The following is a 72,089-nucleotide window of genomic DNA, read 5'->3' as shown; positions in this document are numbered from 1 at the left end:
CAAATGGCAGGTGTCATGTATGATCTGCCACTGGTTGACATTGAAGTTACACAGGGGAGTCCCCCTATTTGCTTGGATCATCAAGAAATCAGTGATGGCTTTTCTCTGTTCGTATAGTCAGTCCAACATATAGAGGGTGGAATTCCAATGTGTGGAAACTTCGCAATTCAGACTATGTTTGAGGATACCATTCTGACGCTGCAGCTCAAGGAGGGTGTGCTTTGCGGTGTACGAGTTGCTGAAGTGCATGCAAAGTTTCCTTCCCATTGTTAGCATGTCTTGCAAATGAGGGGAACACTTCAGGAGCAGCTTGACAACCAGATTAAACATGTGTGCCATGCAGGGAGCATGTCTCGGGGTTCCTTGTCGCAGCGCAGACAAGATGTTCTTCCCGTTGTCGGTCACCATGGTTACCATTTCCAGTTTTCGTGGAGTAAGCCATGATTTGATTTCTTGATGAATGACTTTTACCAGATCCTCCCCTGTTTGACTCTGTTCACCAAGACAGATCATGTGAAGAACAGCGTGACACCGCCGTGCCCTGCACACATGGTATGCTGGAGGGGCACTGAGACTTGTCCGTGCAGTGGAGGCTGAGGACACAGTGGAGGATGAGGAGGCGCAATTGCACACTGTCACAGGACCAACAGGCAGAAGCAGAATGACCTGTGAAAGTTGCTGTTGTGGCTGTGCAGGAACCACATTCACCCAATGTCCCTGACCGTATTTACAGCTCCACACGTCGGCGCTGCCGTGCACTTTGGTACACACCGACAGGCTCATGGACTGGCCCACCTTCTGTTCCACAAAATTGTGCAGGGCTGGTACTGCCTCTTTCACAAAGAAATGACGGCTTGGGACTCTCCACCTCGGCTTGATACAAGCCACCAGTTGTCTGAAAGGTGCAGAGTCCACCACTTGAAAAGGGAGGGACTGCAGCACCAGCAACTTGGACATGAGCACATTCAGCTTCTGTGCCGTTGGAAGAGTGGGCGCATACTGTTGTCTCTTGAACATGGCTTCGCCGATGGATTGCTGGCGGAATGACTCGAAGTGGGAGGAGCAGGAACATCTGTAGCAACAGAAGATGGTCATGATACACAGCTCCCTTCGGCTGAGGTGGTGGAGTCTTGGCTGGCTTAAACAGGGAGCGGCGTGCCACTGGGAGATGCACCAGGCTGGACCACGACATCTGAGACACGGTTCTTCCAGGCCCCTTTATGGTGACGCTGCGTATGTTGACACAGGGCTGTGGTGCCAACATTAGGAACCTGGCCACGCTTCACCTTCTGCTGACATATCTTGCATGCAGCCAGATTAACATTCTCTTGATTTTTGATGAAAAACTGCCACACAGCCAAGTAGCTGATTTACTCACCAACAGTCTGCACGGATTGACTGGTACTGCCTCCAACTCCATGTGTTCCACTACCTCCCAGGAAGGTAGGCTTACACAAAACAGGTGGTCTACCCTGGGCACGTTTGGCTCCAGACTTTCCACTTCTGCCACCATGCTGACTGCCTCACGGGCAAAACCTGCAACCCTCTTCTCCTGATGATGATAAAGCCCCTTCTGCACCCGGCTCCCAAGTGCGATCGGCTTCATCCTCATCGAGTTGTGTCTTCACGTCACTGATGTCCTCCTCAGGTGCCTCAACAGTGTCTGCTTCAGGAGACTGAACGTTTGCAACACCACCTACCACGCCACTCTCCTCATCACTACTAGTAGATGAAGCGGTGGATGTCTCATCCACATCTTGGCTGGGCAGTAGCCGCTGACTGTCTTCTACTAGATCGTCCTCACTAAAAAGTGGAGCTAAACCCACAGCATAAGATACTTCTGTTGGGGAGGGAACAGCATAGGACAGAAGCAATGGGAGGACAGGGACTGCTCCCAGGCCATGCCAACTGAGGGTTGTGTCTGAGGAACCCCCTGACTGTTGACTGGGGGTGTCAGATGTCACTTGTAATGAAGTGGATGACCTTGTTAACCAATTGATCTAACGGCAGATGGGTTGCTGGTCGAGACACGATCGCTAGCTGATACCGGGAACTCAGGCCTAATCTGCTGCGACCTCTGCATGAATTTAGGCCTCTGCCACTTCTCTTTGCACGCCCTGGCACTACTCTGCCTGACATAGTTAGTGTGTATATGAGGGGAGAACAGTGCACTCCAGTACGCTTTAAACAGTATTTTTCTACAACACCAGCAGGTGTGTACTTTTGGCTGGCCTTTCACAATATCTAGGCCCTTAAGACTTTAACAGGAACAAAATAGTACACCACTTAGATGTACGTATGTTATATGCACTTATGAGGGGAAAACAATGAGTTCCAGTATGCTTAAAACAGTATTTGTGTACGACACCAGCAGTACACACCAGTGCTGCAGCACTCAGTCGCTGTGCATTACACTTAAAATTGCACTTTCTCTCTCACTCTCACTCCATTCCCTATGATTGCTTTTAGGCTGGATTTGTGCTTGAGGTGAATAGCTGCTTTAAAAAATAGCTATTTTGTGCAACACACTGCTCTGTCTATTTCTGTAATAGAACGCTGATGTGACTGGGAGGTGAATCGCTGCTGTAAAAATGCTTATCTGTGCAACACACACTGCTCTCTGTACCTCTCTCAGTGCAACAGAACGCTGATGTGACTGGGAGGTGAATCGTTGCTGGAAAAATGATTTTCTATGCAACACACACTGTCCGCAAGATGGCTTCCGATTGTATATGTCTGTGACATCACAAGGGTGGCTGGCTGCTGATAGGCTGCATGCTGCATGTGATTCAGGGTCATCCCGCCTACCCTTGTTCCCGCCTTCCCAGGATTCCTTGCTCCATGTCCTCACATGTGGATCTGCCATCTTAGATGCCCTTGAGCCTGGACCACACTAAATTGAGTTTAATGAAGTCATTTGCACGAACAAATCTTGGCCATGTTCGCATTTGTTGTAAATCAATTTTTTCTTAAATTTCGTAATGAATTGGGATTTTTCAGATTTGATTTGTTCATCCCTAGCCAAGAGCATAAAAAAAAAAAAATTACACCTTAGGTCTGGACAGTAAAAACTACATAATTAAAAACTATCAACATGCGGTCCCCTCCAATTTTCAAAAACTAACCGAGTACAAAAAAATGAACTACAGCAGCCTGGCATTGCAAAGGTCACAAGGGCCATTCATTTTACCTTTAACTTTATTGAAATAACCCTCATAACCCCCCACCCCCAAAAAAACGCATAAAAACACACACTTGTACTTAGGCTGTTTATTACCCCTTTTATTAAGTAAATAATATACATATATATATATATATATATATATATATATATATATATATATATATATATATATATATATATATATATATTACTTCCAAATGTTTTATCTTAAAAAGTCCTAGTCTTTTTTTCTGTAAAACAATAAATATTTTAAAAGGTTATTTTTTAAAAATGTGCCTTTTCTGACCAGTATCTTCTTACTGTGGGCACGCAGCCTGAAAAACGTTTTGTTTCTACATAGGAAACCCAGTAGCAGATGAGAGCAAGCCATCGCTGAGTACAGCAAAGTTGTATTGTTCTGTAAGGGTGGGGAATCTACTACAGTAAGCTGAAAATGCATAAATCTTACCAAGCTTACTGTTTGTAAACATGTTCATCGTGGTGAACCATCTGAGGTTTGTGTTGTTAACAAACTGATTTTTTTTTTTGCAAAGTTTTGACTGAATCGGGGTTTGTAAGGATTGGTTCGCTCAACACTGGTCTTTGGTGTACACATAAATGGATAATTGCAAGTACAATGAAAACTCCAATTCCTTAACAAAAGTCCCTTTTTACAAATCAAAGTACAGTCGTTCAGTTCCCCAAAGCAACCAATCAGATTGCTACTTTTATTTTTTAATTGGCTTCTGAAAAATAAAGAAATAATCAGATTGGTTGGTATTGGCAAATACATCACTCTTCTCCTACACAGGTTTTGATAAATATCTTCAATTGTCTTGATGTTGTGAAAGACATGTATAACTATTTTTGCATTAATGAGTGGAGCCTCATCATCATGTTTTCTTCATGTTGTAGCCTCACTGCAATGTTTTCTTCATAGGTTGAGCCTGTTCTATTCTAGGCTCTCTTGTAAAATATACTGTGACCAATATATGTTTGCCTCACTGAGGCAAGAAGTCATGTCCATGTTATTTCACTGACAACTGAAGGTAGTGGGATTATTTGGAAATGTACTTTTCTAGGCTTTTTTGTTTTATTTTTCTATAGGCAGTGTCTGAAATTAATGGACATAAGATACTGTACAAGAAATAGCCTAGTGAGGTTGTGTCTGAAAACCTTCATCTTTTGTTTTATTTGATTAAAACTATTCTGAATGCTGCTAAACTTTGTAGCAGCAAAAAATGGTTAACAACACAGTTTGCAATTAGACTTCCTCTGAGAGACAGGTAAGGTCATTTGTCACCTCCTGATTTATGATCTATCTAAAAAATTTATTAGCTGTAAAAGGGTTATGAGAATGCTCCATTAACCAGGGATAATAGTCCAAATACATACTTCATTTTTTCATGCGACAATTCTTAGTATGAGTTTTTAATAAGTATATCAGTGCATGTAAGAGATTTAAATTTAGATTTATATTAAACCTAGCTACTTACGCCTGTGGTATCTTACTAGAAAAATCTAATTTTAGTATATTTCAGCCTATTTTATCATGGACAAGGAAGTACTGTCTTGTTTTATCTTTAGAAGCATGAAATCATGATTGAAGTGATAAATATTATTAAATCTTTACTTATGAAAAATTGTTCAGAGCTAGGGATCGGATGATATTGTCCTTTACATGAGGAATCCGGAACTTCACATTATTCTGCAATATTTGATCATGTTTAAGTATGAATTCACACCCTCGCGAACAAATTGCATGTAGATTTCCTATAACACAGATGACATGTTTCAAACTGCAGGTTTATTTTATAGGCCAGTTTGTAGAAGACTGTCACTGAATATAAACATAAGTTCCCGTTCTTATAAGCGATCCTTGGTGTGGGCAGAGGCTAATAGATTGCGAGCAGATATAATGTGTATCCAAAAGACACATTTAACCCCTTAAGGACCAAGCCCATTTTAACCTTAAGGACCAGGCAGGTCAATTTAATTTTTGCGTTTTCATTTTTTCCTCCTTGCCTTCTAAAATCCATAACTCTTTTATATTTCCATCTACAGACCCATCTACGGCGAACCCAAAAAAATATTTTTTTACAGAGAACATTTTAATGAAAACCACAATTTTACACATTTTGGAGGGTTTCGTTTTCACACTGTAAACTTAACGGTAGAAATTACATGTGTTCTTTATTCTGTGGGTCAATACAATTAAAATTATATCCATGGCTAGATACTTTTCTATTTTTGTACCGCTTTAAAAAAATCTAAAACTTTTGTACAAAATCAGTAATCTAAAATTGCCCTATTTTGACCATCTATAACTTTTTCATTTTTCCTTATATAGGGCGGTATGACGGCTCATATTTTGCGCTGTCATCTGTAATTGTTATTGATACCACATTTGCTATAAAAAACTTTTAGATAATTTTTTATAATTTTTTTTTTATAAAATGGGACAAAAAAAGCTGAATTTTTGGACTTTTTAAAAAAATTTCTTTTACTTTTACGCCATTCACTGACGAGATCATTAACATTATATTTTGATAGTTAGGACATTTATGCATGCGGTGATACCAAATATGTTTAAACAAAATAAGCTTTTAGGGGGTAAAATGGGAAAAAACGACAATTTAAATTTTCATTGGGGGAGGGGATTTTTCACTTTTTTTTACTTTTTATTTTTACATTTTTAAACTTTTTTTTAAAATACTTTTTATGTACCCATAGGGGACTATCTATAGCAATCATTTGATTGCTAATACTGTTCAGTGTTATGCATAGAGCATAGCACTAATCAGTATTATCGGCTATCTTCTGCTCTGGTCTGCTTGATCTCAGACCAGAGCAGAAGACCCGAGGAGACGGCCGGAGGCAGGCGAGGGGACCTCCGGCCGCCATTACAGATGATCGGATCACCGCGGCAGGGCTGCGGGTGATCCGATAATTTATTTTAGCATATGCAGATGCCGTGATCTCTACTGATCATGGCATCTGAGGGGTTAATGGCGGACATCCGCGCGATCGCAGATGTAGGCCATTACCGGCAGGTTACCCGGCTGCTGATAGCAGCCAGAACCTGCCATGTATGACGCGAGCACCGCTCCGTTGCTCGCGGTCATACACAGGACATGAATGTACGTCCTAGTGCGCGAAGTACCGCCAAGCCAGGACATACATTTACATCCGTGGTCGTTAAGGGGTTAAAAGCATCGAACCTCTATAAATTACACCATAGGAATTATCCTTACTCTTTTGCAGCTCCAGTTCCACAAAAAAAGGAGGGGTAGCCCTGTTAGTAAAGGGAACGGTAGCAATCACAGACCCAAAGGAGGAAACAGATGACAAAGGTAGGTTTGTAACATTAAAGTGTAAGATTGACAACATACCATACACCATAATAGCATTAAAATTGTTACACTCACTATTTGTTAAACATAATTTTGACCCAAGAAAAGGGTTATGGTCTTAGGGGATTTTAATACATCTATGTGGCAATCAGCAGACACAACTTCGGTAAGAGTCCCTCAGGAACCCACACCAATGTTTGATGTTGTGGCAAGACACCAGCTGCATGATATGTGACGCATACAACATCCAACTGAACATGACTTCACCTTTTTCTCTTATAGACACAAAGGCTCTGATTTACTAAGAGTGGAGTGTTTATTCTGGAGTGATTTCAATATAACTCGTCTTTTTTCAGGCTTATTTACTATTCTGTCGCACATTTCGTTTTTTTTGTGTTGCACGTCTTTTTTTGTGTCGCACTAGTCAATTGTGTCGCACAAACTTTGAGCTAAAGACATTAGTTGTGTAAGTCAAGATGGTTTAGACTTTGTTTAAAAATGTTTCCATGAATCAAAAGTATTCATGTGTGATAATTTTTCAAACATTACAACAATTACCCTTGTTTATCAGCTTGGGTGTTAAATTAATTTAAACCTATTATTGCAAATGTGTTAAAAGAAAAAAAATATATACATTAACTATCACAAAAGCATTCAATATTTTATTCATAAAAGTGTTGAACTGTACAAAATGTTTTCCGGTTAGAAAACAAGTTACTTTCACAAAAAACACAATGGCAAACAGTCCCTTGTTACAAATCACTCCATTTTTGGAATTTCACTCGGCCTCTTGGCTGTCGGTTATTGTGTGAGACAAACCCACACTTTTTCTCGAGTGATCTTGGAAGCACTCCGAGTACTTTTTGGTTTTTGTCGGTAAAATGCCAATTTTTGCATACAACATGCCCATTTCAGAGTAAAAAAAACATTTCGAGTGTTTTCTAAAGTGTCGGTTGTGCGACTAAAATTTGGTCGCATAAATATTTGCACAGACGTTGCGACTAAAATTTAGGTGCAATAACCAAGAAAAAGAGTCGGTTGGACTTAAGTAAATGAGGGCCAAAATGTACATCAGAATAGACTATGTTTTTGTAACCCAGCCTTTGCGAAGATTTATCACAGACTCTACCATAGGAACAAAAAAGATGGACTGACCATGCTTCCCTGACAATAACTATTTTGGAAAATATAACAGCACCCCGACAGTCCCTATGGAGGGCTAGCCCTTATGTGTTAAGAATTCACAGTTACACAATACACAGAAAAGAATTGGAAGCACATATGAGGGATTATTTTTTATTAAACACTGGTTCAGTACAGACTCAATCCATGCTCTGGTGTGCCTTTAAGGCTAATGTAAGGGGAAATCTAATTAGTCAAACTGTGTACCAAAAGAAAGTTATTATTAATAAAAGACTAAAAATTCAGACAGATGTATCAAACTTACACAGACAAAATAAATTGCCATATTGAAAGGAGATCGCTAGGCAGATATCAGAACTAAAGGAATAATTTCAATGTAATAGACTCATATAAATAGGATATAGCTAGGAATGAGCAAATTGAATCTGACGACTCCGAATTTGTTACGAATTTCAGGAAAAATTCGCTTTGCAACAAATCCAGATATCGCCACGATTCAATTGCAGAAATTACTTCAGTAAACTTCATTTAGTGCAGTCCAGGCTCCAGGGCATCTAAGATGGCGGCTCCACATGTCAGGACATGGGGCAAGGAACTTCAGGAAGGCGGGAAGACAGATAAATGGGATGACATTGAATCACATGCAGCATGCAGCCTATCAGCAGCCAGCCACCCCTGTGATGTCACAGCCCTATATAACCAACAGCTATCTTGCGGCTAGTCACTTCAGCTTTTTATTGCAGATAGAGAGAGAGGGAGAGGGACAGAGAGCAGTGTGTGTTGCACAGAAAATCATTTTTACAGCAGCGATTCACCTCAAGCCCAAATCCAGCCTAGAAGCACTGATACGGAAGGGAGAGAGATACAGAGAGTAAGTGCAATTTTGGGTGTACTACACAGCGACTATGTGCTGCAGTAATGGTGTGTACAACTGAAAAGCAAATAGTAGCCAGCCAGTTAGCGTGAGCAGAGCACCAAAAGCCATAATAATCTGCTATTAGTGCCTAATACAGGTTGCATAGCGGAGTGCATTGTCCTCTATTAAGTGTAACTGTGCGTACATAGGTGGTGTACAATTTTGTTCCTGTTAAAGTCTTAAGGGACTAGTTACTGTGAGAGGCCAGCCAAAAGTACAAACCTGCTGCTGTTCTAGACAAATACTGTTTTAAACGTTGTGGAGCGTATTGTACTCCCCTCATAAGTGTGTACCACGTACGTACATCTACGTGGTGTATCATTTTGTTCCTGTTATAGTCCTAAGGGCCTAGTTACTGTGACAGGCAGGCCAAAAGTACACGCCTGCTGCTGTTCTAAATAAATACCGTTTTAACTCCTTGGGGACGGAGGGCGTACCTATACGCCCTCAGCCCGCTCCCTGTCTATAACGCGGGGCAACGCCATGGCCCCACGTCATAGCGGGTCAGGGCCAGCCTCTAACAACGGCTGTGGCTCATAGCATTGGCATTGATCGCGGTGCCGCGCGCTATTAACCCTTTAGAACTCCGCATCTAAAGTGAAAGTAAAGCAGTGCCGGTTAGCTCAGGGAGCTGTTCGGGATTGCCGCGGTGAAATCGCGGCATTCCAAACAGCTTACAGGGAAGCTGGAGGGTCCCTACCTGCCTCCTCGCTTTCCGATCGCCGAATTACTGCTCAGTGCCTGAGATCCAGGCATGAGCAGTCAAGCGGCAGAATCATTGATCAATGGTTTCATATGAGAAACCATTGAACAATGTAATATATCAGTGTGTGCAGTGTTATAGCCCCCTATGGGAGCTATAACACTGCAAAAAAAAAGTGGGAAAAAAAGTGAATAAAGATCATTTAACCCCTTCCCTAATAAAAGTTTGAATCAACCCCCTTTTCCCAATTAAAAAAAAACTGTGTAAATAAAAATAAACATATGTGGTATCGCCATGTGCGGAAATGTCCGAATTATAAAAATATATTGTTAATTAAACTGCACGGTAAATGATGTACGCGCAAAAAAATTCCAAAGTCCATAATAGCGTATTTTTGGTCACTTTTTATAACATAAAAAAATGAATAAAAAGTGATCAAAATGTCTTATCAATACATAAATGATACCTCTAAAAACTTCAGATCACGGCACAAATAATGAGCCCTCATACCACCCCCTACACAGAAAAATAAAAAAGTAATAGGGGTCAGAAGATGACTGTTTTAAACATATTAATTTTCCTGCATGTAGTTATGATTTTTTCCAGACGTATGACAAAATCAAACCTATATAAGTAGGATATCATTTTAACCGTATGGACCTACAGAATAGAGATAAGGTGTCATTCTTACCGAAAAAAAATTACTGCGTAGAAACGTAAGCCCCCAAAAGTTACAAAATTTCCTTTTTTTCTTCAATTTTGTCGCACAATGATTTTTTTTCCATTTTGCCATAGATTTTTGAGTAAAATGACTAATGTCATTACAAAGTAGAATTGGTGGCACAAACAATAAGCCATCATATGGATTTTTTGCTGCAAAATTGAAAGGGTTATCATTTTTAAAAGGTAAGGAGGAAAAAACGAAAGTGCAAAAACTGGAAAACCCTCCATCCCCAAGGGGTTAAGTGTAGTGGAGCATATTGTACTCCCCTCATAAGTGCACACCATGTACGTTCATCTACGTGGTGTACTATTTTGTTCCTGTTAAAGTCTTAAGGGCCTAGTTACTGTAAAAGGCCAGCCAAAAGTACACACCTGCTGCTGTTCTAGACAAATACTGTTTCAAGCGTAGGGAAAAGTATTGTACTCCCCTCATATAAGCACTAAGTATGTCAGGCAGAGAAATTCTAGGACGTGCACAGAGGAGTGGCAGAGGCAGCTGGAGTCGCAGCGAGAGGCCTGAGCTTCCGATATCAGCTAGTGGTCGTGTCTCGACCAGCAACCCATCTGCCGTCATTTACTGGTTAACTCGGTCATTTACTTCATCACAAGGGACATCTGACACCCCCAGTCAACAGTCGGGTTCCTCAGACACAACCCTCAGTTGGCATGGCCTAGGAGCAGTCCTTGTCCTCCAATCACCTCTGTCCTATGCTGCCCCCTCCCTCATAGTAGTATCCTATGCTGTGGGTTCAATCATGAGGCCCTATGGTCTTGACAGGCTGCTGCCATCTCCAGGCTTGGTCATTCTGCCACATCTTGGTCTCTTCATGCAAGTGCCACCTCAAGGCTTTGTCATTCTGCCACTATATGGTCTCCTCATGCTTCCGTCTCCTTCAGGCTGTGTCATTCATCAAGAAATTGAATCATGGCTTACTCCACAAATACCGGAAATGGGAACCATGGTGACAAAATATTATTTATTTGGTACGTCCATTTTCCTTAGAGACAGAGAGTTTCAAAGTTAGAAAAATGCTAAATTTTCAAAATTTTCATGACATTTTGGGATTTTTCACCAAGAAAGGATGCAAGTAATGATGATTACCACTATGTTAAAGTAGAATATGTCACGAAAACATATACTCAACTTCAAACCTGAACTGGTCCCTGAAAAATTCAGATTTTGAAATTTTTTTGAAAAATTGGAAAATTGCTGCTGAACTTTGAAGCCCTCTGATGTCTTCCAAAAGTAAAAACATGTCAACTTTATGATGCAAACATAAAGTAGACATATTGTATTTGTGAATCAAAATATTATTTATTTGGTACGTCCATTTTCCTTAGAGACAGAGAGTTTCTAAGTTAGAAAAATGCTACATTTTCTAAATGTTCATGACATTTTGGGATTTTTCACCAAGAAAGGATGCAAGTAACGACGAAAATTTAGCACTATGTTAAAGGAGAATGTGTCACGAAAACACATTCTTGGAATCAGAATAATCGGTAAAAGCATCCCAGAGTTATTAATGCATAAAGTGACAGTGGTCAGAATTGCAAAAAAGGGCTCAGTCCTTAAAGTGAAAAAGGGCTGGGTCCTTAAAGGGGTATTCTAGGGAAAAACTGTTTTTCTTATATCAACTGGCTCCAGAAAGTTAAACAGATTTGTAAATTACTTCTATTAAAAAATCTTAATCCTTTCAATAATTATCAGCTGCTGAAGTTGAGTTGTTGTTTTCTGTCTTACAACAGTGCTCTCTGCTGACATCTCTGCTTGTCTCGGGAACTGCCCAGAGTAGAAAAAATTTGCTATGGGGATTTGCTTCTAAACTGGGCGGTTCCCGAGACATGTGTCATCAGAAAGCACTTAGACAGAAAAGAACAACTCAACTTCAGCAGCTCATAAGTACTGAAAGGATTAAGATTTATTAATAGAAGTAATACAAAAATCTGTTTAACTTTCTGGAGCCAGTTGATATATAAAAAAAGTTTGTGCAGTTGTGATCTATATATATATATATATATATATATATATATATATATACAGAAGTGTGCAGCACTACTCCGCTCTTTAGATTGGTACAGTTGCCAGATCCGGATGAGGATCCACTTAAATATATACAAAAAGCGCAGCACTCACGAGATGCAAAGAAATGTGATTTATTTCACCTCATGTTCATACAGAAGCGTTTCAGTTGCACTCATTGGCTTTTAGAGTAAAGTGCCTTGTGCAGAGATTACGTTGAAATATAGGTAAACAAGAACAGAAGTACAAACTCGCCACTATAGAGAGCTAATGGCAATCACAAAAAGTCACAGTGCTGAGACCGAGATGACGTCACTCCTCAGCACATCACCTTCACCCGGGAGTGATTGCTATTATGTCTGTATAGGGGCTTGTTTGTACTTCTGTTCTTGTTTATCAATGTTTCAATGTAATCTCCGCACAAGGCCCTTACTCTATGAACTACTAAATAAATATACTTTTTAGTGGGTGTATTGCTATGTTGCATACCCACATGTCCTCGCTGTTGGAAGTTGTTTTGTGATTGTTATTACTTTGTGCTTCTCTGTGTAGAGCCACCTATACAATTTGAGTAAAAAGTTTGTTGATGTACCCCTCTTTGTTGATGCCTTTATTTCCTATTGTTTGTGATATGTAACTTTTATGAACTTGCTACTAGTTTCAATTAAGTCCTAGCAATAATTTTGATATTTGTTTACAAGTAACTCCAGACAATACACACAACAATGGAAAATCGGAGTGGGCACTACTTTACTGATCAAAGCAGTTGGAGGGGGTACTTAGGAAGAGGTAGTGTCATGACCAATGGAATGGACAGGTAAAGTGAGCCCTAAGCTGTCCCTAGAAACACTCTCCCTGCCTATTTGCCCATCCGCCCTAAATGGTGGATCGACAACCACGGTGACGGTCCCTTCCTGCGCTAAAGTGCATTGGGCATAAGAATACACAAATAATACTGTACATACAGTAGTCAGTCACAGGTCAGAAACATAAGGGGAAAACATCTTAACAACCAGATAAACCAGACAGGATGTAAATATACAAAAAGGGCAGGATATACCGTACTAACATACAGTTCAGAAACAGGAATAAAGATAAATGGCAGATATGAATAAATGAACAAGACTAAATATGGAATAAGTATACAGCAGAAACAAGGAGATGCAGGGGATGAACAGATAAACTGAATGTAAAACACTAAACAGGTCAGGAAACACAGAACACTGTTTACACTGGACAGAGAACAATCAACAGACTAGAGTACCCACTCCAAACATGGAGGCACATCAATACTAAAGCCAAATAGACTGCTAACCAGCGGGCACACTCCACCATGATCAGGATACTGGCCTAAAAGGAAACAGAAATATAATACACAGAACACTAGACAGAAAAACAGATGAGTCTGAACAGACTCCACAAAACCAAACTCCACAACATGGAGGAATATGGATCAAGACTCTAAACAGGAATACTAAATACAGGGCACGGTACAAACAAGACTCTCAGTGTGAATACAGGCTAAGATAACAAGGTTAAAGCAGAATGGATATACATAATCTGAAAAACAGACAGATGTACCAAAAACCAAGCAGACTAAAATTTATCATAAACAGTACTATTAACCATGGTTAAAACTCAGATTTACAACAACATAAATAAAAGGTGCAAGATAAATCAGATATGGTCAGAATAGCACTAATCCCCAGCTCTAATAACTAAATAACTCTAGTTGGGCAGCAACTGCTCGGAGCTCACCTGTGTCATCTGGGTGGGGTTCTCAGCTCTGCTACCTATCAGGAAGATGTATCCCTGATCACCTTCCTAAATAAACTAGAAGCAGTGATCAGTCCAGCGTCCGTGAAAAGGTTATACCTTAAATGAAACCTCCTGCTTACTGGATACCTAGTTGTATATTGATTAGAGATGAGTGAACTTTTCAAAAATTTTATTCGGCCGAATCACCGAGTTTTTCAAAAATGTGTTTTAATCCACATTTATTCGCGGCAAAACTATATTAAAAATGGCTATTTCTGGCCTACAGAGAGCCTCAATAGGGGTATAGAACATTTTGCTGTGTTCTAACATGCATATGGAGTGTGCTGGGGTAGTGAAATAATACTGTTATTCAGAATAACATGCAGATTACCGGCATCACTTTTAGAATCACTGCCACAGAGTGGAACAATGACAGAGCCTGGAGGTGGCATCAGTATGAGGAGACCATATAGTGGCTGAATGAAACAGCATGGAGGTGTTGGCAGCACGAGGAGACCATATAGTGGCTGAATGACATAGCTTGGATGAGGCTGAAGAATGAGGAGACCATATAGTGGCTGAATGACACAGCGTGGAGGGGACAGCAGCATGAGGAGACCATATAGTGGCTGAGTGACACAGCGCAGAGGTGTTGGCAGCATGCGGAGACCATAAAGTGGCTGAATGACATAGCTTGGATGAGGCTGAAGCATGAGGAGACCATATAGTGGCTGAATGACACAGCGCGGAGGGGACAGCAGCATGAGGAGACCATATAGTGGCTGAAAGAAACAGCATGGATTTGTTGGCAGCATGAGGAGACCATATAGTGGCTGAATGACACAGTGGGGAAGTGTTGGCAGCATGAGGAGACCATATAGTGGCTGAATGAAACAGCATGGAGGTTGTGGCAGCATGAGGAGACCATATAGTGGCTGAATGACACAGCATGGAGGTTTTGACAGCATGAGGAGAACATATAGTGGCTGAAGGACACAGCTTGGATGAGGCTGAAGCATGAGTTGACCATATAGTGGCTGAATGACAAAGCATGGAGGTGGTGGCAGCATGAGGGGACCATATAGTGGCTGAATGACACAGCATGGAGGTTTTGGCAGCAAGAGAAGACCATATAGTGGCTGAATGAAACAGCATGGAGGTGTTGGCAGCATGAGTTGACCATATAGTGGCTGAATGACAAAGCATGGAGGTGGTGGCAGCATGAGGGGACCATATAGTGGCTGAATGACACAGCATGGAGGTTTTGGCAGCAAGAGAAGACCATATAGTGGCTGAATGAAACAGCATGGAGGTGTTGGCAGCATGAGGAGACCTTATAGTGGCTGAATGACACAGCTTTGATGAGGCTGAAGCATGAGGAGACCATATAGTGGCTGAATGACACAGTGTGGAGGTGTTGGCAGCACAAGGAAACCATATAGTGGCTGAATGACACAGCATGGAGGTTTTGGCAGCATGAGGACACCATATAGTGGCTGAATGACACAGCGTGGAGGTGTTGGCAGCATGAGGAGTCCATAAAGTGGCTGAATGACACAGCTTGGATGAGGCTAAAGCATGAGGAGACCATATATTGGCTGAATGACACAGCATGGAGGTGTTGGCAGCATGAGGTGACCATATGGTGGCTGAATGTGACAGCGTGGAGACGTTGGCAGCATGAGGAGACCATATAGTGGCACAAAGAAACAGTGTGGATTTGTTGGCAGCATGAGGAGACCATATAGTGGCTGAATGACACAGCGTGGAAGTGTTGACAGCATGAGGAGACCATATAGTGGCTGGATGACACAGTGTGGAAGTGTTGGCAGAATGAGGAGACCATATAGTGGCTGAATGACACAGCTTGGATGAGGCTGAAGCATGAGTTGACCATATAGTGGCTGAATTACAAAGCATGGAGGTGGTGGCAGCATGAGGGGACCATATAGTGGCTGAATGACACAGCATGGAGGTTTTGGCAGCAAGAGAAGACCATATAGTGGCTGAAGGACACAGCATGGAGGTGTTGGCAGCATGAGGAGACCACATAGTGGCTGAATGACACAGCTTGGATGAGGCTGAAGCATGAGGAGACCATATAGTGGCTGAATGACACAGTGTGGAGGTGTTGGCAGCATGAGGAGACCATATAGTGATTGAATGACACAGCTTGAATGAGGTTGAAGCATGAGGACACCATATAGTGGCTGAATGACACAGCATGGGGGTGCTGGCAGCATGAGGAGACCATATAGTGGCTGAATGACACAGTATGGAGGACTTGGCAGCATGAGGAGACCATATATTGGCTGAATGACACAGCTTGGATGAGTCTGAAGCATGAGAACACCAAATAGTGGCTGAATGACACAGCGTGGAGGTGCTGGCAGCATGAAGAGACCATGTAATGGCTGAATGACACAGCATGGAGGTTGTGGCACCATGAGGAGACCATATAGTGGCTGAATGACACAGCGTGGAGGTGTTGGCAGCATGAGGAGACCATACAGTGGCTGAATGACACAGTGTGGAGGTGTTGGCAGCATGAGGAGACCATATAGTGGCTGAATGACACAGCCAGGAGTTGACAGCAGCATGAGTAGACACTAGGCCTTCACAGTCCCTAAAATTAAAAGATGAATTCAGAAATTTAAAACGAAGAGTTTGGATAGTAGGTGCTTCCTACCATAACAAATTATTTATTCCCAGACCCCGGCCCAGCAGTGGCATCAGTAAACCATATATTGCCTGAATGACACAGCCTGGAGTTGGCTAAAGCATGAGTACAAGCAAGCAACCTCATGCCACCCTCACCATGTGGTGGAGAGTATTTCGTACGGGGAATGGTGTAGGTTGCGGCGTAACTGTACCAGGGACAAGGAGTATGAGGAAGAATGTAAACATTTGCATAATTGGTTAAAAGATAGGGGGTACAATGAGAGACAACTTAGAAGTGCTAAATTGAAAGCTGATAAATTAAAAAGATATCATTTAATCACACAATCTAACAATAGATAATTACAGAAGAAATCAGAGGATTGCATGCCTTATTTTATCACGCAATATAGTAGACAATATAATCAAATTAAACACATTATGAAAAAATATCTACCGATATTGGACCAAGATCCAGTTCTCAATAAAATTACCTTGAATGGTTTCAGAATGGCCTCTAAAAGAGGACCTTCTCTGGGAAATAAATTGTCCCCCAGTGTGTTTAATACCACCATGCCTCCAACAAACCCTACCTGGCTACACAGCCCTGGGAGTTGGAGATGTGGTCACAGCACTTGTATCACTTGCCGACACATGCACGTCTCGAGCAAGTTCAGATCATATACCAACAATACTGATTACAAAGTCAACAGTTACATTAAAGGGGTATTCCGTTTTTTTTTTTTTTTATTTGACTATGCTACAGGGGCTGTAAAGTTAGTGTAGTTCATAATATAGTGTCTTTACCTGTGTGTAACAGTTTTCTCACAATTCTTATTTGATTTTCACCCCAATATTTATTTTTAACAGCATACAAAATGACTGCTGTCTCGGAATTTTTCCCAGCTTGCAATGCGGACGAGACCTGACTCACTAGTCAGCTGATGACAGGGAGCCTGTCTGCTTCAATGGGTGGAGAGAGCAATCAGCAAGTAATGCAACAGCTGTAGGCATCCTGATTGAAGACCACAGGTCTGCAGCTCATTTAGTTTCAATGGGTGGGGTAGCTGATGGGAAGCTGATGTTTTATAACATACCGCAATGAGATGTCACATGATGTGAGAATACTCCTATATTTTGTTTTAAGATTCATTGGGGGACATTTACTAATCTAGTCTAGTCTGGGTATGCTTATAGACCAGCGTATGTGGTAGTCTCCTGTCTATTGTGCTCCTAATTTATCAAAGGTCTCATAGCCCTTGATAAATTCTGTGCTCAGACTTCAGGGTCTACAGCTTAAACTGCATTTAGACCTGATCCAACATGGTCTGACATTTAAGCGTATTTTGGGCAGATGCGACTTGTCGCACAAAAGTCGCACTTGATAAATTCAGCACCAATGCATTTTCCAATGCATTTCAGTCTAAAATAGACTTGCATGCATCATGTTCTAAAAATCCTCTAGAGCAAAAGTCGCAGAAAAGTCGCACATATTTAGACTGCGACTTTCTGTGAGACAAATTTAGACAGGAAAAACCAGTCTAAATCGTTTGATAAATCTCCCCCATTGTGTATTATGCCATGACTAAGGGTAATGCTACCCGAAACGCGTAGGCGTACATTCCTCTGTACTGCTTATCTTTTAAGCCTAATAAATCCAAAGAGCAACGGATTCGATAAGCTGGACATTTCTTCTTTTTGCTATAGTGGGCGGTTGCGCTTCCGCCAGTCCGAGCACACCTGCATCTGCCTAGGAGGTGAAAGCTGACAAAGAATGCTCCGTATTTGAGTCCAATGCCGAAAATCTAAGTCCTGCAGCTCTGCAAGAATTGATTCATCTCATGCGGCAATTGGAGATTGCACAAACCAGAGAACTTAAGGCATGGTGGGATTTTACTACTTTGTCTACATACAAGGATAAGGACATGATTTCACGAGGCTTACGGATCAAAAAAAGACCTACCAGAGTTTACTCACCTACCTTTGAAAATAAATGGGATTCAGCCCTTAATAGATGTTCCCAAGAATTGATCAGTTATATTATTGAGGAAGAAGAAATGGAATTGACAACCTTACAAAATGAAATAAGTAATATCAAAACTAAAATAGAGACTTTCTCAACAAAGGCTGATCTTCTCATCTTAAAAGAAAAAATTAAAAATAATATGGACACTCTTGAAACTAACATCATGGAGATAAAGAAAAATAAATTTACTAGAGATGTCCGCGACTACCAACAAGATGCGGTCTATACCTGGGCTGCACAACGTCGACAGTCAGTTGCTATGGGTGATTCCACACCTAAGTCTATTTTACGCACCAGGTCCGGGCCCGGAAACGCTATAGGAAAGACCGGAAGACCAAGCGACGTGTTAACTTCTTGGATGCCGAGAGCACACAGGATCTCACTTCATCAAATGAGAGCCTAGCACAGGGTCGCTCAACAACGGGTCCTTCTACATTCACGGAACCAGGGTTTCAACATCGAAACTACCGAGAAGAGCGGGGCGCAAGCACTGCAGACAAAGGTTACACGCTGAGATCCCATACAACACAGAAGTGAGTGACTGTCACAAATTTATCCCCCTATATTTTGTCTATTCATCAAATTGCAGCACTTAGCCAGGGTTTAAATTTTGTACCCTCATGTAACTTTGATTTATTTACAACTATACTGGACATTAACAGGTGGGCGAGAAAAATAAAATTGAAGAGACATTTTGCCCTTATTGAGTCAACTGATGCCCAGCCCACGGAAGCCCCCCCCCCCCCTTTATACCCCCCTACTTCGGAACATAATCTACATATGTTTCCAATGTGTTTGTTGATTTTGCTGATCAAGTAAATATGTTGAATTTAACTGCATTGCATATGGAATCTTTGCCTTCTTGTGATAGGGGCTTACCCTTTCGCTCTGCCAGTCCTGACTTCTACCCGTTGGCTTCCAGACCGGTCTCCCTGGATAGATTTCAGGAACTGGTAGAAAGAGATTTAGTTAAGTTACATAAACAGATTCAATCTACATCTAAATGACGAAACATGAGCAATGAGGAAATGAGAGGTATAAAGGAATTGCATGACAATAAAAACTTGGTCATACGCAATTCAGATAAGGGAGGGACAATAGTAGTGATGTATGCAGACCTCTATGAACATCTCAACATGAGTATGTTAGAGGATCCGAGTACATACAGAAAATTGCCTGGTGATCCTACTATAATGTGCCAAAATAAATTACGTCTCCTTTTAGAGGAGAGGGTAAGTTTAGGTGTTATTGATTCCAAAATGAGAGACTACCTGTATGTCCAGAGCCCAGTCACCCCAGTCTTCCACTCTCTCCCCAAGGTCCATATAGGGGTTTTCCCACCTCCCCTCTGCCCTATTGTAGCGGGTATTGGATCCTTGGGTAAGAGACTGGGTGACTGGGTTGACAGCTTTTTGCAACCTTTGGTCAGTACTACTCCCACGTATATTAGGGATACCAAACATGTTCTTGAGATTATGAATTGAATTCAGTGGCAGGAAGAATTTTCCTGGGCCACGTGCAATGTCACAGCATTGTACCCATCCTTTCCTTGCGGAGAGGGCTTAAAAGCATTAGCCTGACACCTCGATCTGTACAGCAGGAGGCTACTAAATTTCTGTTAGAAAATAATTTTTTCATGTTTAACAGCTCCTATTTATGGACATTTATCAACGGGTTTAGTCAGGTTTTCTTTACTATAATTGTCGCAAAATTGTCGCAACTGCGACTACGTGATTTTTTGTGCAACATTTTGACTGGAAAGCGAGAAAAGCAAGCTTTCCAAAAATTAACTACGTAGTAATAATTTTAAAATGGATGGTCAGGTATTTATTAACTGCGACAGTCGCAACTGTGCAAAAAAAAAAGGGTTAAAAATTGACTAAATTTACTGCAGCTCAAACATGGAGCAGAAAAAGCTACTACCAAAGTAAAAAAGGAAAAATTGCTTACGTGAAAGAAAATTATCAACAGGCTGAAACCAGTTAATAAATAAGTCACACATAAGCAAAAAAAAAGGAATGAAAAAATTACTAAAAAAAAGAATACATAAGCAAACATTGATAAATGTCCCTCATTATCTTCAGATCAGGGGAGCATCAATGGGCGCAAAATATTCGCCCTCATTTGCAAATGTGTTTATGTCCCAGTGGGAGGAGATTTTTATTTTCTCAATACAAAACCCATTTTATGATTCCATCAAGTGGATGGGACGGTATATTGACGATCTCATTGTCATATGGAAGGATACTGAGCCGAGATTTTGGGAGTTTGTTAAATATTTAAATATTTAACATATTTAAACAACAATATGAATTTACAGTTCACAGCATCCTTTTCTTGGCACAGTATACCTTTTCTGGATGTGAGATTCTCATTTGAGGGCAACCAAATTATCTCATCTCCATACCGCAAAGAAATAGCAGGAAATACCATCCTGCAAGCAACCTCATGCCACCCTCACCATGTGGTGGAGAATATTCCGTACGGGGAATGGTGTAGGTTGCGGCATAACTGTACCAGGGACAAGAAGTATGAGGAAGAATGTAAACATTTGCATAATAGGTTAAAAGATAGGGGGTGCAATGAGAGACAACATAGAAGTGCTAAATTGAAAGCTGATAAATTAAAAAGATCTCATTTAATCACACAATCTAACAATAGATCATTACAGAAGAAATCAGAGGATTGCATGCCATATTTTATCACGCAATATAGTAGACAAAATAATTAAATTAAACACATTATGAAAAAATATCTACCGATATTGGACCAAGATCCAGTTCTCAATAAAATTACCTCGACTGGTTTCAGAATGGCCTCTAAAAGAGGACCTTCTCTGGGAAATAAATTGTCCCCCAGCATGTTTAATACCACCATGCCTCCAACAAACCCTACCTTGCTACATAGCCCATTGTACCTCCACACCCTTGAAGGTAAGAATCAGATGCCACATATCGGATTGTAGAAGCTCACAATTCAATATCTCAGCACTTTCTAAACACTTCAGAGATGTCCACCAAGGTGAGACATGGTCTCTGAAAGTGATGGGAATAGAAAGAGTAAAGAAATCTATACGTGGAAGGGATCTAAGACGATTTCTCTTTAATCGAGAATCGTACTGGATCTTTCTTCTAGGTACGAGACAACCAGATGGTTTGAATTTGCATCATGACCTGATCCTCGCATATTAAGGGAAATATGTAGTTATATAAAATTAGCGCCATGTATAAATTGAGTTTTATTAACCTTTTTTTTTTTTTTAATAAGGATGGATGATATGCTCTTGTTTATATGGCATTATTTATATTTTCTTGTGCCTATATATATGATCTATTGCTGTGACCATTATTTCATTTATTTATGCTTATTTATCTAAACTATTCTATTTACTACATTATTGTATATATCAGTTTATCTTTTTGTATGGTTTGGTCAAGTTGCATGACTATGTAACATGCGATCCATTGCTGGGTTTTACAACATACCGCAATGAGATGTCACATGATGTGAGAATACCCCTATATATTGTTTTAAGATTCATTGTGTATCATGCCATGACTAAGGGTACTGCTACTCAAAACGCGTAGGCGTACATTCCTCTGTACTGCTTATCTTTTAAGCCTAATGAATCCTAAGAGCAACAGATTCGACGTGCTGGACATTTGTTCTTTTTGCTAAAGCATGAGTACACACCAGGGCTTCACAATCCCCAAGAAAAAACACAAGAATTTTTGAAATTTAAAATAAAGATTTTGGATAGCTGGTGCTACCTACCATGACAAAGGTTTCAGTCCCAGACCCAGGCCCAGCATCGGCATCAGTAAACCATATATTGCCTTAATGACACAGCCTGGAGTTGGCTGAAGCATGAGTATACACCATGGCTTCACAATCCCCAAGAAAAAATGCAAGAATTTTTGAAATTTAAAATAAAGATTTTGGATAGCTTGTACAACCTACCATAACAAAAGTTTTATTCACAGACCCCAGCCCAGCAGCGGCATCAGTAAACCATATATTGCCTGAATGACACAGCCTGCAGTTGGCTGAAGCCTGAGGAGACCATTGAAATGTATGATTTTTTTATTTAAAATTAAGATTTAGAAATTTAAACCAATGATTTTGAAATTGAACTTTTAACTCCCAAGTTTTAGTGTCCCGGACCCCGGCATGTGGGTACAAAGGACTTAATCTAACAAGCCCCCACAGGGCTCATGTGGCCGTGAGATGTAGGCGCAACATCCCCATTGCCCTGACCAGCCATTGTTTCCAACACTTTTTGCCAAGGCAAACCATGTGAAGAACAGCGTGACACCGCCGTGCCCTGCACACATGGTATGCTGAAGGGCCACTGAGACTTGTTCGGGCAGTGGAGGCTGAGAAAACAATGGAGGATGAGGAGGCGGAGTCGCACACTGTCACAGGCCAAATGGGCTGACAGAGGGGAGCAGGAAGCAGCATGAGTATACAAGAGGGGTTCAAAACCCATAAAATGAAAAGGTGAATGTTGAAATCTCTATTGAAGATGCATGTTAGGTAGTGCTACCATTCAAAAATGTAAGGCCCAAGCCCAGAAGCATCAGTAAGCCAAGTAGTTCTTGAAAAACAGTCAGGAAAAGGCATCAGCAGTACACAAGAGGATTTCACAACCCCTAAGATTGAAAGATCAATGTTGAAATCTCAATTAAGCATGTATGTAAGCTAGTGCAAAACATCCAAAAATGTAAGGCCCAAGCCCAGAAGCATCAATAAGCCAAGTAGTTCCTGAAACACACAGTCAGGAGCAGGCATCAGCAGTACACCAGAGGGTTTCATAACCCCTTACATTGAAAGATCAAAGTTGAAATTTCTATTAAGTATGTACTAAGCTCATGCTAAACATCCAAACATTGAAGGCCCAAACCCAAAAGCATCAATAAGCCAATAATTCCTAAAAGACACCGGAGCAGTCCAGAACAGGCATCAGCAGTGCACCCGAGGGTTTCATAACCCCTTTACATTGAAACATCAATCTTGAAATTTCTATTAAGCATGTATTTAGCTTGTGCTAAACATCCAAAAATGTAAGGCCCAAGCCCAGAAGCATCAGTAAGCCAAGTAATTCCTGAAAGACACAGAAGCAGTCAGGAGCAGGCATCAGCAGTACACCAGAGGGTTTCATAACCCCTTACATTGAAAGATCAATCTTTAAATCTCAATTAAGCATTTATGTTAGCTAGTGCTACCAGAACATATCACAGTCCGAGTAGCATCAGAAAATTATATATTGGCTGAATTACACAGCCTGGAGGTGGGGAAAGCATAAGGAGCCCATGTAGTGTCTGAATGGTACAGCCTGAAGGTGGCTGAAGCATGAGGAGACCATTGAAATACAAGAATTTAAAATAGAAATCTAATATTTTAAAATTGAAATTGAGGATTTTGAAATGGAACTTTTAACTCCCAAGTTTTAGTGGCACGGGCCCCGGCGTGTGGGTACAAAGGACCTAATCTAACAAGGAGTTTCATGTCATATGTCAGCACAATTACAGAGCCTGGAGGTGGCATCAGTAGGAGGAGACCATATAGTGTCTGAATGTCACAGCCTGGAGTTGGCTGAAGCATGAGGAGACCCCAGTGCTTCACAAAAATTGTCAGAATACCACCTGACATGCAAAATAATAAAATGATACATACGTTCTCTGAAGATGTTCTTCATTAGATGACAATATGAGTATTGTGTGTTCCAGTGACATTAGCTCATCGGTGGAACAGGAAAACATGATACAACTTAATTCTGCAACTGAAGAACCAGAACAAAGAATGAACGACTTAAAGCCTACTGGAATTGAGGAATTTCAAAATGGTTAATCTACCACCTGAGATAGTCAGTCAATTCCAACAGCCGGTGGTCAGTATAAAGAGTTCCCTGTTTCTGCTAGTCCTTGGCAATATTCCTTTTATTACTGGTCTGGTATCAACATGGCAATAATGCTGGGAGAGTAACTCAAGGATAGCCACAGGCTTCCTACAATACACAGTCAATATATGGAGACCATATAGTATCTGAATGGCACAGCCTGGAGGTGGCTGAAGCATGAGGATACCATATAGTGGCTGAATGGCACAGCCTGGAAGTGGCATCATGAGTCCTGAAAGTGACCCTAATGCAAGGAATTTCTGAAACTGGGGACCAGCACCTTAATTATGTTTTGCAGTATCCATGGCAGCACAATGAGAGAGCCTGGAGGTGGTAGCATCAGTATGAGGAGACCATAGAGTAGCACAATTATAGAGCCTGGAGGTGGCAGCATCAGCATGAGGAGACCATAGAGCAGAACAATTAGAGATCCTGGAGGTGGCAGCATCAGCATGAGGAGACCATATGGTGGCACAATGACAGTGCCTAGAGGTGGTAGCATCAGCATGAGGAGACCATATGGAAGCACAACGACAGAGCCTAGAGCCGGTAGCATCAGCATGAGGAGACCATATGGTGGCACAATGACAGAGCGTGAAGGTGGTAGCATTAGGGCAAGGGCAGAAAAATGCGCTACAATACGCATTAAAAACTCTGTATTTTTGTAAAACACCAGCCGGTGAGTACTATTGCTTGGACTTTCACAGTATTTAGGCCCTTGACAGACTAACAGGTACAATATGGTAGACTACTTAGATGTAGGTATGTGGTATGCATGTATGAGGGCAAAAAAATGCGCTACAGTACACTTGGAAAACGTATTTTCATGAAACAACAGCCAGTGATTAGTTTTCCCTGGCCATTCACTGTATGTAAGCTTGTTACAGATTAACAGGTACAATAAAGTGCACTATTTAGATGTAGGTATGTTGTTTGCATGTATGAGGGCAGAAAAATGCGCTACTAGAGATGAGCGAATCGAAGTTGACGAATCAGAATTTGTTACGAATTTCATGAAAAATTGGATTTGCAAGGAATACGAATATCGCTGCAATTCTATTGCGCAAATCGCTTCATTAAACTCCATTTTACAGCGTTCCAAGCTATTGGAGACCTAAAATGGCGGATCCACATGTGAGTACATGGGGCAGGGGATTATGGGAGGGCGGGAAACAGCGGCGGGAAGGAAGGTAGGTGGGCTGACCCTGAATCACATGTGAGATGCAGCCTATCAGTGTTCACTGACCCCTGTGATGTAACAGCCCTATATAATCGGCAGCCATCTTCCCTCTGGTCATTTCTCCTATGCACGAGATAGGGAAAGGAAGTGACTGCAAGTCTGTGTGCTGATCGCATACAATGGTGTTATACAGCATATATGCAGCGGTGACATCAGCATTAGGGAAAGATACAGGGCACAGTGTTGCTGCAGTTGTGACCGAGAACGATTCTATCAAAACCTTTTATTCTCCTTACTCAATATAGCAGGCATAGAGGTGCTGCATAGCAGTCACCTGTGTCATAGATCTCACAGCTGTTTTACCAGTATGGAACATCTAATCTCCTCTTTTTTCAGCCCAATTGAGCTTTTTCTGTTGCTCCACAAATCTGATTCTCACAATTGTGTGACAGAGTGCAATTTAGGGTTTAATCCCTGTAAAAAAAAATACATTTCTGTGGTGCTGCCCAGTTGGGTCCTGCTGCTGTTCAGAAATAAGTCATATTAGTGTGGACTTTAGTGCCTTTTTACCATTCTTCAACTGTTACTCTGTCTCTGTGCTAAATTCAGTCTTATACCACACGTTATACACCTGCTGGTGTATTAAAGAAAAAAAAAAGTTTTTCCTTCGTACAAATACGCTTTTTCAGTGGCCTTATCATTGCAAAGGGCCTACGTACAAGCAAATAACATTCCATTTACTACCTTTTTTCTGTCTCTGTGCTAAATTAAGTGTCATACAACAAGTTATACACCTACCGGTGTATGGAAAAGAAAAAAGTTTTTCCTGCGTACAAATACGCTTAACAGTGTGCTCATCATTACAAAGGGCATACATACAACCAAGTAGTGTACTATTTGCTACCTGTATTTCTGCCTCTGTGCTTAATTCAGTGCTATTCCACACATTAGTATACACCGGCTGGTGTATACAACAAAAAAAAGAGTTTTTTTTCTGCGTATAAATACGCTTAACAGTGCGCTCATCATTGCAAAGGGCATATATAGAACCAAGTAGTGTACTATTTACTACCTGTTATTCTGTCTCTGTGCTAAATTCAGTGCTATTCCGCACATTAATATACACCTGCTGGTGTATTTAAAAAAAAAAAAAAAAGTGTTTTTTCTGCGTAGAAATACGCATACCAGTGCGCTCGTCATTGCAAAGGGCATACATACAACAAAGGAGTGTACTATTTAGTAACTGTTATTCTGTCTAGGGCCTATATACTTTGAAAGGACAGCCATAAGTAATCACCTGCTGCTGTTTTGTACCCTCATAAACGCACTAAGTATGTCAGGCAGGGAAGTGCCATGACACAGAGAAGGGGCAGAGGCCTACATACGTCAGGCAGAGTTGGCAGCAGACTTGGGGCGAGTGGCAGCAGGAGTCGCAGCAATGGGCCTGAGCTCCCGTTAACAACCAGCGGTCGTGTCGTCGACCCATCTCTCCTCGTCAATTGGTTTGCACACTCATCCCCATCATCACAAGTTATATCTCACAACCACAGTCAGGAGTCGGTGGGTTCCTCAGACACAGCCCTTAGTTGGCATGGCCCGGGAGCAGTCCCCGTAATCCCATTGCCTTTGTCCTATGCTGTTCCCTCTCCCAAAGAAGTATCTCATGCTTTGGGTTCAGCTCCACTACTTAGTGAGGACGAAGTAATAGAGGACAGTCAGCAGCTAATGGGCAGCCAAGAATGTGAGGAGACATGCGTCGCTTGCTCCGCAAGGGCGGGCAAGTGGTGATGCGGAGAGTGACGTGGGAGGCGGTGTTTCAATTGTTCAGGGTCCTGAGGCAGACACTGTTGTGGAACAAGAGGAGGACATCAGTGACGTGCATACATCTTTTGATGATGATGAAGCCGATCGCAATTGGCAGCCGGGTGCAGAAGCCGGGGCTTCATCATCATCAGGAGAAGAGATTTGCTCTTTGTCTATGAGGCAGCAAGGCGGTAGCACGGTTGGCAATCAGCGTGGTGGTGGCAGTGGTGGAAATTCAGAAGCCAAACGTGCCAGGGGGAGACCACCTGCTTCGCGGCAACCTACCATTCAGGGAGGTAGTGGAACAGGGGTTCCTGGAGACGGCGCCAATAGCAGTGAAATTGTTCGGACTGCGAGTGGGAAAATCAGCTACTCTGCGGTGTGGTTGTTCTTCATAAAGAATCCGGAGGACCTTAGCATATTCACATGCAAAATCTGTCGGCAGAAAGTGAAGCGTGGCCAGGGTCCCAATCTCGGCACCATGGCCCTGCGTCAACACATGATTCGCCACCATAAAGCGGCCTGGGATAACCGTGGCTCCAATGTAGTGGTCCAGCCTGCCGCATCACCCAGTGGCCATCCGCTCCCTCTGTCATCCAGCCAAGGCTCTACCACCTCAGCCGTAGGGAGCATTGTGTCAAACCCTCCTTCTGGCGCTCCTGCTTCTTCCGCTTTTTGTCAGCCATTCCGCCAACAATCCATCGGCGAAGCCATGTTCAAGAGAAAACAGTATGCGCCCACTCATCCAATGGCGAATTTGCTCCTGTCCAAGTTGCTGGTGTTGCAGTCCCTCTCTTTCCAACTGGTGGACTCTGCAGCTTTCAGGGAATTGATGGCTTGTGCTGAGCCGAGGTGGAGAGTCCCAAGCCATCATTTCTTTGCGAAGAAGGCAGTACCAGTCCTGCATAAGTTTGTACAAGAGAAGGTGGACCAGTCCTTGAGCCTGTCGGTGTGTTCAAAAATGCACGCCAGCGCCGACGTGTGGAGCTGTAACTACGGGCAGGGACAATACATGTCTTTTACGGCCCACTGGGTAAATGTTGTTCCTGCACAGCCACAACAGCAATTTGGACAGGTCACATCGCTTCCTCCACCACGCTGTCGTTCCCAGGCAGTTGGTCCTTTTACAGTATGCTCCTCCTCCTCCGTGTCCTTGGCCTCCACTGCACGTCCAAATCTCGGTGGCCCTTCATCGTACCACGTGTGTAGGGTACAGCGGTGTCAAGCTGTCGTTCACATTGTTTGCCTTGGCGAACGTAGTCAAACAGGGGAAGAACTGCTAAAGTTCATTAGGGAAGAAATCCGGGTATGGCTTACTCCACGAAATCTGGAAATGGGAACCATGGTGACCGACAATGGGAAGAACATTGTGGCCGCGCTGTGACAACGACGTGTGAACCATTCGCCCTGCATGGCACACGTGTTTAATCTAGTTGTCAAGAAGTTCATCAAGTCATCATCCCATTTGCAAGACATCCTGACATTGGCAAGAAAACTGTGCATACACTTCAGCCACTCGTACACTGCCAAGCACACTTTGCTTGAGCTGCAGCGTCAGAACGGTATCCCACATCATAGTCTCATTTGTGACGTTGCCACACATTGGAATTCCACCCTCCATATGTTGGACAGACTATACGAACAAAGAAAAGCCATCACAGATTTTTTGATGATACAAGCAGATAGCAGTACTCCCCTGTGTAACTTCAATGTGAACGAGTGGCAGCTCATACGTGACACCTGCCATTTGCTGAGGCCCTTTGAGGAAGCCACATTTTTTGTTAGTCGCTCAAATTATGCCATGAACGACATAATTCCACTCCTACATTTACTCCAAAAAATGATTGAAATTATGGCTGGTCACGGCAATGTAGACGTTGCGCCTACATCAAAAGGCTACATAAGTCCTGTGGGGGATGAACTGGAGGAGGATGATGAGGGGCAGAGCGAAGCACAGTTTACGGTGGATGAGATGGCCGGTGTTTCTGGTCATTGGACAGGAGAGGAGGAGCAGGAGCAGCCAGAGGAGCTGGAGGGTTATTACGAGGGAGGCGAGACAGAGCACCCAGACACACCGTGGCAGTATGCAGTGAAGATGGAGGCAGGTAGTCCCAGCGAGCCACTGTCACAAATGGCACGATGCATGCTGAGTTGCTTGCGTAGTGACCCCCGAATTGTCAAAATTTGTCAGCGCGATGACTTCTGGATCTCCACCTTATTAAACCCTCGCTACCGGCCCAGAATGGGGGCCTTTTTTACACCCACTGAGAGGGAGGACAAACTGACCTACTTCAGGGAGCTTCTACGTAGTCGGTTGGCCGATGCCTATCGGCCACATGGTCCATCCACTCGCAGGTCTGACTCGGGGGGCCCTCTGCGCTCACCTTCCACTGCCATGGCTGCTGGGGAGGGGAGGGGTGGCAGGAGCAGTACCGGCTCAATCAGCAGCAGCCTGAGTTTACAGTCGCTGATGAGTAGCTTCCTTCAGATGCATAGTGAAGCTACTCATCAGCAGCAGGTGGACATGGAGCAGGACCTGAACCAGCAGTTGGTGGCTTACCTCAACATGACCCTGCCAAAAACCAATGAAGATCCGCTGGACTTCTGGGCAGCCAAACTCGATTTATGGCCACAACTAGCGGAGTTTGCCCTGGAAAAGCTGTCCTGCCCGGCCAGTAGTGTGCCATCAGTGCGGGTGTTTAGTGCGGCCGGGGCCATAGTCACCCCAAGGCGAACTCGTCTGTCCACTAAAAATGTGGAGAGACTGACGTTTGTCAAGATGAATCAGGGATGGATCAGCCAGGATTTCCAGCCTCCAATGACAAATGGGTCTGAGTAGATTGACCATGCTCCTACAACAAAATTTACTCTATTGTGGTTGGTTGTGAAACCCTCTGGGGCAGACCTGGGCATTGTATGGCCCGCTTGCCACATACAGCCCTTTGATTGGCTCTGACCGGCCTGCGCTGATTGGGGGACAACTATGCTGCCTAATCTGGGGGACAACTATGCTCCTAATCTGGGGGACATCTATGATGCCTAATCTGGGGGACATCTATGCTGCCTAATTTGGGTGACATCTATGCTGCCTAATCTGGGGGACATCTATGCTCCTTATCTGGGGGACAACTATGCTCCTAATCTGGGGGACAACTATGCTCCTAATCTGGGGGACAACTAAGCTCCTAATCTGGTGGACATCTATGCTGCCTAATCTGGGGGACAAGTATGCTCCTAATCTGGGGGACATCAATGCTGCCTACTCTGGGGGACAAGTATGCTCCTAATCTGGGTGACATATATGCTGCCTACTCTGAGGGACAAATATGCTCCTAATCTGGGGGACATCTATGCTGCCTAATCTGGGGGACATCTATGCTGCCTAATCTGGGTGACATCTATGCTGCCTAATCTGGGGGACATCTATGCTGCCTAATCTGGGGGACAAGTATGCTCCTAATCTGGGGGACATCTATGCTGCCTAATCTGGGTGACATCTATGCTGCCTAATCTGGGGGACATCTATGCAGCCTAATCTGGGGGACAAGTATGCTCCTAATCTGGTGTACATCTATGCTGCCTAATCTGGGGGACAAGTATGCTCCTAATCTGGGGGACATCAATGCTGCCTACTCTGGGGGACAAGTATGCTCCTAATCTGGGTGACATATATGCTGCCTACTCTGAGGGACAAATATGCTCCTAATCTGGGGGACATCTATGCTGCCTAATCTGGGGGACATCTATGCTGCCTAATCTGGGTGACATCTATGCTGCCTAATCTGGGTGACATCTATGCTGCCTAATCTGGGGGACATCTATGCTGCCTAATCTGGGGGACAAGTATGCTCCTAATCTGGAGGACCTCTATGCTGCTTAATCTGGGTGACATCTATACTGCCTAATATGGGGGACATCAATGCTGCCTATTCTGGGTGACATCTATGCTGCCTAATCTGGGGGACAACTATGCTCCTAATCTGGGGGACATCTATGCTGCCTAATCTGGTGGACATCTATGCTGCCTAATCTGGGTGACATCTATGCTGCCTAATCTGGGGGACATCTATGCTGCCTAATCTGGAGGACAACTAAACTCCTAATCTGGAGGACATCTATGTTGCCTAATCTGAGGGACAGCTATGCTCCTAATCTGGGGGACATCTATGCTGCCTAATCTGGGGGATATCTATGCTGCCTAATCTGGGTGACTTCTATGCTGCCTAATCTGGGGGACATCTATGCTGCCTAATCTGGGGGACAAGTATGCTCCTAATCCGGTGGACATCTATGCTGCCTACTCTGGGGGACAAGTATGCTCCTAATCTGGGGGACATCTATGCTGCCTAATCTGGGTGACATCTATGCTGCCTAATCTGGGGGACATCTATGCTGCCTAATCTGGGGGACAAGTATGCTCCTAATCCAGGGGACATCTATGCTGCCTACTCTGGGGGACAAGTATGCTCCTAATCTGGGGGACATCTATGCTGCCTAATCTGGGGGACATCTATGCTGCCTAATCTGGGTGACATCTATGCTGCCTAATCTGGGGGACATCTATGCTGCCTAATCTGGGGGACAAGTATGCTCCTAATATGGGGGACATCTATGCTGCCTACTCTGGGGGACAAGTATGCTCCTAATCTGGGGGACATCTATGCTGCCTATTCTGGGGGACAAGTATGCTCCTAATCCGGGGGACATCTATGCTGCCTACTCTGGGGAACAAGTATGCTCCTAATCTGGGGGACATCTATGCTGCCTAATCTGGGGGACAACTATGCTCCTTATCTGGAGGACATGTATGCTGCCTAATCTAGGTGATATCTATGCTGCCTAATCTGGGGGACAACTATGCTCCCAATATGGGGATAACTGATGCTTCTGGCCTTGGGCCTATAATTTTTTGAAGTTTAGCAGTAGCTAAATACATGCTTAATGCAAATGTCAACATTGATCTTTAAATGTAATGGGTTATGAAACCCTCTTGGGTACTGCGAATGACTGCTCCAGACTCTTTCTGTGTCTTTCACAAGCTACTTGCCTCCCTGGTGCCTCAGGCCTTGGGCCTATAATGTTTGGATGTTTAGCAGTAGCTAAATACATGCTTAATGCAAATTTCAACAGTGATCGTTAAATTCTCGGTGCTCTGCCAGGGCCTTCTACCCCGCCTGGGCCGATCCGAGGACCTCACAACCAACTTACTAACTAATCCAATCGCTTATAGCGACAGGCGGTGTGTACAAAGAGCAGGGACTTACTCAACGCCAGCTTATGACCCTCACTTACTGGTAATTCCTCGTTTTAAGGTTAAATAATTGCAATCCCAGATCCCTATGACGAACTGGTTTCAGCGTGCAACACTCACCTGTCCTTGAAGGATAGAGACACGCTAATCCGTTCAGTGGAGCGCTAGTGCGGCCCAGGACATCTGAGGCCATAACACACCTGTTATTGCTCGATCTCGCAATTGATTGGGCAAGTTAAGGGGTTATTAAAGCCTCTTGGGTACTGCTGAGGCCTACTCCTGACTGCTCCTGGTGCAATGTATGGGGTAATTAAACACTCTTGGGTAGTGTTATTGTTAAATTTACTGATAATTTTACAAGTAATAAAATTGAGTTTTGCAGAATGCTAACAGTTACACAACGGAACGCTTGTTGCGTATGATTTTTTTATGAAAAAAAAAATATATATATATGGAGAGGGATTAACTCTGCTTAATCATTTTTTGCGATTAGAATCCTTTTGTGATCTGATCTTTTGGAGACAGATGTGCTTACACACATGTAATAATTTTTTTAACCAATTTTCAAACATTGTGTGGTTTATTATTTTTGAGAAGAATGTCTTTTGGTGGTCCACCGTCCTGCATTATAGAGTCTTCTGAACTGCTGTATATGTGCTTGTTTTTAAAAAACAGGTATTTTGTCAGACAATTTCAATAGTGTTGAGCAGCATAGGCCATATTCGAATATTCGCATATTTGTAATATCCGTTTTATTTTCGCATGCGCATAAAAATCGCGTATGCGAAAGTTTGCATAAAAATTAACATAAACGAAAATTTGCATATGCGAAAATACATAAAATTCGCTTTGTGAATATTCGCGAGCAACACTAAATTTCAATAACATTTTGCAGTTTTTTGGGGTGGATTGCGAAGCCCGGGTGTGTACTCGTGCATTAGCCAACTCCAGGCTGTGTCTTTCAGGCAATTTATGGGTTCCTGATGCCGTAGAGGTGGGGCCTGAGTCTGGGAATTAAACATTTTTGGATTGCGGGTGCTACCAAAAAAGATGGACACACCCTAATCTGTTCAGTGGAGCGCGCCTGCGGCCCCGGACATCTGGGGGCATAACACACCTGTTATTGCTCGATCTCAGGAGAAGGGGGGTTCATCATCGGGAGAAGAGAGTTGCAGGTTGCCCTTGAGTCAGCAAGGCGGTAGCACGGTTGGCAGTCAGCGTGGTGTGGCAGTAGTGGAAATTCTGGAGCCAAACATGCCCGGGGGAGACCACCTGCTTCGCGGCAGCTTACCTTTCCGGGAGTTAGCGGGTTACCAGCACCGGTCGATGAAAGATAGAGACAAGCTAATCCGTTCAGTGGAGCGCGCCTGCGGCCCCGGAAATCTGAGGGCATAACACACCTGGTATTGCTCAATCTTGCAATTGATCGTGCAAAGGTAGGGGGTTATTAAAGCCTCTCGGGTACTGCTGAGGCCTACTCCTGACTGCTCCTGGTGTAATGTATGGGGTAATTAAACTCTTGGGTAGTGTTTTTTTGTTTTTTTTTTTTACTGATAATTTTATTAGTAATAAAATTGAATTTTCCAGAATGCTAATCATTACAAAATGGAACGCTTGTTGCGTGTGATTTTTTAATGAAAAAATAAAAAATAAAATACGGACAGGGATTAACTCTGCTACATGATTTTGGGCGAAAAAAGTCCTTTGGTGATCTGATCTTTTGGAGACAGATGCGCTTACACACATATTGAATTAGTTTTTGTAAAAAAATTTCAAACATTGTGTGGTATATTATTTTTGAGAAGAATGTCTTTGGGTGGTCCACCGTCCTGCATTATAGAGTCTTGTGAACTGTTGGATATGCGCTTGTTCTTACACAAAGGTATTTCTTTAAAAAAAATTCTAAAATGTTGTTGTTTTTTGGAGGGGATTGTGAAGCCCGGGTGTGTACTGGTGCACCAGCCAACTCCAGGCTGTGTCCTTCAGGCAATATATGGGTTCCTGATGCCGCAGAGGTGGGGCCTGGGTCTGAAAATTTCTAATTTATGGATAGCGGGTGCTACCTATGAGAAATCTTTGTCAAAAATGTCATATATTGTGTTGTTTTTTGGGGGGGGATTGTGAAGCCCTGGTGTGTGGTGTACTAGTGCTTCAGCCAACTCCACGCTGTGCCATTCAGCCACTAAATGGTCTCCTCTTGCTGCCAACATGTCCACGCTGTGTCATTCAGCCACTATATGGTGTCCTCATGCTGCCAACACCTCCACGATGTGCCATTCAGCCACTAAAGGGTGTCCTCATGCTGCCAACACCTCCACGCTGTGCCATTCAGCCACAATATGGTGTCCTCATTCTGCCAACACCTCCACGCTGTGCCATTCAGCCACTATATGGTGTCCTCATGCTGCCAACACCTCCACGCTGTGTCATTCATCCACTATATGGTGTCCTCATGCTGCCAACACCTCCACGCTGTGCCATTCAGCCACTATATGGTGTTTTCATGCTGCCAACACCTCTACGCTGTGCCATTCAGCCACTATATGGTGTCCTCATGCTGCCAACACCTCCACGCTGTGCCATTCAGCCACTATATGGTGTCCTCATGCTGCCAACACCTCCACGATGTGCCATTCAGCCACTATATGGTGTCCTCATGCTGCCAACACCTCCACGCTGTGCCATTCAGCCACTATATGGTGTCCTCATGCTGCCAACACCTCTACGCTGTGCTATTCAGCCACTATATGGTGTCCTCATGCTGCCAACACCTCAACGCTATGTCATTCAGTCACTATATGGTATCCTCATGCTGCCAACAACTCCACGCTGTGCCATTCAGCCACTATATGGTGTCCTCATGCTGCCAACACCTCCACGCTGTGCCATTCAGCCACTATATGGTGTCCTCATGCTGCCAACACCTCCACGCTATGTCATTCAGTCACTATATGGTCTCCTGACACTGATGCCACCACCAGGCTCTGTCATTGTGCTGCTGTGCAGCAATGATTCTAAGAGCGATGCCGGTAATCTGCATGCTATTCTGAATAACAGTATTATTTCACTACCCCAGCACACTCCATATACCTTTTAGGACACAGCAAAGTGTTCTATACCCCTATAGAGGCTGTATGTAGGCTAGAAATAGCCTTTTTTAATATTGATCCACCGCAAACAAATTCGGATCAAAACAAACTTCGGGAAAATTCGGCGAATCGGCCGAATCAAATTTTTTAAAAGTTCGCTCATCTCTATGCGCTACATTAAACTTTGAAAACTTATTTTTGTAAAACACCAGCCGGTGATTACTTTTGCCTGGACTTTCCCAGTATCTAGACTTGTTACAGATTTACAGGTACAAAATAATAGACTGCTTTGATGTAGGTATGTGGTATGCACGTATGAGGGCAGACAAATGCACTACAGTCCGTCTGAAAAAATTTTTTTTTGCAAAGCAGCAGGACACAAAAGTGCAGCACCACAAAAAAGGGGATTAAACCCTAAATTGCAATCTGTCACAGAGTGTTAAGAATGGTGTGAACTGGTTTGTATACCATCTGCAGACTAATATAAGCAGCAGATGATTTCTTGTGGAAAAAATACCCAGAATTGCACTGAAAAATCATTCCTGCCTCCTGTGATAAGGTTCATGAAGTTCAGGCAGCTTCTTGATATATATGAGGCAACAAAAAACTATCTGCCTCTCTGATAAAATGCTGAATGAAGTGACTGGGAGCTTAATGGCTGGCGTCAAAATCCTTCTCAGTGACAACAAGCACTGCACTTCTCTCTGTCCGCAATGCTGCTGTAACTTGCAGTTGGCAGTGGAACGCTGCAGTATAATCAATTCAGCGTCTCTGTGTAAGACACACAAATACGCAGTCCGTCCTATCTCTGCAGTGTTTATGGCATGAAATGAGCAGCCGCAAGATGGCTGACGATTATATAGTGCTGTTGACATCACAGGGGTCAATGATTGCTGGCAGGCTGCATCCCACATGTGATTCAGGGTCATCACGCCTACCTTGCTTCCCGCCTCACATTCCTGCCTTCCCAGCATTCCCTGTCCCATGTAATGACATGTGGATCCGCTATGTTAGGTGTCCTGGAGCCTGGAATGCTGTAAAATGGAGTTTAATGAAGCGATTTGCGCGATAGAATTGCGGGGATATTCACATTTGTTATGAATCGACTAAATTCTGAAATTCGTAACAAATTTGGGTTCGTCTGTTTCGATTTGCTCATCTCTAATATTGATATTTGGCTTTTCCCTTGACTCTTCTCTTGTTCTGCGTTTCTGTACTCTTTCCTGGTATCGGCCTTGGCTAGTTTGACTACCATTTGACTTTATTAGTGTCTTATTGTACCTCTGATAGTTTGTGTGCTTCCAGCTGTTCCCTGACCTGTCTGTTTTGTATTTTATTATTTAGACAACGCTGCCCCAGCACTGGTTTGTCATCGTGGTTGTCGTTCCGTCACATAGAGTAGATAGGCAATAGGTAGGGACAGTGGTTGTGGGTGAGTTAGGGCTCCACTGTTCCCTGCCCATACTTGACAAAATGTTAACAGAAAGACAATAAACATAATGTCTGGCACTACAACATGAAGATTGTCTGAAGTAAAATATCATGTTATTGATCCAAACAACATAACTGGAAAAAAATGCCAGCTGCAATTTTCTTCTTTACAGCCATCCCAGAAAAAAAAAATATTCAAAGTTTAAAATGTCTGATCTATGCCAAATTGGGATTAAAAAAGACAACATATCACTGTGCAAAATGAGCCTCAACTCAACCCTGTAGGCCCAAAAAAAAAAAATGTTGTAGAGCTCAAAATATGGTGATTTAAATACTAGTAAGAGATAAGGAAAGCTATGTTTATTGTGTATCATTGTATTGTATTGACATAAAGAATACAGATGACATATTAGTTTTACCACATGGTAAATTGTGTTAAAACAACCCCCTCACACTACCACCACCAACTTTGCAATATTTTTTGTTTTGTTTAGTAGAATACTGTATGTAAAAGTAGCGGGCATCATATAAAGTGCCTGTCAGGATCCGGGTAGGCGGAGGGTGAGGACGCTGGAAGTGGATCCTCTGTACCAGAGAGGTGATGGCGTGGGCCGTACCAGGGGAACGGAGTCTAAGGGGTTACTGGTATTCACCAGAGCCCGCCGCAAAGCAGGATGGACTTGCTGCGGCAGGTAACCCCCAGGTCGTTCCTCCCAGAAGCGACTCAACTTCTCTGGCGGCTGAGATGGCGAAGTACAAAAGGACAAGGCAAGGAAAGGTCAGATGTAGCAGAAAGGTCAGGGCAGGCGGCAAGGTTCGTAGTCAGGGGCAACAGCAGAGATTCTGGAAACACAGGCAAGGACACACTGGAATGCTTTCACTAGGCACTAGGCAACAAGATCCGGCAGGGACAGGAAGGGGAAGTGATGTTTCATAGGGAAAACAGTGATTGGACTAGATTGGGCCAGGCACCAATTAGTGGTGCACTGGCCCTTTAAATTTCAGAGAGCCGGCGCGCGCGCGCCGGTCAGGGACAGAGGAAGGACAGAGCAGGTGAGAAGAGACATGGGATGCGATCCGTGAGCGGGCACGTCCCGTCCCGCGGCTCGCATCCCCTCCGGTGACAGGGTAGCAGCGCTCTCGGTCAGCATCGCCGACCGGAGTGCTGGAAGCAGAGTAACAGCGGGACCCGGAGCACTCTGCGTTACAGTGCCATTGATACTGCAATGGCTCTTAAAATGCAAGGAGAAAAAAAAAGAGAATTAAATGTGAGAATTAAAACTTTCTGTGTCTTTGAGGGGTTAAAGGTTTTTATGCGGTTATATGCTTGGGAGTGCTGATTTTTACCTGTATGATTTTACGTTTGCCCCAAATAACATCAAATAATTTTTAGTTTGACTACTATTGCAGTTATTTTTCAAGTATTATTCCACTTGTAAAAATACATTTATTGCATTCATGCTTCTTCTTGATGAAAATTCCTCTAAGAGTGCGAGTAAAGTAATCAGTGCACCCATTTACTTTAACTATAGGCTTTGAAGACATATTTTTGTAAACCACATTTTGAATGTGAAAAATCTGCAAAACAATTTAATCTCAGAACTTTTTTAAAATATCCCTGTAACATTTATTTTCAATACAGATTCTCTTATTTTGCAGTTCTAGGGCTAATGAAAAATATTACTGGTAAAATAAAAAAAAATAAAAAAAAAATAAAGAAAGTAATTATAATTAAAAGAAATACAAACATAAAAAAGTATGCAAAAATGTAACAAAAAAAGCTAAAACAAAAATAAAGAAAGGAATAAAATAAAAAAAATTAATTAAAAAGGATAATGCAAAAATTTGAAAAAAAAGCTAAAAAAAATAAAGGAATAAAACAAAAAATTTAAGAAAATAATAGTTATTTAATGGAAGTGTGATGTAGTAATTTAGTATTCACACATTTCTTCTCAATACAGATTCTCTAAGCTTGCAGTCCTAGCTTCACTGAAAAATATAAGTAAATAAAGAAAAAAAGAAGTAAAAAAAGACAATAAAAACCTTAAAACAAAAATAAAATTAGGAACAAAACACAAGTATTATGCAAAAATGTTAGAAAAAAATCAACCTTCGCTCTTTTATGCAAGTGTGATTTAGTAATTTGGTGTGCCAATGAATTAAGTGATTGCAATTGGAGAATACATAGAAATCAGTAGCAATGAAAAGTAATAATCTGAACTTTGAAAGAAACAGATAAGTCTTGTACATATCATATGCTGATGCCATTGCTTTATTGAATCAAGCCACATTCAGACTTATTGAAAATAGTTTGACATTTAAGCAGTTTTTATTGAAACTGTGTAGTTCAAAGAAATAAGCCGTGATGGAGTTTTACCATCATCCATTTTATTAATCCCATAAAAATGAAAGATATAAAAACCATAACCCATATCACTGCTTTTTTCATCTCTCAACAGTAGATAGAAAATGAAAAAGCATACATTTTCTCTTATGTTTATTATTTTTTCATTCTTTCAAACCATTCCGGCTGAAATAATTTTAAATATATATATACAAATGGTGCAACAGTCATGTTTCATGCGAGCTCTTAGAATGATAGACTAGAACCATTGTTTAGTAGAAATGGAACAATTGTGTTGATAGCAGCAATAACTGCTGTAACATTAAAGAGATGGAATAAAGTGGGAATAAAAGAACACACAGTATGTCCCTATGACGTAGAGCCATGGGAATTTTAGATTCCAGTTTCGCCATAATAATGATTTTCATAAAACAAATATATAAAACAGTTATGAAGTTGTGCAAGGAAAAATAAAAGAGTTTAAAAGAAGAAAAAAAACATCACAGTTTTCTTGGCTTGCTTAATTTTTCTGTGAATAATTATAATAATAATTTATTTTTATAATAATAGAAATGATACAATAAGACAAATTAAAATAGGACTTTACTCATTGGTTGAAATAGCAACAATGATGATAATAATAATAATGACAACGACAAGAACAACAACAATGCAATGTGAAAATATCATCAAAATATCACTATCAGTCAGGATTTTTTCTTTTTTCTTTTTAAAGGGGGGGGGGTTTTTATATAGCAAAAAAAATTGTTAATTTAAATCTCAACATCTATTGAACTGTTTTTGTGAAAACATATATACATTTCAAAGATGCATAATAAAATGTCCTGCCCTTTTTAATCCATTTGTGAAAGAATGTGTGTGTATTTTGGAGCATATGTTGGAGCATAATTTGGGACACATTTTTGGCAGTAAGGGTATGTTTGCAGGGTGTAAAATTTACCAATGTATTTTATTTGCAGTCGCATTTTTGCTTATTATGAATGAAAATAAAATCTGTTGAATTTTAGATTGTGAATAAACCCTAAGTCTTTGTCCACACACCATTTTTTTGCCAATTTATTAGACTTTTTCTGGTCACACTCAGTTTTTTTTATTTTAGTTTGCTTTTTATGACTCTAAATTAGACTCAAAATACAAAATGTACACTTATACTAATAGAACATAATTTTCTGGATTATAGACATTGGCTGTGATTTACTAAGCGTGGATTGTAGTTTATTTTATTTTTTTTCCCCAACAGAAGCCCACATGCTCTGAACTGTGAGGCTTTCCTCAGCTCAAATCCACCACATTTTCTGTGAAAACCTTAGTAAATATGCTGATGTTTTTTTTAAATGTCAGGGACACGCCCCTTTTTGGTGACCATACCTCCTTTTCCTAACGATCACGCTTTTTTTCCCAACAGATATTTTTCCACTGTATTTACTAATGTTCCCTACATTTTACACTTTTCCGTACGTTTTGCTTTTTTAAACATGCTCTGAGCTGTGGGGTTTTCCTCAAATCCACCACATTTTCTGTGTCAGGTGACCTTGCCCCATTTTCCAGCCGGTCATGCCCATCTTCTGGGTTTTCTCAGCGCAAATTCTGGAGCAGACAAAATTTATGGCGCAATGCGCCGGAATCTGGTGCACATCCTGACAAAACATGTCAAGTTTACAATAGTAAATTAGGGCATTGAGCATTTGGGTTAGTATTTTGACCAGCAGTTGTGGGTCCAAAGCACAGAAAAAGGTGGAAATGTTTTAATTATAATTTTTTCTCTGAGTTGGTTCCACTTCTGGTTTTGGCTAAGAATATTGCCCGAAAAACTGATCAAAATACTGTTTAAACACAGCCATGAAATATATGTATATGATAAAAATATAAGAAAATGTGGCAAACATTATGCAATTCATAGCATCTGAGCCGAAATATCAATAATTACCAGATATAATTTTGTGAGATACTACTGTACATTAAACCTTTGCATCAGTAAAACACACACATAGGAACATGGATTAAGGGTATGCTCACACGTACATGATCTGCTGCATATTTTTGCTGCATATTTCTGCAGTTGATTTTGCCACCCATTGAAGTTAATCGGTAGCAAAATCAGCTGCACAAAATATGCAGCAAAAATATACAGCAGATCCTGTACGTGTGAATGTAACCTTATACAGTTTATTTACTGTAATAAAAAATAAATGAAATCATTCAGTACAATACAGAATATACTGTTTATGCTATCAACTTTTGGAGAAAGAATATTGAGGATATTGTGTAACCAATAATGATACAATGATTGAAATCTGAGTAACACGAAAACCAAACACAAGGTGGCAGTCTAATTGACCCATATATGAAGACAGAAGCTACATTCAAATCAACTTAATGTATAGCTGGCCACAACCTGACTTTGGTGCACCATTCCAGTAGAGGGGGTACCCTATGGTGTCTGTTCTTCGAGATCTATACTATCTCTAAAAAACAAACTATTCACTAAAGGAATCAGTTCTGCAACAAGGCAGGTAAGGCTAGGTTCACATATGTGCGGCGTCCAGCACAGTTTCCCTCCAGCGTGCACTGGAGGGAAACTGACGCTAGAATTGATCCCATTCATTTGAATGGGACAGTTCACAATCATTCAGCATTTGAATTTTGGCGCCATATGGTTGGACAAGCCGGAGGGCACCGGACAGGGGAACGCAGCTTGCTCATAAACCATGGACACTGGATGCCATAAAACTGATGACAAGTTGTCATCAGTTATGGCATCAGTTGTGTGTCGAGATGAAGGCTAAGTTCACCTATGCCGGACATATCTGAACCCAGCCCTAACTAAGGGTATGTGGACAGCGCTCATATGATATGAAGTTTAAAAAAATTACTTTTCTAAACAATTGTTCTGTTATATTTTTTATATATATTTTTTTATATGTTATATTTTTTGCCATATCTTTTATAAAGATAATTCAGCTCACCCCTTGCCCACTCTGCGTCCCGGACTGGGAAACTCCAATCCAGGATGAATATGCAATAACAGAAGAGTTGTCCAGCGCAGATATGGTGCATAAACTTCTTTATTCACAGGATACAAACATGTACAAAAGGTGACGCGTTTCTGCTACTGTATGTGGTCTTAGTCATACAAGCATATAGTGTGAACAGATCCTTTTCATATGGTAGTGGAAGGAGGAGACTCAAGACGGAAACACCCAGCCAGGTGCATGCACCTAACTAGGTAACGACTTGACCCTCTTCCTTCCCAACCAAATAACATAGTGCATATACATTTAAAAACTCCTGTAAAGCACATTGTATAAAATATTTCAAAGAAGGAAAAATTATATTTTATCTATGTTGGTTAAATACATTATTTATATTGACCAAATATGAAAAATACTTTGCAAAAACTGTAGTCTATATAATATTGTGTGTTCCGCTATATGTGTTTGCACCACAGAAATTCAGAGAAAGAAAAATCTGTAAAATATGTTTGCTTTGTTATAGAAAAAAACAGTTATTTTCCATGGTGCAATAACATATCTTATCGAACACAGAAAAAGGACCATTTGTAATGCAACATAACATCCTGCTTGAGATTCAAGCTGGATGGAAAATGTGACTGCAATTTCATGATCCAGAAGATTTCTCTGTCCATTAATTTCTGTTTAACACTACCACCTCTTAAAGGGATAGAGACCCTATCAATACCCTGCAGTGTGAGGACAGAGAAATCACCCTTGTGCACCTCCACACAATGTTTGGTTGCCATAGAGACATACCTTGAATGGAAGTGTGGGATGTTCGAGAGGTGCTTTCTTATCCTCACTTTCAGCACATTGGTTGTATTACCCACATACTGCAATAAGCATTTTTCACACGTAAGTAAATATATTACATTAGACATGTTACAATTTATATAATCCTTAATTGTAAAAGATTCATGGGTAACTGTTGAAGAAAAAGTTCTGTTGTTTTTCATGATCTTGCAGCAGGTACACCTATTGTAACCACAAGTGTAATTTCCTACTACACTAAGCCAAGTTGATTTATTTTTGTTATTCTCACTCAATAAATTTGTTTTCCTATTACTCGTTGCCCTATTACTCGGGATACTCGTCCTATAGTGCATGCTTTTTTCAACACACATTTAAAACCATCTTCAAACACAAAGTTGAAAACTTTATCTTTTTGCAGAAGTGGGATATAGGTCTGTACGATGTCACACACAGCCCTAAATTCCTGGCTATATGTTGTTGAAAATATAATAGGTCTCTGCTGATTTCCTGATTTTTTTTGGAAAAAAGCTTGCTGCTTCGGACCAATGATTCTCTAATTCCCCCTGCTGCAAAATTTTTTGCCCTAGTGAGGGACCATTAAGAGCAACCTCTACACTTCAGGCGAGCAGACATTTCATCCGCTTCTCTGTGAAACCCATCTAGGGTTGAAAATTCTGTCTCGCTCTGATCAGTTCCCCCACTGGGAGATTCTTAATTATGTAATCTGGACGGCATGACCGTGCCTGAAGTTTAGAGTTGGCAGACATTTCTTTACGGCAAGTAGATGTAATGACCTTGTTTTGTAATATTTTCCCCTCATATTTAATTAAATTTGAACAGAATGATACTGTAAAGTAAACACCAAGTGATGAGAATTTTGATTTAAATATTGTGAGAACTGCTGTACATTGATGACCCTGATAAACAGGAGGTCGTCTATGTATCGGCCATACCATATTATACTGTCTGCAAAAGTGTTTTTGGGTGAAAATAAATACTCCCTCTCCCACCAACATATATATGTATGTTAACGAGAGAGGGGGAGAATTTCGCACCCACGGAAGAGCCAGTGACCTGCAGGAAAAACACATATAGCGGAACACACAATATAATATAGACTACAGTTTTTGCAAAGTATTTTTCATGGAATCTAACCTTGTCTACAGTGTTCTGTTCAGACATATTTGCATCTTTTTAGGGGGATTTATAATGTTGTCTATGCATGTATTCATTTATATATTTGGTCAATATAAACAATGTATTTAACCAACATAGATAACATATAGTTTTTTCCTTCTTTGAAATATTTTATATAATGTCCTATACAGGAGTTTTTAAATGTATATGCACTATTTTGTTTGGTTGGGAGGGGAGAGGGTTAAGTCGTTACCTAGTTAGGTGCATGAACCTAGCTAGGTGTTTCCATCTTGAGTCTCCTCCTTCCACTACCATATAAAAAGTATCTATTCACACTATATGCTTGTATGACTAAGGCCACATACAGTGGCCGGAACGCGTCACCTTTTGTACATGTTTGTATACTGTGAATAAAGAAGTTCATGCACCATACCTGCGCTGGACAAATCTTCTGTTTTTGCAATTTTTGTCATATTAAACAGTAGGCATCTATAAATATAAAAATGTTATAGTGACAGATTTTATAGATAGGTGTAGGCTTTATGAATCAAAAAGATAATCTCCATATTTTAAATACATATAACCAAAATTATGGCACAATATATTATATATTTATGTATATAGGTATCATAGATCCCTAATTATAATGTGTTGTTACATATGGCCCTACTATACACTCCTTATACTAAGAACAAATACAAAGGAATGGGATGGAGTAATAAATGGATAAAAATATGACTTTATTAATAATTCATTACATATTAAAAACAAGAAAATACATCATACAGAGGGAGAAAACAACTTGTGGTGGAAAAGAGGGCGTCACTCCAGAAAGTCCACAATGTAAACTATAGTATTAAATACATTTCATATTTGACCAGAGAGGAAAGACAGAGTTTGGAAAGATTGAGAAAACTTAATGATGTGATAATTAAACCAGCCGATAAGGGTGGGAATATCATTGTATGGCCTAGAGAGATATATGAAGCAGAAGCACGCAGACAATTACGTGATAATACCTGTTATAAAAAATTGTCCTTTAATCCTTTGATTTCATTTAAAAACAGTCTTGAAATAATTCTTGAGCGGGCAGAAGCAGATTCCACTATTTCTTCAGAACTTCATCGTGCCCTAAGTGTATCACACCCCAAGATACCAACGCTATATCTGTTGCCGAAAGTGCATAAACACCCTACCAGACCACCTGGGCGACCAATCATCTCAGGTATGGGTAATCTGACTGAAAATATTTCACGATATATTGATGATAAATTGAAACCATTGGTTGAGTGCTTACCCTCATTTGTGAGGGATACCAATGATCTATTGAGCCGTATTGAGGGACTCCATCTGGCTGAAGACACACTTTTGGTGGCAATAGATATTGAATCACTATATACATGCATTAGACATAAGGATGGTCTGCGAGCAACTGAATTCTTTCTGAGATCAAGTGATATTGGGAGTGGACTTGCCAAGTTTTTGTGTGAGACGTTACAATTTGTCTTAACGCATAACTTCTTTACATTTAATGGATCCCTCTACCTGCAGCTCCAGGGCACAGCTATGGGGGCACCTTGTGCGCCCTCGTATGCTAATTTGTTCCTGGGGCTGTGGGAGAGGGATCTATTCCTTTCAGATCGTGGGGATGTCTCGATGGACAGAGTCCTGTTTTGGGCTCGGTACATCGATGACGTCCTCATGATCTGGCAGGGAACGGCCGTTGAATTAGAAGCCTTCATCTGTGGTCTCAACAACAATAATATGAATATTAAGGTTACATACTCATTTGATAGATCCTCAATTCCATTTTTAGATGTCACCTTAACACGAGATCAGGAGGGATTCATCCAAACAAATGTATATCGAAAACCAACCGCCACTAATACTTACCTCCACGCTACTTCCGCACATCCGAAACATATGAAAGAGGCAGTCCCTGTTGGACAATATCTACGAATCAGAAGAATTTGCTCCACCGACACAATGTTTGAAGAACAAGCAAGGACTCTACGAAAAAGGTTTAAAGAGAGAGGGTATAGCCAACGATGTTTGAAAAAGAGAGACGCCACGACAACAATTACTCCAAAAGAAACCTCCACGTATTTCAGATGATACTATATGTTATATATCAGATTACAATGCACACTGGGAAGAGATGAGACGAGCAATTGAAAAACATCTACCCATTCTGAAACGGACTCTGTCCTTCGTCACTACGTTCCAGATAGACTACAGATGACAGCAAGACGTGCCCGCAATTTGAAAGATATCCCCGTGAAAAGTGAGTATGTTTCATCTACTCCTAATCTATTTAATTTGGGTACCATGAAAAATGGTTATTTTCCTTGTGGTAAATGTGTTGCATGTCCCAACATTGTGAGAAGCACCGACTTCAGTGATTCTGGTGGACAGAAAACTTTCAAAATTCGACATCACATTACTTGTGAGTCTAAAGCAGTGGTATATTATGCTTATTGCCCATGTCCTAAAATCTACATCGGACTAACTACTAGACCATTAAAGGTCAGGGTGCGGGAACACATGTGAGACATTAGACAGGCGGCTACGCGGGTACATGTAGAAGAACTAAAACCCATTGCAAGGCATTTCTTGTCAGAACATGAGTGTGACCCAAACCTCCTGAAGGTAAAAGGAATTGATAAAGTGAACCTAGGCATTAGAGGTGGTGATATTCCAAAAATTCTAGCACAGTGCGAAAGCAAATGGATTTGGCGTCTTCATACCCTACAACCACTTGGACTTGAAATACAACCATTCGCCCCATTTCTCTGATCACCAGACGTTTCCTTTCAGCCAAGTTTGCTTTTTAGATGATATTTTAATCATTTAGTATTTGTATACTAATTTATTTTATTTCTTCTTTTCTTGTTCTAGATTATTTTACATTGATTGGTCTTTCTTTGTTCCCCTCCTCATCTCCACGCCTGAAGAATCACATGACGGATTGTAACATCTGGACACGATCACACACTCGGACATATGTATGAGACTGATATAGAGATCCTCTCGATTAATTTCAAAGTATTGTTTGCGGGACGGAATCATGTGCAATTATAAATTTATACACATACACTTTTTATCACTTATATTATTTATCATTCACAGACTATTTTATTTTAGTTGTTTGCACTAGTTTGGTACGATTTATACACCTTTAGTATTATTATTAATTTATATGAATTTGTTACATGATTAATAATTAAATTTTGATCACAAAAATTTCTATAATATTTTTATATATATATTTTTATATATTTTTTATATTCTATTTATTTATTTATATATATTTTTTATTATATTTTTTATTATATATTCACGCTATCACATATATGTACACAGCTTATTCATTCATTTTTAACACATATTTTACTTATTATATTTATTCACAGTATTTACACAATTTATGATAATGATGGAATAGTATATCTGTCCATCATGACTGCACTAGATATCACATATAACAGTCTACATACATATATAGTTAAGTATATATGATATATATATATATCACATATTTAATTGATTATGAAATTTAAATATTATGAGTGTCACATATAGTATTTATTCACCTGATTGTTAATGTTTTTAATTATAAATATTAATTTTTTCTTTTCCTCTGATTGGTATCATGATCCGCACTGCTTAATTTTTCTTTTTTATGTAATAATTTCAGTTCGTATATACACATGTAAGACACCCCTGTAATAAATGTATTATTTTGCAGTTGCTGTAAATTGTAATATCGGCGCTGCGCCTGTGGAGCCTCCAGTCAATCACCACCTGTGGGTGGGTGGTTGCCTCGATGCTCCACTGATGCAGCGCCGACGTCATACCGAATGTGCGCATGCGCCGGGGTGCCCGTACTTCGCTCTTCCGGCGCTGTATCCTATCCGGCCGGTCATGTGATGCGGTCATGTGACCGCTATCATGGCCGCGCCGGGGACGCGGCGACCGGAAGTAGCGGAGCCTGCGGGTCCCGGCGTCATGCGCCGATAGAAAGGTATGTCTTACCTGGCAATTTATGACGTTGATGTATGTTATTGGACGGGGACCATATAAAAAGCAGCTCCTGTTGAGAGGACGCCACCCCCAGGACGAAGGACAACCCGAAATGTACGTTGGGGTGGCGTCTCTCCAGCGGTCCCTCTTGTATTTGCACTTTGATTCTATTTATTGGTATGTATACTGTCTCTAGGCACTTTATAGTTGTTGAGGTATTTCCTCTATGGGATTGTGCAATATTGGGAATGAGCAGTAGTACAACGTATGAAATGTATTTAATACTATAGTTTACATTGTGGACTTTCTGGAGTGACGCCCTCTTTTCCACCACAAGTTGTTTTCTCCCTCTGTATGATGTATTTTCTTGTTTTTAATATGTAATGAATTATTAATAAAGTCATATTTTTATCCATTTATTACTCCATCCCATTCCTTTGTATTTATATTTTAAATACAATAAAATAATACAAAAGCGTAGACCTTCCTATAACTTACTGTTATGTAAGTGCTCTTTATACACTTTCTTACTTTAACACCTTTTCACTTGCATACATAGTTCTGTATTTGAAAAATAATTTCTGTTGTTATCAACTACAGGTTACAATTTTAAATTCAGTTTTTATTTAGTGTTTCTTTTTTTTTTTACATTCAGTGTATAAAATGGAAACATACTTTATTTTAAAATTTCAAATAGAATATTTCCTAACCTTAAAGGGGTACACCGGCCCTAATACATCTCATCCCCTATCCAAAGGATAGGGCATAAGATGTCTGATTGCGGAGGTCCTGCTGCTGGAGACCCCCGCAATCTGTCATTTCGCACCCACCTTTGTGAGCTCTCCCTAGTGACATCACGCCACAACCCTCCAGTCATGCCTATGGCATGAATGGAGGGGCATGGCTTGATATAATTAGGGGGGCGTGGTCATAACATCATGTCCCCGTCTCGGAGGCTGCACCGAGATTGTGGGGGTTTGGGGGGATCCCTGCAATCATACATCATATCGCCTATGCTTTGGATAGGGGATAAGATGTATAATGCCGGAATACCCCTTTAAAGTCAAAGGGAGTTGCACAAACCTTCCATGGTGAAAACAGGCTGGCGGAACAAGAAAACCTGATTAAGAAGATGGAAATACCCCATCTTTTTTCTAACAACATTGGAGTCTTGAGCTGAGTATCATTTTTAGGTTAATTTGATATCTTTCCTCATCCAAAAATATCCAAGGGAATTAAATAGCACCTGTGAAAAAGTCCCTACTAGAATGCGTAGGTGTTTACCTTAGATATGAGGATTAATCAAGGGATATAGAATTATAGGAGTCTATATTGTGTACAACAAATGTCAATAAAAATTATATATATTTTCAAAGAATGAAAATAGTTTCTTTCCTCACAATACAAATTGTCATTAATTTGCAAAGCTACATCTTCTATTTTCAACTAGTAGACATGAACATCTGCATTTAGGTTGCAAAATTCTGGACTTACAGGAAAATTGCAGGAATTACAGGAAAAACACATTACTACCTAACGATTCTTGGAAAATGTCACTTTTTTTCAACTTTTTTTATGAAATGAAAAAAAGCCTCTGCTAACCAAATGCATGACTTTTACTTCCCTATTCATTTGTAATTGTTATTGTTATAGTATATTGGACAAAACAATGGGTTTTCAGAAGTATAGCAATTTAGCTGACAAAGTGGATCTAGCAATTCCCAAATGAAATGAGCCCTTTCTGCATCTCTTTAACAATCTGTTAGTTAATAGACCAGGAAGAGCATCTTTCTTGAAGCTAAAGCCGTTGCGTGGCAATTAATGAAATCTAAATTACTAAAGCAGGTGTCCGCAGAGATAGTTTAGTCAACAGAAATGACATTCTCAGCATAAACACTGTATACGTAGATTTTTCAATTCAGTAGTTCTATGAAAATAATACACAAAAAAAAAATAATGAATATGTTTTTAAAATGACCATATTATTTTATTTATTTATTATAATGATAATATGAAGGCATTTATTGTGCCAAGGTGTATACAGCCTAATTCTTAAGTTACACTGTTGCAAACTTACCTGGCCTGGCCTAATTCTAACTCCACATCTGGTTTACAATCTACATGGCTGGCAGGATCTTTATTCATTCTGGCCATGGCCCTGTGACATGACATAGGTGGCTCAGCCAATATGGATGTGGAAATACCTGGAAATCAGTGATTGTGGTTTTTCTCTTCACCAGCATTTGTTCCTGCATAATCTGTTCTGACTTTGTGTGACAATGCCTCTGCCTGTTTCCTAATGATCCTTCCTTTCTGCTGATTTTGCACCACAACTGTTACGCCGAGCGCTCCGGGTCCCCGCTCCTCCCCGGAGCGCTCGCTTCACTCCCTCCGCTGCAGCGCTCCGGTCACGTCCTCTGACCCGGGGCGCTGCGATCCTGCTGCCAGCCGGGATGCGATTCGCGATGCGGGTAGCGCCCGCTCGCGATGCGCACCCCGGCTCCCCTACCTGACTCGCTCCCCGTCTGTTCTGTCCCGGCGCGCGCGGCCCCGCTCCCTAGGGCGCGCGCGCGCCGGGTCTCTGCGATTTAAAGGGCCACTGCGCCGCTGATTGGCGCAGTGGTTCCAATTAGGGTTTTCACCTGTGCACTTCCCTATATTACCTCACTTCCCTTGCACTCCCTTGCCGGATCTTGTTGCCTTAGTGCCAGTGAAAGCGTTCCTTGTGTGTTCCTTGCCTGTGTTTCCAGACCTTCTGCCGTTGCCCCTGACTACGATCCTTGCTGCCTGCCCCGACCTTCTGCTACGTCCGACCTTGCTTCTGCCTACTCCCTTGTACCGCGCCTATCTTCAGCAGCCAGAGAGGTGAGCCGTTGCTAGTGGATACGACCTGGTCACTACCGCCGCAGCAAGACCATCCCGCTTTGCGGCGGGCTCTGGTGAAAACCAGTAGTGGCTTAGAACCGGTCCACTAGCACGGTCCACGCCAATCCCTCTCTGGCACAGAGGGTCCACTACCTGCCAGCCGGCATCGTGACAGTAGATCCGGCCATGGATCCCGCTGAAGTTCCTCTGCCAGTTGTCGCTGACCTCACCACGGTGGTCGCCCAGCAGTCACAACAGATAGCGCAACAAGGCCAACAGCTGTCTCAACTGACCGTTATGCTACAACAGTTGCTACCACAGCTTCAGCAGTCATCTCCTCCGCCAGCTCCTGCACCTCCTCCGCAGCGAGTGGCCGCTCCTGGGATACGCTTATCCTTGCCGGATAAATTTGATGGGGACTCTAAGTTTTGCCGTGGCTTTCTTTCCCAATGTTCCCTGCATCTGGAGATGATGTCGGACCTGTTTCCCACTGAAAGGTCTAAGGTGGCTTTCGTAGTCAGTCTTCTGTCCGGAAAAGCCCTGTCATGGGCCACACCGCTCTGGGACCGCAATGACCCCGTCACTGCCTCTGTACACTCCTTCTTCTCGGAAATCCGAAGTGTCTTTGAGGAACCTGCCCGAGCCTCTTCTGCTGAGACTGCCCTGTTGAACCTGGTCCAGGGTAATTCTTCCGTTGGCGAGTATGCCGTACAATTCCGTACACTTGCTTCAGAATTGTCCTGGAATAATGAGGCCCTCTGCGCGACCTTCAAAAAAGGCCTATCCAGCAACATTAAAGATGTTCTGGCCGCACGAGAAATTCCTGCTAATCTACATGAACTTATTCACCTAGCCACTCGCATTGACATGCGTTTTTCTGAAAGGCGTCAGGAACTCCGCCAAGATATGGACTCTGTTCGCACGAGGCGTTTCGTCTCCTCGGCTCCTCTCTCCTCTGGTCCCCTGCAATCTGTTCCTGTGCCTCCCGCCGTGGAGGCTATGCAGGTCGACCGGTCTCGCCTGACACCTCAAGAGAGGACACGACGCCGTATGGAGAACCTCTGCCTGTACTGTGCTAGTACCGAACACTTCCTGAGGGATTGTCCTATCCGTCCTCCCCGCCTGGAAAGACGTACGCTGACTCCGCACAAAGGTGAGACAGTCCTTGATGTCTACTCTGCTTCTCCACGTCTTACTGTGCCTGTGCGGATGTCTGCCTCTGCCTTCTCCTTCTCTACAGTGGCCTTCTTGGACTCTGGATCTGCAGGAAATTTTATTTTGGCCTCTCTCGTCAACAGGTTCAACATCCCAGTGACCAGTCTCGCCAGACCCCTCTACATCAATTGTGTAAATAATGAAAGATTGGACTGTACCATACGTTTCCGCACGGAGCCCCTTCTTATGAGCATCGGATCTCATCATGAGAGGATTGAACTTTTGGTCCTCCCCAATTGCACCTCGGAGATTCTCCTTGGACTTCCCTGGCTTCAACTTCATTCCCCAACCCTGGATTGGTCCACTGGGGAGATCAAGAGTTGGGGGTCCTCTTGTTCCAAGAACTGTCTAAAACCGGTTCCCAGTAACCCTTGCCGTAACTCTGTGGTTCCTCCAGTAACCGGTCTCCCTAAGGCCTATATGGACTTCGCGGATGTTTTCTGCAAAAAACAAGCTGAGACTCTACCTCCTCACAGGCCTTATGATTGCCCTATCGACCTCCTCCCGGGTACTACTCCACCCCGGGGCAGAATTTATCCTCTCTCTGCCCCAGAGACTCTTGCCATGTCCGAATACGTCCAGGAGAATCTAAAAAAGGGCTTTATCCGTAAATCCTCCTCTCCTGCCGGAGCCGGATTTTTCTTTGTGTCCAAAAAAGATGGCTCCCTACGTCCTTGCATTGACTACCGCGGTCTTAATAAAATCACGGTTAAGAACCGCTACCCCTTACCCCTCATCTCTGAACTCTTTGATCGCCTCCAAGGTGCCCACATCTTCACTAAATTGGACTTAAGAGGCGCCTATAACCTCATCCGCATCAGAGAGGGGGACGAGTGGAAAACGGCATTTAACACCAGAGATGGACACTTTGAGTATCTGGTCATGCCCTTTGGACTGTGCAATGCCCCTGCCGTCTTCCAAGACTTTGTCAATGAAATTTTTCGTGATCTGTTATACTCCTGTGTTGTGGTATATCTGGACGATATCCTAATTTTTTCTGCCAATCTAGAAGAACACCGCCAGCATGTCCGTATGGTTCTTCAGAGACTTCGTGACAACCAACTCTATGCCAAAATTGAGAAATGTCTGTTTGAATGCCAATCTCTTCCTTTTCTAGGATATTTGGTCTCTGGCCAGGGACTACAGATGGATCCAGACAAACTCTCTGCCGTCTTAAATTGGCCACGCCCCTCCGGACTCCGTGCTATCCAACGCTTTTTGGGGTTCGCCAATTATTACAGGCAATTTATTCCACATTTTTCTACCATTGTGGCTCCTATCGTGGCTTTAACCAAGAAAAATGCTGATCCCAAGTCCTGGCCTCCTCAAGCAGAAGACTCCTTTAAACGACTCAAGTCTGCCTTTTCTTCGGCTCCCGTGCTCTCCAGACCTGACCCTTCCAAACCCTTCCTATTGGAGGTTGATGCCTCCTCAGTAGGAGCTGGAGCTGTTCTTCTACAAAAAAATCCTTCCGGGCATGCTGTCACTTGTGGTTTTTTCTCTAGGACCTTCTCTCCAGCGGAGAGGAACTACTCCATCGGGGATCGAGAGCTTCTAGCCATTAAATTAGCACTTGAGGAATGGAGGCATCTGCTGGAGGGATCAAGATTTCCTGTTATTATCTACACCGACCACAAGAACCTCTCCTACCTCCAGTCGGCCCAACGGCTGAATCCTCGCCAGGCCCGGTGGTCTCTGTTCTTTGCCCGATTTAATTTTGAGATTCACTTTCGTCCTGCCGATAAGAACATTAGGGCCGATGCTCTCTCTCGTTCCTCGGATGCCTCAGAAGTTGATCTCCCTCCGCAACACATCATTCCACCTGACTGCCTGATCTCCACTTCTCCTGCCTCCATCAGGCAGACTCCTCCAGGAAAGACCTTTGTTTCTCCACGCCAACGCCTCGGAATCCTCAAATGGGGTCACTCCTCCCATCTCGCAGGTCATGCGGGCATCAAGAAATCTGTGCAACTCATCTCCCGCTTCTATTGGTGGCCGACTCTGGAGACGGATGTTGGGGACTTTGTGCGAGCCTGCACTATCTGTGCCCGGGATAAGACTCCTCGCCAGAAGCCCGCTGGTTTTCTTCATCCTCTGCCTGTCCCCGAACAGCCTTGGTCTCTGATTGGTATGGATTTTATTACTGATTTACCCCCTTCCCGTGGCAACACCGTTATTTGGGTGGTCGTTGATCGATTCTCCAAAATGGCACATTTCATCCCTCTTCCTGGTCTTCCTTCTGCGCCTCAGTTGGCTAAACAATTTTTTGTACACATTTTTCGTCTTCACGGGTTGCCTACGCAGATTGTCTCGGATAGAGGGGTCCAATTCGTGTCTAAATTCTGGAGGGCTCTCTGTAAACAACTCAAGATTAAATTAAATTTTTCCTCTGCATATCATCCCCAGTCCAATGGACAAGTAGAAAGAATTAACCAGATCCTGGGTGATTATTTGCGACATTTTGTTTCCTCCCGCCAGGATGACTGGGCAGATCTCCTTCCATGGGCCGAATTTTCGTATAACTTCAGGGTCTCTGAATCTTCCTCCAAATCCCCATTTTTCGTGGTGTACGGCCGTCACCCTCTTCCCCCCCTCCCTACCCCCTTGCCCTCTGGTCTGCCCGCTGTGGATGAAATTTCTCGTGACCTTTCCATTATATGGAGAGAGACCCAAAATTCTCTCTTACAGGCTTCTTCACGCATGAAGAGGTTCGCGGATAAGAAAAGAAGAGCTCCCCCCGTTTTTTCCCCTGGAGACAAGGTATGGCTCTCCGCTAAATATGTCCGCTTCCGTGTCCCTAGCTACAAGTTGGGACCACGCTATCTTGGTCCTTTCAAAATTTTGTGTCAAATTAATCCTGTCTCTTATAAACTTCTTCTTCCTCCTTCTCTTCGTATCCCTAATGCCTTTCACGTCTCTCTTCTCAAACCACTCATCCTCAACCGTTTTTCTCCCAAATCTGTTCCTCCCACTCCTGTTTCCGGCTCCTCGGACGTCTTCTCGGTCAAGAAAATTTTGGCTGCCAAAAAGGTCAGAGGGAAAAATTTTTTTTTAGTAGACTGGGAGGGTTGTGGTCCTGAAGAGAGATCCTGGGAACCTGAGGACAACATCCTTGACAAAAGTCTGCTCCTCAGGTTCTCAGGCTCCAAGAAGAGGGGGAGACCCAAGGGGGGGGGTACTGTTACGCCGAGCGCTCCGGGTCCCCGCTCCTCCCCGGAGCGCTCGCTTCACTCCCTCCGCTGCAGCGCTCCGGTCACGTCCTCTGACCCGGGGCGCTGCGATCCTGCTGCCAGCCGGGATGCGATTCGCGATGCGGGTAGCGCCCGCTCGCGATGCGCACCCCGGCTCCCCTACCTGACTCGCTCCCCGTCTGTTCTGTCCCGGCGCGCGCGGCCCCGCTCCCTAGGGCGCGCGCGCGCCGGGTCTCTGCGATTTAAAGGGCCACTGCGCCGCTGATTGGCGCAGTGGTTCCAATTAGGGTTTTCACCTGTGCACTTCCCTATATTACCTCACTTCCCTTGCACTCCCTTGCCGGATCTTGTTGCCTTAGTGCCAGTGAAAGCGTTCCTTGTGTGTTCCTTGCCTGTGTTTCCAGACCTTCTGCCGTTGCCCCTGACTACGATCCTTGCTGCCTGCCCCGACCTTCTGCTACGTCCGACCTTGCTTCTGCCTACTCCCTTGTACCGCGCCTATCTTCAGCAGCCAGAGAGGTGAGCCGTTGCTAGTGGATACGACCTGGTCACTACCGCCGCAGCAAGACCATCCCGCTTTGCGGCGGGCTCTGGTGAAAACCAGTAGTGGCTTAGAACCGGTCCACTAGCACGGTCCACGCCAATCCCTCTCTGGCACAGAGGGTCCACTACCTGCCAGCCGGCATCGTGACAACAACACTCTCTGGATTTATCCCTTGTTTGTTCTTAGGTTGCTTGTGATTCTGATACTGGGTACTGTGCTGATGTCATGTTTTTTTTTTTAACTTTCAGTCAGGTTAAGCCCTTGTCTGCTGTTTCTGTACTTTATCTGCCATCTCATGTGCTGTGATGCATGGGGTACAATTTTATTTAATTAAACCATAAAAAACTTTGAACTGATTGGAATACCATGGTTCAAATTGCTTTACCATTGTAAATACCATGGTTCAAATCACTTTACCATTGTTATCTGGAACCCACAATGATCATAAAAATGAACTCCATTTTGAACTCCCTTCTGTACAGAGGCACAGCCAGTCAGCCAGTTGTGCAGGGAATGTAGATCTTAACCCCTTAACGACCACGGACATAAATGTACATCCTGGTTTGGCGGTACTTCGCGCACGAGAACGTATATTTACGTCCTGTGTATGACCGCGAGTATCAGAGCGGTGCTTGCGTCATACACGGCAGGTTCCGGCTGCTATCAGCAGCTGAGGACCTGCCGGTAATGGCCGACATCTGCGATTGCGCGGATGTCCGCCATTAAAGGGGTATTCCAGGATTTTTTTTTATTTGACTATGCTGTGTGAAGTTAGTGTAGTTCATAATATAGTGTCTGCACCTGTATGTGATGGTTTTCTCACAATTCTTATGTTATTTTCACCCCAATATTTATTTTTAACATGATATTTCTACCCGAATTCACACTGTGATTTCTATCCCCTCCTTTTTTTTTTTTTGTTTGAACATGTTGTCTGCACTCTTCCCCACCCCCTCAGCCCAACCCTATATAAGTAGTAGTTAGCTACACATGGGTCATTTCTTTCCTAGCAGCCTCCCAGTCTGACTGGGAGAGCATGGTAAGTGAGCCATTACACCTTGTTCACACTGGTGTGGTGCTGTGCGGTGTCCGTTACTGCCGTGGCGCCGTGTCTGCGGGGGGGTGCGGCCCATAGACTGGTTTGAGTGGCATTGGGGCCGCTCTGCCGGTGGGTCGTTCCCCCCTGTGGGCATTGGTGTCGCGGCGGTGGTGGTCGCCGCTCGGTGCTGCGCCATTTTATGCTAGGGACGTTAGGGACCCACTCTCAATAGGTGGCCTTGACGTGGCGAGTGGGCTTGTACTTTTTGATCAAAAATGTATACTAACAACCTGTTAGTTTTTGATATTATGCTGAGAAGCAATCAGATCATTATACAAGATTGTAGATGTGCACCATGTCTGTATTTCTACCCGAATTCACACTGTGATTTCTATCCCCTCCTTTTTTTTTTTTTTTTGTTTGAACATGTTGTCTGCACTCTTCCCCACCCCCTCAGCCCAACCCTATATAAGTAGTAGTTAGCTACACATGGGTCATTTCTTTCCTAGCAGCCTCCCAGTCTGACTGGGAGAGCATGGTAAGTGAGCCATTACACCTTGTTCACACTGGTGTGGTGCTGTGCGGTGTCCGTTACTGCCGTGGCGCCGTGTCTGCGGGGGGGTGCGGCCCATAGACTGGTTTGAGTGGCATTGGGGCCGCTCTGCCGGTGGGTCGTTCCCCCCTGTGGGCATTGGTGTCGCGGCGGTGGTGGTCGCCGCTCGGTGCTGCGCCATTTTATGCTAGGGACGTTAGGGACCCACTCTCAATAGGTGGCCTTGACGTGGCGAGTGGGCTTGTACTTTTTGATCAAAAATGTATACTAACAACCTGTTAGTTTTTGATATTATGCTGAGAAGCAATCAGATCATTATACAAGATTGTAGATGTGCACCATGTCTGTATTTCTACCCGAATTCACACTGTGATTTCTATCCCCTCCTTTTTTTTTTTGTTTGAACATGTTGTCTGCACTCTTCCCCACCCCCTCAGCCCAACCCAATATAAGTAGTAGTTAGCTACACATGGGTCATTTCTTTCCTAGCAGCCTCCCAGTCTGACTGGGAGAGCATGGTAAGTGAGCCATTACACCTTGTTCACACTGGTGTGGTGCTGTGCGGTGTCCGTTACTGCCGTGGCGCCGTGTCTGCGGGGGGGTGCGGCCCATAGACTGGTTTGAGTGGCATTGGGGCCGCTCTGCCGGTGGGTCGTTCCCCCCTGTGGGCATTGGTGTCGCGGCGGTGGTGGTCGCCGCTCGGTGCTGCGCCATTTTATGCTAGGGACGTTAGGGACTCACTCTCAATAGGTGGCCTTGACGTGGCGAGTGGGCTTGTACTTTTTGATCAAAAATGTATACTAACAACCTGTTAGTTTTTGATATTATGCTGAGAAGCAATCAGATCATTATACAAGATTGTAGATGTGCACCATGTCTGTATTTCTACCCGAATTCACACTGTGATTTCTATCCCCTCCTTTTTTTTTTTTGTTTGAACATGTTGTCTGCACTCTTCCCCACCCCCTCAGCCCAACCCTATATAAGTAGTAGTTAGCTACACATGGGTCATTTCTTTCCTAGCAGCCTCCCAGTCTGACTGGGAGAGCATGGTAAGTGAGCCATTACACCTTGTTCACACTGGTGTGGTGCTGTGCGGTGTCCGTTACTGCCGTGGCGCCGTGTCTGCGGGGGGGTGCGGCCCATAGACTGGTTTGAGTGGCATTGGGGCCGCTCTGCCGGTGGGTCGTTCCCCCCTGTGGGCATTGGTGTCGCGGCGGTGGTGGTCGCCGCTCGGTGCTGCGCCATTTTATGCTAGGGACGTTAGGGACCCACTCTCAATAGGTGGCCTTGACGTGGCGAGTGGGCTTGTACTTTTTGATCAAAAATGTATACTAACAACCTGTTAGTTTTTGATATTATGCTGAGAAGCAATCAGATCATTATACAAGATTGTAGATGTGCACCATGTCTGTATTTCTACCCGAATTCACATTTATTTTTAACAGCATACAAAATTACTGTTGTCACAGATTTTTCCCAGCTTGCAATGCAGCCGAGACCTGACTCACTAGTCAGCTGATGACAGGGAGCCTGTCTGCTTCAATGGGTGGAGGGATCAATCTGCAGCTAATGCAACAGCTGTTGGCACCCTGATTGAAAACCACACTGATTTGAATGGATGCAGCTCATTTATGCTTCAATGGATGGGGTGGCTGATGTGTGTGAGAATGGAAGATGGAATTGTGGGATTTGTAGTAAAAAATAAAAAAAAAGTCAAACAGGAAATACTAGTTCACAAACAGCCAGCCAGTGTTATGGTAATCTCACAACATAGCCATTTAGCCCCAAGACAAGCGCAGATCCTTCCTAAGCATGTCCATTACTGTCCCCCAGATACATACTAAAATCCCCTTATGCTGGATAACCCCTTTAACCCCTCAGATGCCGTGAACAGTACAGATCACAGCATCTGCGGCAACGTGCATGTTAAAATAGATTATAAGAACGCCTGCAGCGCTGCCGCGGGGATCCGATCATCTGTAATGGTGGACAGAGGTCGCCTCACCTGCCTCTGTCCGTCTCCCGGCATCTCCTGCTCTGGTCTGAGATCGAGCAGACCAGAGCAGAAGATAGCCGATAATACTGATCAGTGCTATGTCCTATGCAAAGCACTGAACAGTATTAGAAATCAAATGATTGCTATAGATAGTCCCCTATGAGGACATAAAAAGTGTAAAATAAAAGTTGAAAAATGTAAAAACGAAAAGTAAAAAAGTGAAAAATCACCTCCCCCAATAAAAATGAAAATGGTCAGTTTTTCCCATTTTACCCCCCAGAAGTGTCATTTTTTTAATAAACATATTTGGTATCACCACGTGTGTATTATCAAAATATAATGTTAATGATCCTGTATGGTAAAAACAAAAAATAAAAAAAAGTCAAAAAATGCTGCTTTATTGTCACATTTTATTCCCCAAAAAATTTATAAAAAATGATCTAAAAGTTTTATATATGCAAATGTGGTATCGATTAAAGTACAGATGACAGTGCAAAAAATTAACCCCATACCACCCCATATACGGAAAAATGAAAAAGTTATAGGTGGTCAAACTAGGGCAATTTTAGATTACTGATTTTGTACAAAAAGTTTTAGATTTTTTTAAGCGGTACAAAAATATAAAAATATCTAGCCATGGGTATCGTTTTAATAGTATTGACCCACAGAATAAAAAACACATGTAATTTTTACTGTAAAGGGAGAGGTTTCATTACAAAGTACAATTGGTCACGCAAAAAACAAGCCCTTATGTTGTCTGTAGATGGAAATATAAAAGAATTATGGATTTTAGAAGGCGAAGAGGAAAAAAACGAAAACACAAAAATAAAATTGGCCTGGTCCTTAAGGTCAAAATGGGCTTGGTCCATAAGGGGTTAACTTGAATGAGAATAAATAGTTTTAATGATCTATAGGAGCCCAGATACTGGTTCAATAGAGATGAGATAATCAATTTGGAAGAAATCAAGTTAATTAAAATGTTTACAAAAAATAGGGCTTTAAAAAAATCTAAATCAAGATTTTATTTGATAAATCTGTACAGGACTCCCTATGTATGTACTCACTGAGCAGCAGTCATTGATTTATACCCCAGTATGAAATCTGCAGCTTAAAATCTGTAACAGATGAAATATGTGTGAACATACCCTTAAGGGCAAACTGAAAGCTGGTTCACCTGCACTAAATTAAATACATGAGGTTATAGTGTGAGTGAATTGGATTACAATGAGATATCACTTACCCGGTTCCGCGGTCCTGTTCCTGAGATATCTGTTGTATTAGTCACTAATTGCTAAAAGCTGTTTTTGCACAATGGAATCAGAACCTGGCGTGCTGGGTATGCTGGGTATCACCTCCATTGTGCAAAGTTGGCTATTAAAAATGGAGGCTTATAAAAAGGGGATCTCCAATACTGGACTGCAGATCCGGGTAAATTATACTTTCACAATACTTTAGCAAAACGGTTTACTAGCACTATAACCCTGTGTATTGGGTTTTGGGAGCTAAACTGGCATTCAGTTTCCCTTTAACCCCTTAAGGACGCCGGGCGTATCCATATGCCCCTATTTTAAAGTCCTAAAGGACTGAGGGAGTATGGATACACCTGTGGGAATTCCGGTCCTATCGCCAGGCAGGGACCGGACCAGGGTGACTGCTGATATCTATCAGCAGGCACCCCATGCAAATCCCTGGGGGGTCCCGAGACCCCCCCCATGTCGGCGATTGACGAAAATCATCGGTCAATTCAGACAAACGATTTGCATCTTTTCCGTGTCAATCGGGTCTCTGGTGACCCGGAAAAAAAAAGTGTGAATGGGGCTGTCCGAGACAGCCCCATTCACCCTTACCCAGCAGGAGTGAGGTGGCACGGGTGCCGCCTCACGATCACGTGATTGATCGGTCACAGCAACCGACCAATCATGACCCTGCTGGGTGGCGATCGGGACGGTGAATATGGCGGAGATCAGTCTCCTACCTTGCCCTGTTCCGGTGGGGGTCCCCTCGGGATAGGTGGCGGCGACAGGAGCAGTAGGATCAGCGGCAGCAGCGGCGGCGGTCCCGGGGGCAGGATGCAGCAGGAAGTGAGGCCTGTTCACCTCCTGCTGTTGCTTAGAAACAACTTGCAGCATGCACAGCCAAAGGGCATGCTGGGAGTTGTAGTTTTGCATCAGCTGGAGTTCCAATGACAACTCCTAGCATGTCCTTTGGTAGTCTGTGCATGCTAGGGGTTGTAGTTATGCAACAGCTGGAGGCAAATTCTTTCTTTGAAAAAGTGTGCATCCAGCTGTTGCATAACTACAACTCCCAGTATGCACAGACTACCAAAGGGCATGCTGGGAGTTGTAGCAGTGTGCCTCTAGCAGTTGCAAAGCTACAACTCCCAGCATGCCCTTCGACTGTCAATGCATGCTGATTGTTGCAGTTTTGCAACAGCTGGAGACACATTGGTTGTGAAACCGAGTTTGTTACCTAACTCATTGTTTTGCAACCAGTGTGCCTCTAGCTGTTGCAAAAATACAACTCCCAACATGCAATGAGAGACTGTACGTGCTGGGAGTTCTAGTTTTGCAACAGCTGGAGGCACACTGGATGCGAAACACTGAGTTAAGTAACAAACTTTGTATTTCACAACCAATGTGCCTCCAGCTGTTGCATAACTACAACTCCCAGCATGTATGGTCTGTCAGTGCATGATGGGAGTTGTAGTTTTGCAACAGCTCAAGGTTTGCCCCCCCCCCCCCATGTGCATGTACAGGGTACATTCACACGGGCGGGTTTACAGCGAGTTCTGTTGCAAGTTTGAGATGCGGCAAATTTTCCGCCGCAGCTCAAACTCCCAGCGAGAAACTCATTATAAACCTCCACCCGTGTGAATGTACCCTAAAAACACTCCACTAACACATAATAAAGGGTAAAACACTACATATACACATATACACATCCCCCCCCCCATGAAGAAAAAAGGTATTGTACGTCGTCAGTGTTTCCAAAACGGAGACTCCAGCTGTAGAAAAACAACAACTCACAGTATTGCCAGACAGCCACTGACTGTCAAGGCCTGCCGGGAGTTTTGCAACAGCTGGAGACACCCTGTTTGGGAAACGCTGCCGCAGAGTATTTCTGTTCGGATTCAAATCCCCAATCTAGTCCTCAAATGCGCATGGTGCTTTCTCACTTCGGAGCCCTGTCAGATTTCAAGGAAACAGTTGAGGGCCACATATGGGGTATCTCCATAATCGGGAGAAATTGTGTTACAAATGTTGGGGGCCTTTCCTCCTTTTACCCCTTATGAAAAGGTAAAGTTGGGGTCTACACCAGCATGCCAGTGTAAAAAAAAAATGTTTTTACACTAACATGCTGGTGTTGCCCCATACTTTTAATTTTCACAAGCGGTAAAAGGAAAAAAAGAACCCCAAAATTTGTAACACAATTTCTCCTGAGTACAGAACTACCCCATATGTGGGCGTAAAGTTCTCTGCGGGCAAACAACATGGCTCAGCCATGTGCATTTGAGGTCTAAATTGGTGATTTGCACAGGGGTGGCTGATTTTACAGCGGTTTTGACATAAACGCAAAACAACAAATACCCAGATGTGACCCCATTTTGGAAACTACACACCTTCACGGAATGTAACGAGGGGTAAAGTGAGCCTTAACACCCCACAGGTGTTTGACAAATTTCCATTAAAGTTGGATGTGAAAATGAAAAAAAATTTTTTCACTAAAATGCTGATGTTACGCTACATTTTTCATTTTCACATGGGAGAATAGGAAAAAAGCCCCCCAAAATGTGTAGCCCCATTTTCTCTGAGTAAGAACATACCCCATATGTGGATGTAAAGTGTTCTTCGGGCGAACTACAATGCTCAGAAGAGAAGGAACACCATTGGGCTACTGGAGAGAGAATGTGTCCGAAATTGAAGGCCATGTGTGTTTACAAAGCCCCCATAGTGCCAGAACAGTGGACTCCCCCAAATGTGACCCCATTTTGGAAACTACACCCCTCAAATATTGTAATAAGGGGTACAGTGAGAATTTACACCCCACAGGTTTCTGACAGATTTTTGGAACAGTGGTCTGTGAAAATGAAAAATTAAATTTTTCATTTGCACAGCCCACTGTTCCAAAGATCTGTCAAATGTCAGTGGGGTGTAAATGTTCACTGCACCCCTTATTCAATTCTGTAAGGGGTGTAGTTTCCAAAAAGGGTCACGTGTGGGGGGTCCACTGTTCTGGCACCACGGGGGGGGCTTTGTAAATGCACATGGCCTCCCACTTCTATTCCATCCAAAATCTCTCCCCAAAAGCTCAATGGCGCTCCTTCTCTTCTGAGCATTGTAGTTCGCCAGCAGAAAACATTACATCCATATCTGGGGTATTTCCATACTCAGAAGAAATGGGGTTACAAAGTTTGGGAGTCTTTTTCTCCAATTACTCCTTGAGAAAATGAAACATTTGGGGTAAAACCAGCATTTTAGTGAAAAAAATAAAAAATTTTCATTTTCACCTCCAAATTTAGCAGAAATTTGTCAAGCACCTGTGAGATGTTAAGGCTCACTGTACCCCTTGTTACGTTCCTTGAGGGTTGCAGCTTCCAAAATAGTATGCCATTTTTTTCTTTTTTACTTGCACCATAGGGGCTACCTAAATGCGACATGCCCACCAAAAACCATTTCAACAAAATTTGCTTACCAAAAGCCAAATGTGACTTCTTCTCTTCTGAGCATTGTAGTGCACCTGCAGTGCACTTGACGTCCACACATGGGTTATTTCCATACTCATAAGAGATGGGGTTACAAATTTTGGGGGCATTTTCTCCTATAATCCCTTGTAAAAATGTAAAAGTTGGGGGAAAACCAGCATTTTAGTGAAAAAATAATAATAATTTACACATCCAACTTTGACGAAAAGTCGGCAAACTCCTGTGGGGTTTTAAGGCTCAGCAGACCCCTTGTTACGTTCTTTGAGGGGTGTAGTTTCCAAAATGGTATGCCATGTTGTTGCTTTTTTGCTGTTCTGGCACCATAGGGTATTCCTAAATGGGACATGCCCCCAAAAAGCCATTTCAGAAAAACTCACTCTCCAAAATCACTCCTTCCCTTCTGAGGCCTCTAGTGCACGCACAGAGCACGCACAGGGCACTTGACATACACATATGAGGTATTTCATTACTCGAGAGAAAGTGGGCTACAATTTTTTTTTTCTTCTAATTTTACCACTTTTAACATTTCGAAAACTGGGTCTACAAGAACATGCGAGTGTAAAAAATGAAGATTTTGAATTTTTCCTTTGCCTTGCTGCTATTCCTGTGAAACACCTAAAGGGTTAACACACTTTCTGAATGTCATTTTGAATACTTGGGGGGTGCATTTTTTATAATGGGGTCATTTATGGGGTATTTCTAATATGAAGACCCTTCAAATCCACTTCAAAACTGAACTGGTCTCTGAAAAATTCAGATTTTGAAAATGTTGTGAAAAATTGGAAAATTGCTGCTGAACTTTGAAGCCCTCTGATGTCTTCCAAAAGTAAAAACATATCAATTATGATACTTTATGATGCAAATATAAAGTAGACATATTGTATATGTGAATCAATATATAATTTATTTGGAATATCCATTTTCCTTACAAGCAGAGAGTTTCAAATTTTGAAAAATACAACATTTTCAAAATTTTCATGAAATTTGGGGATTTTTTGCCAAGTAAGGATGCAAGTAACAACGAAAATTTACCACTGTGTTAAAGTAGAATATGTCACTAAAAAAACTATCTTGGAACCAGAATAATTGGTAAAAGCATCCCAGAGTTATTAATGCATAAAGTGACAGTAGTCAGAATTGCAAAAAAGGGCTCAGTCCTTAAGGTGAAAAAGGGCTCAGTCCTTAAGGGGTTAAATTATTCCCTTTATTATAAAAATGTTACATGGATCCCTTTATACCCCTTTAAGGACCAAGCCCATTTTAATATTAAGGACCAGGCCAATTTTATTTTTCTAAAATCCATAACTCTTTTATATTATCATCTACAGACCCATATAAGGATTTGTTTTTTGCGAGACCCGTTGTACTTTCTAATGAAACCTCTCATTTTACCCAAAAAATGTTTGGTGAACTCAAAGAATTTTTTTTTAGGGAGGAAATTTAAATTAAAACCCAAATTGTGCACATTTTAGAGGGTTTCATTTTCACAGTGTACACTTTATGGTAAAAACTGACATGTGTTCTTTATTCTGTGAATCAATATGATTAAAATGATACCCATGGCTAGATTCTTTTATATTTTTGTACCGCTTAAAAAAAAAATCTCAACCTTTTTGTACATCGCCCTATTTTCCCCACCAATAACTTTTTCATTTTTCTGTATATATAGCAATATGAGGGCTCATTTTCTGCACTGTCATCTTTTGTTGATACCACAAATTAAATTTAAATTAAAACCACAATTTTGCACATTTTAGAGGGTTTCATTTTCACACTGTACACTTTATGGTAAAAATGACATGTGTTCTTTATTCTGTGAATCAATATGATTAAAATGATACCCATGGCTAGATTATTTTATATTTTTGTACCGCTTAAAAAAAATCTCAAACTTTTTGTACATCGCCCTATTTTCACCACCAATAACGTTTAGATTTTTCCTTATATAGAGCGGTATGAGGGCTTATTTTCTCCACTGTCATCTTTTGTTGATACCACATTTGCATATATAAATCTTTTAGATAATTTTTTATAAATTTTATGGGGAATAAAGTGTGACAAAAAAGCTGCACTTTGTGACTTTTTTATTGTTTACGTTTACGCTGTTCACTGTACATGATCATTAACATTATATTTGGATAGTTTGCACATTTACGCATGCGGCGATACCAAATATGTTTATTAAAAAAAAATTATGCTTTTTGGGGATAAAATGGGAAAAACTGACAATTTTCATTTTTATTGGGGGAGGAAATTTTTCACTAAGTACCGCCACACCAGGACATACATTTACATCTGTGGTCGTTAAGGGGATACACTAATGTAGGGTTTTTCCTCTGCTTAGAGCATTCTGCAGGCATTCCTTGTAAAGGATTGGCTTATGGGATATATTTCAATCATGGGATATATTTTGCCATGAAGCATTTCACAGACATATACATTCTTTGCGTATTTTATCATAATAAGTCTGTAGTCTTTGACCTTTGCATTGGTCTTTCTCTTTTTCCATTGTGCGTTTTTCTGCATTGTCTGAATGCTAAAATACCTGAAGAAGAGTTTGGTTTTACCTTGAAACCCATTGTTCTCATTTACGTGATTGCTAACATGTTATTGACAGAGACCTCCCAAGACGCTGACTATACTGATACTGTTCAAGCTACCTACCTTGTCCAATCGACCTGAGAACACGAGTTGACGTACTTAGCCTCTGTCTTGCTGCTATTATGTTGACTTATGCAGTCGTCTATCTTGTTACCTTGTATTATTAGACATTGTTTGTCGTGCCTTACTTTCTTATGGAAAATCTACAGTAAAAAATTTTATTTGAAAAAAAAAAAAACATTGTTCTTCACAATAGACGTCATTTAGATGGGAAGAAAAAGCAATGCACATCCTATCTAGGGAACACCTTGAGTTGGAGCTTGTTCTGTCATTTGGCAAAGCGTATTATACTTTGCAGTTTCTTACTATTTTATTTGTCACATCATAAAAGAAATAACAATTATGCCAATGTTGGCTACAATTGACTGACTTGAGGACAAAGATACATGGGGAATCTATATTCATTTTGAAGGAGATTTATCATTCTTTTCAAACGTATGGCTTTTATATGACAATTTTTTTAGCTAACCTTTGCTTACGTGCGAACTATTTATCAAATAGTTGCACGATCTTGATAAATAAATCGCACGAAAGCAAAACCCAGGAAGCATTTTTTAAAGCAGAAAAGTTTTCCCTAATGTTAATAGCCGAAGTTCTTTCTCTACCCTTTATTACCAGTAGCGTTGATAGAGAGTGACGGGGAAGGGGGGGGGGGGGGGAGGGCCGCACCGTATCAGGTGACAACCTGCCTGGCACTAAATAGCTGCACTCCTACTATCCCGAAACAACCTATCCACCCTCCTCAGAAATTAAAAACATACTATGCCGCACCATGAATATCCATACTTTTTTTTGGCTTTTTTGTTTATTTTTGATCCCCGATTTTGTGACATTGATGGGCGGAGTCTTGCATCGCTGCTCTTAGGCAGGAGTTTATGTCAGGAAGGAAGACAGCGCAGCGCCAACATAAACAATAGTGAAGCCACAAAAAAAAAAAAGGAACGTTACCCACCCCAAAATGTGCATGAAGTTGTATTACTATGAATGTTTCTTTTTTTTTAAGGAAAAAAATTAGTGCCACATATGGGTTATTTAGGTTGTTTGTAAAAATTCTTAGACAATTATTTTGTGCCTTATTCTATTTTAACACAACATTAATTTTAAAATTTAGTTTGTACGCCAGCATGTACATGTCCTAAAATTTACAAGGTGTGCAGTGTGTATTTTCAACCTTAAAATTAATAGAGTTATTAGTTATATAATTATTTTTTTTCTATTATTAACATTGAAGAGGCACTGTCATTGTTAAAAACTTTTCATATATTGCAGGACTCATTATAATATGACATTTAACAATTTACACCTGTTAAACCTGTCTTTTAGCCAGACAGACTAGTCTAGATTTTACAGCATACTGGATACCGGCCGTTAAGCATTCCGGTATCCAGTATAGGAGATTTCTATTGTGTATGCCAAACTACAGATAAAGGATGTGTGGACATGCTGGGAGCTGTAGTTTTACAACAGCTGGAGGCAACACTGCTCTAACACAGTTATTTACAAACGTTGCAGCTTCAGTTGTTACTAAACTACAACTCCAAGCATGCTGAAATAGTCAAAGCTTTCTTGGACTCCTAAATGACAAAGAAGTTGATCAGACATTCAGGAGTCTGTGAAAGATGAATGACACACATAGTGACAGCTCTGCTGATTAGCATCCAGCTTTACTAAGAGAAGATAAAACAGATAGAACATGTATTCATAAAAATGCTGTACTTTTATCTAAAAAATCCTTGCACTAATTGTATAAAGATCTATTCTTATATTTATAAATGTTATCCTGTTATGAATTCACCATAATGTCTTCTGATTACTGCAGGCAAGCTCCAAGTATATTCCTCTGTGTAACATGACACAGCATAAAACCAGAGAGGAAAGTGTTACTGAGTAGAGAGTACTGATTGGCTGACTGCACAGGCTTGCTCCTGTGAGGGAGACAGACTGTCACGCCCCCTCCAGCCTGCACATTGAAAAAGTAACTCACCAGCAGATAAATGCTTATATCTCTGGATATATAGGTCCGAGACACATAAAAATTATATGCACATGATCAGGATTGGGTCCTGAGTAACATATCACTTTTTTTTTCATTTTTTTTTTGCACTATGACAGGTACGCTTTAATGTAGCAGCTTTGTTTCATGAGGCAGAACAAAAACAGTTGTTAAAGTGGGTGTTAATGTCCTTTTCTGCAAACTTATGTACTTTCTGTAGGCCAGGTTGGACCTGGAATACATATGCGACTTTTAAATGGAGATACTACTTTTTTTCTTAATAAATAGCAACCATTGCATTTGCTAACTACATGACCACTGCAAAGTAAAAAAATAAAAATAAATACTATTTTACGCAAAAAAAAAAATCTACTGCAGAGCTTGATAAATCTCCTTCTTTATCTTAACTAGACTTCAACACAGATACTGTTGAATTAAAACTTTTGTAATAGCAAAGTTCTTTGCTATCATAGCACAATTAACTAGAGACCCGAAAATACTAATTGTTTAAAGGGACTCCGTCAGCAGCATGATATGGGGTGCTCTCTATCCTGAGGTGCACTAGTTCTTCTTCTTAACCAGTCCCTTACTTTTGTTCACTACTGAATATTTATATGTTCCATCTTCTGCAGGTAGCTGCTTTGATCTTCCGCATGATATCTTAGACCATATGCATATCTATTAAAGGGTCTAAGTGACTGGTTGGAAAGATGAAGCAGTGCACATCCTGGCTAGGGAACAACTTAGTGCACAAAGAGCCTAATTTACATACTTGAATTTTGACTTTTGGCTCTCAATACACAATCTAACCCCCCCCCCCCCCCCACACACACACACACACACCCACACACACACCTACCAAGGGCTGTTTATAAAACTGTTCTTATGTGGAAGGAGGGTATTTGGCCCATCTCAAGTACCAGGTCCTCAGCATAACAGTTACCTTTGCACCCTCTATAGCTTTGAATATATTCTCTGAGCTGAGCTAAGAAAGAACCAAGTCAGCTACAATTAGAGATAAGCAAATCATTCTTGAACAAATCAAATTTGCTCCAAATTTCATCCAAAATGTATATTTCTCACAATAAGATTTTTTAAGGAATTTATATTGGGCTCCAATAATGGTGCCTTATGCCAATAACATATGGAACCATGGTAAGTAAGAATGGTAAAAGAAGTGCCTGCTTCTCTACATTGAACAGTGAAGCATTGGCTGAGCTTTGCAGCACAGTTAACATTCATCTGGCCCAACAACTATGTGAACTTATCTCAAGGTTAGCTATGATGCTGTATGCATTGTCACTTACGCACACAATACTGGCTGGGCAAATGGTAACTGAGCAGTGAGGCATACATTGCATGCTTTACAGCTCAGTATATAGAAGCACGTTATCTGTCCTTTCACAGGAGTCCTGCTCATGTGCATACTTTCTGTGATGTCCTAAGATGATAGTTAACTAAGTAGTAAGGCATGCAGTGTATGCTTTACTGTTCAGTATAGAGGAGTTGGGCCTCCTGTCATTGACATTGGTTCTTGCTCCTTAAATGGCTCCTACTCTCATTGGCCCTTTACACCAATAGTTAACTGAGTGGTAAGGTGTATAAATCATGCTTTGTTGCTCAGCATACAGTAACTCGGAGTCTCTGCTTCTGTACGTACTCTCTGTGGTGCCGATAGTATAGGGCACCAGAGAAAGTAAAGGAGCAGGGATTCCTGTCAAGTGTCAGGGGTTCCTGCTCTCGTACTCTGAGAGATGAAGCATACAATGTATGACTTACCACTCATGCCTTAATGGGTGCTTGTATATATGCCCTGCCACACACACACGTTGCACCTGACCCGGAAAATGTTAACTGAGCCATGAGGCATATAGTGTATGGTTCACTGCTGAGTGTATAGAAACAGTGACTAATGTCATTTGACAAGAGTTGTGCTACTGTACCATCAAATCTGAACTGGCCATAAAATCTGAAATAAATGTCATGGCATGGCCAATTCAAGTAAACAAATTACAAAAGGTTCACTTACTTCTAGTTATGATATAAAGTATGGTATATTGTAATTTTACACTGTATTTTGTAATTTTAAAAGCGTAAACAAACTCAACATTTACCCATTGCACCTTGCCCAACTTGCTGAATAATTTAATTTGTTACATATTTAACCTGTAACATCTGCTCTCATTACTATTTATTTTGCTCTGTTTGTTTTTGTAATTGACATTCCAATTCTACAAGCTTATCTGTCAAAAATTTTACAGCATTTTCGCAAGATGATTCATGGTTTAATGCACTAACAGCTGGTCTTTAAATTCTACCATTTCCCACTTGTATTCAGATTCCTCACTGTAGCAATGCTTTCTTCCACTGCTTTCTAGAACTAATTATATTAAAACTGCAATGAACATTGAATCGCTAAGGTAAATTATTTATACTGAGTTTTATTTACAAATATATTTACTCCTTTCAAAGACCTTGATGACACTAAGTGATCCATCTGGCAGACTGACTCTCTGACGTACTTGAAAAAAAAAAAAGTCTAATCTCTATTTTTATTTATAATTATGTATAAGTTATTGTCCCTGAGGCATTATCATTGTCAATATAAGCATCATTTTAGAGTTATTCTTCTGTAGAAATCAATTGCCACTTTGAGGAGCCCCAATCCACCATGTTTCGACAACAGGTTCCCTTTAGGATTTCCCTCTCGAGATTTCCACACTACCTTTCCACACTCATAAACATAAAAGCTATAACTTTCTTTGTTATTGAATTACCTTTCTATAGAAAGTCTTTTGTTTATTTGGGTGACATTTTGCCAAACACAAATGTATCGTTTTTATGCACACCATTTACTTATCACCACAAACAATGTCATGACTGTATTATTTACTGCGTCAGTATTGTCAGGTTACCAAC

At 42.0% G+C, this 72,089-nt stretch overlaps 1 long non-coding RNA gene across 1 annotated transcript; it reads left to right on the top strand.

The window, feature by feature from the left end:
- Positions 1 to 45,497: 45,497 nt before the first annotated feature.
- LOC130358067 (uncharacterized) lies at positions 45,498 to 47,488 on the top strand. The gene is made up of 3 exons (XR_008889397.1): positions 45,498 to 45,610; positions 46,202 to 46,669; positions 47,284 to 47,488. It is a non-coding gene; the product is annotated as an uncharacterized LOC130358067 (long non-coding RNA).
- Positions 47,489 to 72,089: the final 24,601 nt, after the last annotated feature.

This window comes from Hyla sarda, chromosome 2, assembly GCF_029499605.1.
Source record: "Hyla sarda isolate aHylSar1 chromosome 2, aHylSar1.hap1, whole genome shotgun sequence".
In the NCBI taxonomy this organism is placed as follows: domain Eukaryota; kingdom Metazoa; phylum Chordata; class Amphibia; order Anura; family Hylidae; genus Hyla; species Hyla sarda.
The sequence above is the reverse complement of the archived record's forward strand: the minus strand, read 5'-3'. Positions and strand labels throughout refer to the sequence as shown.